General features: G+C 46.9%; 1 protein-coding gene across 1 annotated transcript; it reads left to right on the plus strand.

The window, feature by feature from the left end:
- Positions 1 to 442: 442 nt before the first annotated feature.
- VANGL1 (VANGL planar cell polarity protein 1) lies at positions 443 to 46,223 on the plus strand. Its single transcript, XM_053969672.1, has 8 exons — positions 443 to 521; positions 8,317 to 8,608; positions 10,344 to 10,470; positions 13,663 to 14,270; positions 33,589 to 33,722; positions 36,941 to 37,073; positions 39,025 to 39,259; positions 40,491 to 46,223. Exons 2-8 carry the CDS (start codon positions 8,526 to 8,528, stop codon positions 40,749 to 40,751), a joined length of 1,581 nt encoding a protein of 526 aa, XP_053825647.1. The 5' UTR covers positions 443 to 521; positions 8,317 to 8,525; the 3' UTR covers positions 40,752 to 46,223.
- Positions 46,224 to 50,729: the final 4,506 nt, after the last annotated feature.

The raw sequence follows: 50,729 nt of genomic DNA on the forward strand, positions 1-50,729 counted from the left end.
GAAGGTGACGGCAGAGGACAGGCGAGGAGCATGGCTGGGTGAAGGAGAGCTGCAGAGCCTTGGAAGAGCTGCGGGGCTCAAGGGCTGGGCACCGGGAGCAAGGAGGGCAGCGATGGAGAAAGCGGCAGGAGATATGAAGGAGCGTGTGTACGCCCGAGGTGCAGAGGAGGCTGAACTACGGGGAGAGGTTCAAGAGTCAAATCAGACCTCGGGGGCTGAGTAGCGGGTCCCGCCGCAAGGCCCCACAAGGTGCGGCTGCAACAGGGCCCTGCTCTGGGGGCATTTAGGCGCTGGAGTCTCAGCGACCGTGAGGGCGGTGGCTTCCTGGGCAGGCGAGCCTCGCCCGGGGGCGGTGGCTCCGGCGGGGGAGGGACGGACGGGGTGCGGGGCGGTGCCGGGCACAGGAAGCGGAAAGCGGCAGCAGCGACGGCGGCCGCCGCCGGGGAAGGTGGCGGGGAGCGGCGCGGCGGCGGAAGGTCGGGTTGGTGCCGGCAGCAGCATGGGACGGCCGCGGGAGGGAGGTGGGTCTGTCCATCTGTCCGTCTGTCTGTGCGAGGCCGGCCGCGGTGCTGGGGGGCGATGCCGCTGCCCCCACCACGCCCTCCCGCCGCCGGGACCCCGGTGCTGTGGCGGCGGAGTGGCAGCCTCCGGCTCCCGCGCCTGGCCGCAGGGTCCGTGCCCGGCCGGGCGGTGCGGCTGAGAGCCCCGGCGGTGCCCGCTGCGGGGTCAGCCCGCCGCGTCCCGCTGCCCTGCCCGGCGCTTTCCGGGCTGCGCGCTGGTTCCCGTGCCTGGGCGGGGGCCTCCCTCCTGCCGGCCGGGGCTCAGCCTGCCCGCCGTGAGGCTGCTGGGGCTGCGGGTCCGCGATCTCGGCATCCCGGGAGAAGCCATTCGGTGCCGGCGAGGGCCGTGGGCGCAGCCCCACACGGCGAGCAGCGCTCTGCTGCCGAACCTCGCCTTGCAAGGAGCCCGTGCGCTGTTCGTGCAAGAGGCTCCGCGCTGGTGTGAATGCTCTGCTGATGGTGCCTTGCCTGCCCACGCCATGTAAAACAAACTGCTCTGTGTTTGGGCTCATCCCGCTGGGCAGCACGGGAGGGGGAGCAGAACTGACGAGAGGGAGAGCTGCTGCGACATAACGCAGGGGGTTTGGTTTTTTATTCAGAAGGTTGTCAAGGTGGTGAACTAACTCCCTTATGCCAAGGGTTGAACTCTTTGAGTTGCAGAGTCGGTGAAAGCATAAGTGACTTGATGGTAGCGTTTTCGATCCTAGGAGGCAGGTGGGCGATTTTGTGGCTGTTTGGAGCAGTGGGATTTTTTTGACCCTGGGTTTGTCAGTAATGAATTGCCTACAAGATCTGTGCAGCTATAAAGAGTTAAGAAATGGAGTTACGCTGGCTGGAAGTGCAAATTAGGATGTTATGAAGTATGTTCTGTGATATCATTGCCTGTGAGCTCAGCCTGACTTCAAGGAGGAGAGTTGTGGAGAAGGACGCTTCAGCAGTGCTTTGCTACCTTTGAAAAGCTTCGTTTTGACCATGCTTGGCTCTTTTCCCCCACTGGGGTTTGGCTATTTAGCTGGCCACAGCTATGAGGCTAATGTTGGCTCTGTGATCACAACACAGAGTTGTTAATTTTGAAAAATAACTATGAATGGTGTCTTGTAGAAAGCCTCCTTTAAAAATGTTCCCTGTAGCTCAAATTCTGGAATAATCCCAGGCTATACTGGAACCAGCCAGGCGAATATCTAACTGCTCCCAGCCATTCACCAGCAGCTCCCAGTGGTTGCTTCTGGCCTTTTGGTTTTGGTTAGTGGCAGTTGTTCCTGGTGGCTGTTGGCTTATGGATATGTGCACCTGGAGAGGGCTTCCTGTCATTGTGAGACTGGGATACAGTACTAGGACAACACTACCAAATGCCTGCAGTTGTACTAGCAGAACTTCATGTTGTGTTGTTGTAGCCTGCCTTCCTTACCGCCCCCCCACCCCCGCCACCTCTTGCAGCCAAAGCAAAGGATAGTATCAGAAGCGTGACTTTGCTGCTGCAGGGCTTGTGCTGCTTGTGTGGGGGACTTGAGAGGCAGACCTGAGTGGAGAGCTGTGATGTCCAGGTCTGCTGGTGGGAAACAGTAAGCTCATGTTTCTCCATGTCTGGTACCATCACTTTGAAGAAGAAAATGAACCCATGTAAAAACTATCTTAGTACTTCTTTTAATTTCTCATTAGCCTGTATGTCAGAATTTTCTGACGTGGGTCAAATTAAAAATCAATGGTTATTTCCTCAGGGGTCAACACCTTTGCCCTCTCTCCTTGCAAGGATAGAATGACATTGAGCTTGTACTGATTTGAGTGTGAGGGAGATATAGAGAGACTCCATTCTGTGAAGTCCCACTGTGCTGTGTCCTGGGGATTTTCTCAGGGTCTGTAGACTTCTTTTTTGTTCTAAATTTAAATAGAAAATGCTGGCGGATATGAAATGTCTTAAAGACAGGGGTACTCTTTCAGTAGAGAAACCTTTTGCAGTCCATACCTTTTAATGCCAACTCAGTATCTAAGTGCTATGGCTGAAAGCAAATATTAAAAATGAGGTACAGGTGCTGCCTGCTGGGATAGGCAGTCGGCAGTGTCTTGTGAGACTCTTTTCCCCATTTGCTTTGTTTTAAATGTCATTATGGAAAACTGTATTCCTATGTACAGTCCCAGTGCCTCTGGTGTCCTGAGGTTGAGGGCACAATACTTTGTGCCACGTTGCATGGCTCTGGGGTTAAGAGGAGCGTTGGAAGGTCTTACAGCACAGAACAGACCCATGAGTGAGGAAGGACAAGCTTTCACTGGTCTGACAGGATGGCACTGAGGTGTAGTTTGCATGATAGTCTCAAATGCTCACTGTGCTTCAGAAACTTGGACAGCACAGGTGTGGCTCTTGGAGTGGGCAAAGGAAGCACTCCAGGAAGTGCTTCACAGAGAGAGCTTCCAGCTGTGTAACAGGGGAACAAGAGGCTGTGGGTTACTGCTTGGAAACTCCAATCACCTGAGCGATGGTTTTGCCTGTGTATTTCTCTTGTCAGTTGCTGTGTTTTCAGACCTGTGTTGTTGCATGTTCTGATTAAACAGTGGATTGTGTCAATAAACCAAGTGGCTTTTCTTTCTGAAATATCCATGTCATGGACTAATGGTTTTCAGCTTTTGGGCTGGAAATTCCAGGGGATCTGTGAAATCTTTCTGAGGACCCTCTGAGAAGCCAAAGGAAAAGAGAACCTGTTGCTAGAGGGCTTGAATTTGCTGACTATTAAATGGGTTTTTTTAGAATGAGGGGCTTGCAAATCAAGAACCTCCACCATAGAGTTAAAGCCCTGGTTTAGTTATATATATCTGAAGGCCAAAATTGACCTCATTTAGTGACATGAAAAAACAAACAAACAAACAAATATTTTAGAAAAACCTTGTTTCCCAAAGCTTATTGCCTGTTAAAACTGGAAGTCTTGGCTCAGTGAGTAGATGGCATGGATGAACTTAGGCGCTTACAGATCAAGTTGCTGGATTGGGGCCTGCTCAGGAAATTCAAAAGCAAGAGGTTCCTGTGGTATTGCTCATAGGTCTTACTATGTCTGCAGTTGAAGTTACGCAATTTCTCCTTTTTCCTGAAGTGAATAATGGGAATGTGCTGCAGCAGTACTGTGCAGCCAAGCCAATGCCAGAGTTGGAAAAGCTTCCTCACTGCTTAGCTGTCTTAATTGTTTTTGCTTTTGAACCCTCAGTGCTTGAGGTTCAGTGTGTTTGATTTGCAAAGCTCTTCGTTTCACTAAATGAAGGAAAAAAAAAGATTTCTCAGTGCAATAGCTCACGGACATCCATTACCCCATGGACAGCTGGTGCTGTTTAACAAGTGAGGCTGACGGCGTTTGCAGCTGAATTGTGTGCACATCCTCATGGACACTTGTGGCTGCTTGCTCTCCAGATGGCACTTCCAAATACATACAACTTCATGAACTGACTGGTAAACCAACTCTAATTGATTGCAAGTTTTAAACAGAACAAGATTGAAACTGTGCAAAGATTTCAAAGAGGAGCTGCTCTGGAGTTATTTGCCTCAACTTCACAGGGGAAAATCCATTGGGAAAGCATGGGGTGTAAAAGGGAGCTGTTGTTTGTGTTTGCTCTCTTTGATTTAAAGATGTAACTTGCTCGTTTAAATTTCTCTTGGGCTGGGAGCCAAACTGCTCTCCCTTGAAGACGATCACAAAGCAAACTTCATTGGAAATAGGATTGGGCTTCCAGTGTGGAAAATAGCAATTCAAAAGAACTCTTTCTGAGATTTATGAGCATATGAAAAGAGGGAGTTACAATGAGTTGTGTAGCTGCGTAGAAACTGTACTTACAGTGATCTCTGTGGTATTCAGGGGTAACTACATTTCTTCACTGTCATGCAGGGTGCAGCAGTCCTCCTTGCCAGCACACGGTCTCAAAATTTACTTTGGGGTGCCCTTACATTGTTTTCCATCTAGTATTTGGCTTCTTTCTGTCATCGGTGAGTAAAGGAAAGGCAAAGTGAGAGTGCTGGCCCTACCTGGGAGCAAAGTTCTGGTTGTACAGTTTATACAACTGTCGTGGTAGAGCAGAGGAGGCATTCCCATCTCCCCTCTAGTTGTTCGCTTGTGCTGCTATTCACCCTGATATTGGTTTTGATGTTTTGAGCTGTGCTGTGAACTAGGTCACGGAAAGGATCCAAGACAAAAGCATGGCAGGGGGGCGAAAAGGGATTTTTTGTTTTGTTTTCCAGCAGTGCTGTTTGCTTGCTGAGAATTGTGTTGACACAACCAAGAGTGGTGAACCGTGGTGCGGAGGTGGAAGCTACTTACACCAGCTTTCTTGTCAACGCTGAAATACAGTGCAACTGTACCCTCAGGCCAGCAGAGCTTTGTTTTATGCAGGGCCAGAAGCTCTGCAAACAGACCATGCCTTCAGCAGAGTCCTGCAAGATGTAATGATCTTTTGTGAAGCCATTTCGATTGGCTACATTGGACTCTGAATTCACGCTCTTTTGTGAAGGGATGAGGCCCCAAATGATGGGGCTGCTGCTTTAAGCAGAACAGTTGTTCTTGCCCAGAGGGGTAGGGTAGGAATCATCATTAACAGTGATTTAGTGGTGCAGGTGTGTAAAGACTGTGCTTAGTTTGGATATGACTGTGTTATAAAGGACATACGTACAGCTTGTCTTCTCTAGGTCTCCACAGGCTCTAGTAGTGGGCACTCTTGGGGTGGTGGCTAATCCAGGGTTGACTTATGTCAATGCCATTGGAAGAGTTCCAACCCAGAGATGTAGTTTAGCTTGTTAATTGTTTTTTGGTCCCTTCCTTACCTCTTCCACAGCAATTTCAGAAGCTTTTGTGGTGTAAGGCTGCCCTGCCTTCCTGCTATGAAATAGAGCAGGAGGTGGGTAACTGGCTTGGCATGGCTATAAGGAGTGTGTGTTTGACTGTGCTCCTTGGACTGTTTGGACTGCTCCCTCCTTGGCTGGGAGTGGTGTCTATTTAGCAATTCAGGCTACCCTCTGTTGGACAAATCTGGGAAGCCTTCTTGACAATCAATCTCAGTTGGATACCAAGCAAAGCAGCTTTGCAGCTGAGATTGGGCAGATGTGTTTTGTTCCTGATCGGCCTGTGAGTGCCTCGACAGGAAGATCTATTTAGACACTGGTGTATCCTGCAGCTGGGGCAAGGAGGTGCAGAGTCCCTGAGTTCATAGTAGAATAATTTAGGTTGGAAAATACCTCTAAGATTACTGCTTTTGATGGTGATCCAGGAGACTTGATGGTTTTTGGGGGCCGCCTTGTTGACTTTTCACAAAGCTGTGTCAAAACCGTTGCTCTTGCTTACACAGAAAAGGAAAGTTGGCATGATCCAGCCTGCCCTGATGTTCTTGTGTTGGTCTTTTCTGCCTGATGCCCAAGCATTGCCTTACTTCACTCACCATCAAATGGGCACTGCTTGTTCATGGTACCTGCCCAGGCAGCCTGTGCATTTCCACAGCAGCCTCTACCTGCAGAAATGTTCCCAGAGGCCTCCAGAGAAGTATGATCCTGTGCTGATGGGATGAGAGGTGTCAAAAGAGGAGCTCTATTCCTGGTGCCTACCTCAGCTCTGTTTTACCTGGGATTTGAGGGAAAATTCTTTTATGTGGTTAGAGGAAAAGGGTGAGAGTTTATACTTTCCTAGAGGGCTAGGAAAAATATGTAACCCTTACTGATGTATGCCAGCAGCTCTCCTTGCTTCTCCTATTCCTGTAATGCAGTGATATGTATCTGTGAAGGTAATGGTTGTTCTCAAAGGGACTCCAGTAACATCACAAACAGTGGTTTAAAACTACAATAACTTGTCACCTTTTCTTCAGCTGAGGGTGTTTCTGGTCTGTGGTGCCTAATGACTGTAAAGTCCTGTGTAGCCATCTCCTCATAGTGCTTTTTGAATGTAGGGGGATCGTGGCCTCACTCCCATTTATCAGACTAAGACAAACACAGAGAAAGGATTTTTCTGTGGTTGCCTAGCAGGACAGTAGAGGTAAAAATCAGCTTTAATGAGTCACAGCCTATTGCTGGAGCAGTAAGATAGAGGCTGTGTGCAAATCTTGGGAGTTAACGAGTGTTAACATCACATCCTAGGCTGGGGGATTTTTCTTCTTGTTACAGTAATGATGCCATTTTCCAAACTGTGCTGTGCCTTGGCTTTGTTTTACTGTATTTAAATCCATCCTTGTTCCTTTCGTCCTGAAACCGGGCCTTATGGTCCCATCCTTATTCGTCCTTTCCGTATGCTCTGAGGCACAATATGCCCTTAGAGCTTGGGAATCCTGCACACAAAAGGTCCCCATGCCTTTCTGCTTTCCAAGAGCCCTGGAAAGCCCAAGTGTTGTGCAAATACCTGCAGCTCTGGATGCAGTGGGGGTGCTGCTTTACTTTGTTGCAGATTGCACCGCCAGCCAAGGAACCCTGTGGGGAAGAGGCTTCCTTCTTTGGCACTGCTTGCATGTGGTAGAGCACTCTGCTGTGAGCTTCTATGGAGGTGTTAGTGGAGGAATCTTATGGCTGGCAAGAATAGTTGGCCAAAACAGGATTTCTGTTGTTGTCCCTCTGTCTTTGGGGGAGGAGAGGGATGAAAGCAGTGGTTGCCTGTTTTGTTGCTAACAGCTTCAAAAACTGCGGTGAGCAGAAAATTACGGAGGGATCTAATTTAATTTTAAAGTGCTCTTTTGCCCACTCTGAAAGCATGGGATGGCTTTAGTCCTGTGTTGGCTGGAGGCAGAAGTTGCATAGGCAGAAGGCATGTGAGAGTGCTCCTGTATGCCAGAGGAGTGTTGGGCTGTGCCAAGGTACCTCTATCCATAGCTGCCACCCTTCCCTCTTCCCTATTTGCATGTGTTTCCCCAAACTGGTGATTAACTCCCCTCCTTTCCATTCTCTTCTCACCTAGGGATGATGTCTACCCTTCCTTCCCACAGGGCTCAGGGGTTTTGACATGTTACTGTTGGGAATAGTTCTAATGTTGCCCTGATCCTGCTCTGAAAAGCATGGCCCTCTTCTGCCCTTTACAGATGGGACTTCTGCTACTGTTCCAAAAGGAAGTACATTGTAAGAAGCGTTGGCCCATATAAGCTAGATGTGATCTCTAATCGACTCTCCCCAGTGTTATTAGTATGTGTATATATAGAGATGATTTTTAATAAAATTGAGTTCTTCGAGGCCCGAATTTGCTTCTGGAGACAAAAGTTACAAAGGAGAGGGAGGTGTTCACAGTGCCATTGATTGTATAGTAACTAATGCCTATATAATGGGCACACCTTGCAGTTACGAAAACAAAGCAGGTTCAGACATGATGGGTTGATTCTCTCCAGCATTTCTCCTAGGGAAGTTGCACTCACCCCCACCCCTTGTAAATAGACTATAATGCTGCTGTTCTGAATCGGGGGTTATTTGGGCTGTGTGTCACACAGGAGAAAAGATGTGGTGTCGAAGCCAAGCCTGGTCATTTTTCTCTGGGTGAATTTTAGTATGTAAGGCTGCTGTCCCTTCTCCAAGTCATTGTCCCTACCAGGTGACCTAGACAGTCTCTTCCAGATTTTTGGATGAATGGACTAAACTCTGCAAAACAGATGCACTGAATTCATTTAAAGCTCTTCAAATGCGTATATATCACTAGATCAGAAGGAGAGGCTGACCAGGACAGGCTTGATGAGTGTGATATGCGGCTAGAGTGAGGGAATTCTTGCAGCAGGGATGATGTCTTGCTTTCCTTAGAGTGCACTTCCATGCCTGTTTCTTGTTTCTTAGGTCAATCGTGAGAAGCCAAGCACCCTCCCTCCCCTCCCCTCTGATCAGATTCCTTTTAAGTGAAGCTCACTCAATCTCTGAGGACCAGATCTCACCGATGACTGGGAAGCAAAGAGTACCCGGGAAAGCACTTTTTCCACGGACTCCACCTCAGGAGCACCAGGAACTCATCTTCTAAATAAAATCTGTGCCCCTTCTGTGCAGACCCGATGTCTGCTGCAATGGATACAGAATCAACATATTCGGGATACTCCCACTACTCAGGTCACTCCAAAAAAGCTCACAGACAAGGGTAAGGAAATGTTTGTTTTTAATTACTTACTGCTCTAAGTTAGGGTATGTCCTATGGCAAAAAAACTGGAAGCCAGGATAAAATCAGTGGATCCTCGTCTCTGGATGTGGAAAGTCCGCATGCGGAACACAGTGAGGAGACTTGAAGCTGCTAATTCAGTGATATTCAACCTGTTGGATGCATGCTGGGATTATGTATGGCCAAAAAGATAGGGATAGTGCCAGCAGAAAGAAAAGATCACCTAACTCCCCTCTTAAAGGGGAGGGGTGAGTACAGTATCTGGGGAGAAGACATGTTAAACTTTCTAAACTGATAATTGCTAGTTGTCTACTGATGCCATTTCTTTATTTTGTGATATTAAGGTTTCCTGCCTCTCCCCACCCTCCTCCAGCCTATTCTGTTAATGGTGCGTTGAGGTTTTTTAAATAGAATTTGAGTGGTACTTGAGTCGGCAACAAGTCCTTTATCAGCGTTGATTGGATTAGAAGTCAAGCTTTTCTGAACTTGAATAGCAAGTCCTCTCTGTTGTGGTAGTTCAACAGCCTGAAAACCCATCTGCTCTGAAACTTCTGATTATTTGGAAACGTTTCCTTTTCTTTTTTTTTTCCTACATTATACTTAGTTTTACATGTAAAATATGTGCCACTTACTGTTTGCAACTTATGACTGGGCTGGTCCAAAATAATTTTGCAATTCGGAAGCAATTACCCTGTGTGGTTGGAAAAAGAAATCTTCCATGAAGTCTCTTTGCTCACAGTCCAGTTACCGAGTAAAACATGTCTTGTTTGCCTTTTTCCCTTCTTTAGCATCCAACCCACAATAGAAACTGTCCTTTTAAACTTAGAATGCTGTGTGGAAAGATGCCTTCAGAGTTCCAAAAACAACATAAAAATCCTAGAGCCCTTCAACTGGAAAAAGTGTCATCCCATGAAACCTTTGGGCTTTGGTAATTCCAAGAGAGAGGCAGAGCTGGGATACTCATGAGGGTTAAGCCAGTCCCTGAGCACCGTGAGGGTTTGCAGTGCAAAGGCTGCTTTCCTGTCCATGTGGGAACGGGGAGGAAAGCATTTGTGAGCAGATTGGTAGGGCTTAATTCATCTTGAGACTTTCTCAGATGAGAAGCTGTGAGGTCTGCAAGGGTGCTCTGGAAATAAAGACTGGCCTTGTACGCTTGATGTTCTTGCTTTCTTTGTGAGAGGTTAACTTGAGGTTATTAACCAGTGGAAATAAACTTCACCAATTGTCCTACAGTGTTAAGGTCAGAGATGACAAGGCTCTGCTTTGCAGGAACTAAAGCTCTATTGATTAATTCCTCGTGTTAACTGGGCATGTCCCTGGAAGACACTTTCCTGTGAGAACTGTGTAGACCAGTAAATTCCAAATGGCATTGCCAGTTGTTTGGAGCATGCAGGCTTTCATTTTAAGCACAGCACTGATGGAAGGTGTTTTAAGAGAATGTGAGGTGATGGGCATGGATCCCTGTCCTCCCCTCTGCTATCACTGAGGGGGTGGTCTGTCCCAGCCTCCAGGCTGTCAGCTTGTCTGGGCAAAGTCCCTTTCTACCTCCTCCAGAGCTTGTTTTATTGCAGCCTGAGTCTATGTTAATCAAGAGAAGGACAAACTTGGCTGATCTAATACTTGGGGCACCTGTTGCAGGTAGAGGTGCAGCACATTTCAGGCCATGCTCCATAGAGTAACTGGTGATATTGTTCTCCTCCTCCTCTGTTTGAAAAAGGAGCCGGGACAGACACAAATCTCCCCGAAGCAAAGATGGCAGTCGGTCTGAGAAGTCCGTCACTATCCAGACACCTCCTGCGGAGCCGCTGCTCGGGAATGACTCCTCTCGGGCAGAGGAGGGCCAGGTAAGGAGGGTGTGAAAACAAACGTGGAGTGTGTGCTGTGAGACAGAGCATGTGGCTTGCTGGTTCATGAGTAGGAAAAAAAATTGCTTGCATGCTGTTTAGTAAAAAATCATGGCTTACAGGTGCCCTTCGCTCGTGCATACAGCCAAGGTCTCAGTCACTTCTGTCTTGCTCTGAGGGTGTTATTTCTGACAACTCCTTGGGCACTACTTTGACTCTCTCCAGAGTGTCATCTGCCAAGCTCTATATAAACATCTGTTTCCATCATCTCACTGTGCATTATTCAGGTCAACCCTTTCAGCTATATGCGTATTTCAGTTTTTAACCAGGATTTGCTCTAGGTAATCTTGTAAAGTGCATTAGAACCAGGGTTCCAATAGGGAAGGGAATCAAGAACTGTGAAACTAGTGTGAAATAGCTGTGAAGGAGGGTGGATTCAGAGAAAGGTAGTGCATTAACAATGGGTTCTGTAAAAACTAGAATAATGCTGCATTTGGATTGTACCTAGGATGGATCCAGTGCTCTCCTCTAGCAGGTGATGTAAAGGTGCATATTCATTTTCAAAGAATGGTTTGTGCTGCAAGACCTAGAATGTAGGATGCTTCAGTACCTCCTGGGCTGGATTTGGGGTTTGTTAATCCTTAGCTGTGGGGCTCCACTTCTGCCTTTACAAAAAACCCAAGAAAATCAGTGTGCAGTTTCCAGCCAAACTGTGTGTGGTGGTATTTGTAATAGTATTCATAGTGTACCTAGGGGTGTGCTCATTTCATGTCCTGTAATTTGGTATTTTGTAATCAGTTTCTTGTTTTCATGAGTCCCAGCTGTTATTTCAAGTAGTTCTAAAGGTGCTGGTGAATTTGTAAGTCCTTGTTTTCATGCAGACCTCCTCAATTAAAGCCAAAGCTAAATAAGTTGATGTCTGAGCCAGATTTTTCTCCTAGGGAGCAGAGTGTCCTCAGGTCCAACAACCATGTACCACTAGAGATTTAGCCTCATATTTCCTCTCCTGTGAGGAAAGGCTGAGACAGGTGGAGTTGTTCAGCCTAGAGAAGAGAAGGCTCTGAAGTGACCTTGTTTTGTGGCCTTTCAGTATCTGAAAGGAGCCTACAAGAGAGCCAGAGAGGGACTTTTTACAAGGGCATGCAGTGATAGGACAAGGGGGAATGGCTTTAAACTGAAAGGGGGTAGGTATAGATTGGATATTAGGAAGAATTTATTTGCTGTGAGGGTGGTGAAGCACTGGAGAGGCACAGAGAGGTTGTGGATGCCCCATCCCTCGAAATGTTCCAAGGCTGGGATACTTGGGGCTTTGAGCAACCGGGTCTAGTGGAAGATGACCCTGCCCGTGGCAGGAGGGTTGGAACTGGATGATCTTTAAAGTCCCTTTCAACCCAAAGCATTCTCTGAGTCTGTGGTTCCATATAAATGCACATTTTTTTGCATTAGGCTGTAATCCACTTTTTCAAGTGGCAAGAGTTGCAAGGGCTAAACTGTGACTAGGGTTGCCTGTTGTCTTCTGGGGCATAGCCTTAAACTGCCCTGGTGTTCCCGTCCCTTCTCTTTTCTGCACAATTTTGCAGCTCATCAAATGGAGGAAACTATGCAGAACTACTTAATGCATAAACATAAAATAGTTGAAATGCTTGAATTGCGGAGGTGCTGTTAAAGAGTACAATGCGGCAGGAATATGCTGCTTGCTTTTCAGGACATACTACAATGCAGATCTCTTCCGGGGCCTCTGCTTTGGTGAGAAGTGACTCAAAAAAACCCCTCCATATTAATTCAAGATGCTGGCTATTTGTGGTTGGTCTGTCTCAAAACCCTACTGCTCTAGGCATGGGAGGTATTCATGTCTTGGAGTGCATTAGAAGTTAAATCCATGGAGTTGGGAGTTGTTCCAAGTAGTTGTGCTGCTTCAGTCTAGTCCTTTCCCAAAGACTCTTTCCTCTAGCTCTTAAAAAGAAGTGAATAAAGGTTTAAAATTATGCCTGTCTCTTTCAAATAAGTTGTTTTGGTCAGCATGTGCATTTGGAGAAGTCTGAGGGAAGTTGTAAATCCTATTAATGACACAGACTGCAGGAAGATATTCTTAGGAAGAAAAGCAAAAATGTGCTTCTGAATGAGCATTGTGGCTACAAAGGTGCCAGGTGCCAATCAGCAGAGCCACATGCGTTGCCACTCTTTGGCATGCATTTGTGGGAAGCATCAGGAGCCTCCATGTGCATGAGTCACTCCAGCAGCAGCTGTGAGTCAAATCCGTACATGTCAGTGTAGCTCTTTGGCTGTGCCAGCACCTGGAAGGAGCAATTGGAGGCATTGTAGCATGGGAGAACCAATGCAGACATTGCCTGATGTTGGCTAGGGAAGAAATGAGACTTTCAGAACATGTAATGTAATCTGAAACTTGCCAGCATGGTGACTGTATTTCAGGTAAGCCTCTTTGTGGGTAAGTGGCTTCTGACAATGGCCTGGATTGTAATACCAGAGCTACTTGGCAGTCAAGGGTTCTCTAAATTTAAAAGCCCCATACCTGGAGATATCCTCTGTGATCACCTGTAATGTGTTGGTTTAACTAAACTTTATTAGATTGTCAGCTACTGAGGGCCGTGCTACTGTAGAGGAAAATAAAAGACAATGAAGTGGAGGAACTTGCTGGAGGTGTGGTTGCTTCTATTACGGATGGAAAAATAATGTGTGAACATGCTTTTGATTGTGTAACAACAACAACTGGCTTGAAACACTGAAATGAAAATTTCCCTTCCAGGTGCTTTTGTGGTACAGATGCACTGCAGAATTTGTGGGCTGGAAGAATACTAGTCCTTGCCTTGGACATGGGAACTGGTGATTACTACAGTTTCCAAGACTTATGTCATGTAACTCGTTAAATGTGCTGGAAGAAGAACCTCTGGGGGTACAGTGAGTGGCACAGCAAGCTGAGCTACCTGCTCTGCAGTTAGGGCTTTTAGCAGCTAATGTTTACAGTCACTGGTTTGGACAAGTTGCTGTTGTTTCCAAACCTTTACTAATTGTCAGGGTTGATTATTCACTATGTTTAAGGTATTGCTTTTGCTGTATATTTTTTCTGGAACTTAAGGCTGTCATAGCAATCTTTCCAGGCAAGAAAAATAGAACATCTGGAAGGAATAACCTGCTTGTTTCAATGTTATTTCTATGTATCTCTTCTTCCTTCAGGATGACAACTGGGGTGAGACCACGACGGCAATCACAGGCACCTCTGAGCACAGTATTTCCCAGGAGGACATTGCCCGGATCAGTAAGGATCTGGAAGACAGCGTTGGGTTGGACTGCAAACGTTACCTGGGCTTAACAGTGGCAGCTGTTCTCGGACTCCTAGTCTTCCTTACCCCCATTGCCTTCATTCTGTTACCCCAGATCCTGTGGCGAGATGATCTGGAGCCGTGTGGTACTGTGTGTGAGGGACTGTTCATCTCTGTGGCGTTTAAACTCCTCATTCTCCTGATCGGGACCTGGGCTCTTTTCTTCCGCCAACCCAAGGCAGACCTACCAAGGGTGTTTGTGTTTCGGGCCCTTCTGCTGGTCCTCATATTCCTCTTTGTGTTTTCCTACTGGCTCTTTTACGGCGTTCGCATCTTGGACTCGAAGGACACCAACTACCAAGGGATAGTGCAGTACGCAGTGTCTCTGGTGGATGCCCTGCTCTTCATCCACTACCTGGCCATTGTGCTGCTGGAGCTGCGGCAGCTGCAGCCCATGTTCACTGTCAAGGTGGTTCGCTCCACGGACGGAGAGTCGCGATACTACAGCTTGGGACACCTGAGGTAGGTGTGAGGCCTTGGAGTCCACTGGTGTAGATAAGTGTGGCTCTGCTGTGGCGTGAAGCATCAGCTGCATTTGAGTCTTTGTTGTTGCTGGTTCCTGAATCTTCCCCCAGAAGAATTCCAGAGTCCCTCTGGAGTTACCAAACTGAATCTCTCTGCCCTCTCTCTGAGTGTGGGAGAGGCTGTACCTGCCTCAGAGGAGTCCTGTGCATTTCAGTAAATGAAAAAAAGGTGATGTCATAACTTTGGGATGGTCAATAGCCTGATGAGTTCTTTAAAATCCTTGTCTGCACTTCTTTCTCTGTCTCTTTAGGAAAGGAAAGCGGAGAGCTCTCCTTGTGTAGTTGGGGCTTGCTTGTGCATTTTCATTGTAGGGGCCAGGCACTGCTTTGGGAGCAGCCCTTCAGGCTGTGCAGAGCTTAACTGCTCAGAGACTCCTGACAGCAGGCCAGGCCATGTGGCAGGAGCTGAAGGTTTTATGGCATGATGCTCTTTTTGCCATTAGGTATGGATCAATTTGCTGGGTTGGATGTATCTGGGAGTATTTGGGAGCCATAGGTAAGACAAGCATGCTGCTTCCACCCTTCTGCTGGCATTAGTGCTTCCCTCAGCAACGGTACAGAAAAGGACAGGTGTCTGAATTGCCTTAGTTCCTGTGTCCTGCAAAGCTCTCCAGAAATCCCTTAGTTCCTGTGTCCTGTGAAGCTAGCAGCTGAGCTCTGGAGATGATTCCCCAGGCTGAATGTGCACTTAAACATCTGTTCAGCTTATCCTGTCCAGACCCCAATGGCATGTGTATCTGTGGCAGATGAAGAGATTAGCATCTGCTGGTTTAAGTGGATGTAGGAGCAGTCTCCTGCAGCCTTTAGCTTAGCAGTGGAATTGCTTTGAAGCAGATTTAGTGGCTGAAGCTGAAGTCCGGGAGTTTTCTCCTGGGTAAAGAACTCGAGGCCTATTGGGTGAAGTAGGTCTGGACTCTGCTTTGTTTTCCTTGTCTGTAATATGTGAAGGGGAGAACCCTTGGAAATGCACCGATTGACTTAATTAAATGTCTCTTTCAGAATTTCAAAAATCTGTTGGTTTTCTTGTGAAATCAAATTTTTTGAGTTTAACTGCTCTGTGGTCAGTGATCCAGCATAACCTATATGATGAGAGAGATGGAAAGATGACTGCCAGAGTTTCCCTGTGCTACAGTATTGTGCCTTGAGGTGTGATGAGGTAGTTCAATCGTAAGTGAATTCTGCAGAGAAACTTTGGTATGTGTCTGTATTTACCCATATACACACACACAGCAGTTTTGGTTTGAGAGTGTTTGCTTGGTGGTAGATTGTGAGTTTGTGTTTAGAGGAATTGAGATCCTACACCTGCCAGAGTCTGCATGTCTAACTTGCCATTAGAGGCAAAGAATTTACTTAAGAATCAAGGCCTGAATATTTAATAGTGCATGTGTTAGAAGCAGTGTTTTCTCCAACTCTTTCTTTGCAGCAGGGTTTTGAAATGTCTTGGGTGATGCTAAGGCAGCAAAGAGTTGTAAAACTTAGGATAAAATCTGAGATGTAGGAAAACTTGTAACTTCTCGTTTGTTGGCAAGCTGATTTCAGATTTGTTTGGTACTTTGAATGTAAGCCATGTAGCACATGGATGCTCCAGTGTCTTTTGTTACAGAAGAGACTCATCAAACGTGTCTGATAATGCTAAACTGGTGTTGCTTTTTCCTTTGTTTGGCAGAGGAGCATAATGTGTATTGGCATGTGTTTTGAAACCTGTGTGTCTTTCCGTATTTACTGCTACAAAGGTAAAGCTGTAGGTTTGATCAGGGGCTGGGTGTCTCACAGCTAAGGAAGTTTGTCCTCTCTGTGTGTTACTTATGTGTAAGAGCTCTTGATCTTGATAAAGATTGTGGCTCCAATGTAACAAACTGCATAAAAAGTGAATGCAATTAATATCTCCTTCAGCTTCTAAGGGTTTAGGATTGTGACATGTTTGTGAAAAAAAAAAAAAAACAACCCATGATTATATTCACAGCATAATTTTGCAGAGTTCTCATTAAGGTCTTGTCATGCTTGTTGATGGAATGTAGGTCGGGGTCATAAGGTGCTGCCTTCTGCCCCTGATTCTCTGGCTGAGGCATGAGGCTGGAGTGGGAGGTCTGTTGATGGGAGAATGTGAAGACATGTAAGGACAGTCTGGATTTCAGGAAGGCTGGAGAAGCAGCCTTGTGGGTGTGCTGGAGAGGTAGTTCTAATTATGATGGAGTAGCCATGTACCAATTGCCACCATGCATGCTTGCCTCATCCTAACACTTTTAAAGGGGTCTTGGGGAGGTTTTGAGCTGCCACCTGGAAGAAAGCAGCTTGCTTTTACAGGTATATCAATCTGGCTGTCTCCTGAAATCAAGACCTTTTGTCTCTTTATGCTCTCAAATATCTTAAAAGTTTTGATGACAAACAATCCATGGAGTCTGTCTTCCTCATCAGTCTAGTGTGCTCTGGAGAAACTGGTGGCGAGAAGGGACTTGAGACATCTTATGTTATTCAGTGTTGCTTCTTGGAGTAGTTCTGAGTTTTTTTCTTCTCAGCAAAATTGTTGAATATCACCCTTTTTAATCCAAGATGGAAGCTTTTCAATTCTAGGTCTTTTCTGGTGAGGCAGAGGGAGCTGCTCTGTAAATATGAGAACAACTTGTTTTCTGGGGGAGAAGGGAAGAAAACAATAGCTCAGCCGCCCTTCTGGCAAACCGTGTTTTTGCAAGGCAGGGTACAGACAGGATTTTCCACCCTCCTTGGCTCCAGATGCAGTAAAGAAGTTGAAAGTGCTGAGTTAGGTATTCCACTCCACCCCTGAGAGCCCTAGGTCCAGGAGGGTAAGCATATTTGGGACTAGTTCCCCAAATTCATATTATAATCTGCCTATTAATAGGCTGTCTTGGTCCCACCCCCAGCACTTTGGCTATAACTTTTCTTCTGGGAGACTTGACTGCCAAAACGAACGTTCCCTTTGGCATCAATTCAGGAGCTTGGAGGGGGGAGGTAAAAATTAAATAGGAGTCTCGATGAGTGTGGTGCCAAGTCTCAGCTCACTGACTGCTCTGCTGCTCCTGGTAGGAAGGGTTGCCACACAGGGCAAATGCTTTCTGGTGGTATGTGTGGGTAAAGAACAGGGAGCAGCAGAGATGCAGGCAAGGCCAAGCCTGGGAAAATGCAGGAGCTTGGGTGGGAATGGTGATGAGACTTTGAAAGCAACAAGAAAGGGAACCCAAGGTGGGGGAGCACAACAGTAGGTAACTTTTCAGTTGAAAGGCTGATACTTTTGCGAGTGGAGGCTTGGATTTGCAGCTTCCCTTGCTTCCCTTGCAGTTTTTCCCTATAAACAGGGATGTTGATGACATTTATCATCCAGAGTTTGGTATTGTCTTTATGGCTCAGAAACTGTGTAGGAAGGATCTTGCTGGAGAAATCCCTCCTTTCCTGTAGTTAAAGTGCTAACCATACTGCCTTCCTATCCAGTAAATACTCTTTCCCACCCTAGAGCTTTACTAGTCTAGACAGCTCAAGAAAATTAATGTCTTGTAATACTGTAGTAATTACTGATCTTTCACATAGACTGAAAGTTGGGCTGCAGTGTAGTTAGTCTTGGTTTCTTAGAAATGTTTGAGAGTGGGTCCTTCTCCTCCCTTCTGCTCATCCTTGCAGCAGGTATATGAGGAGCAGAGCTGTGATAGTTTATCTTGTGTCGGGCTGTTTAAAGGAGTTGGAGTTTCAGTCTTCTTTTCTGTCTGTCATGGTTTACCCCAGCTGGCAGGTGAGTACCACGCAACCCCTCACTCACACCTCACTCTGTAGGATGGGGATGAGAATCAGAAAAAAGGTAAAATCTGTGGGTTAAGATGAGAACAGTTTAATATTTTAATTAATGTAAAATATAATACTAATTATTATAACATTGATAATATTAATTGTAATGAAGAGGGGAGAGAGAGGGAATAAAACCCAAGGAAGGCAAGTGATGCTCAGTGCAGTTGCGCTTCACCCACTGACTGATGCCCAGCCCATTCCCAGGCAGTGATTGGTGGCTCCTGGCCAGCTGTCCTCAGTTGATACACTGAGCATGATGTTCTGTGGTGTGGAATATCCCATTGGCCAGTTTGGGTCAGCTGTCCTGGCTGTGCTCCCTCCCAGCTTCTTGTGCAATTCATCACTGAATGGCAGAGCATGGGAAAATGAAAAGTCCTTGACTTAGAGTAAGCAGTGCTTAGCAACAACCCAAACATCAGTTTACTAGGAAGAAAATTAACGCAATCCTGGAGAAAACCAGGACATTGTCCTTTCTGGTGTGGGCTTGCCTTTATGAAGGTGGCTAGAAAGCTGGTAGGGAAGCCTGTGACACCTTTGGAATCAGGATGCAAGTTTTGCAGATGGCTGTGAGCTGGTCAGTGTTCTCTTGTCAATCTAATTAAGAGAAGCTTGGTACTCAGAAATAGCAGTTCTGTATGGTAAAAGTGTACTTGAACATTCCCTGTATCCCTGTTATCCATCTCCATTTGCATGGGTGTTTGCTGAACTGTGGTTTAAAAATGAAATTAAACTATGGTTTAAAAATAAGTGGAACAGCTGCTTACTCAAAACAAGTACCTGTCTCTGAAAACCCAGTACCTTCCCTGCAGAAATTATCAGTACCTTACTGAGGGACCTGGTGGCTTGCACACACTCACAAAAGAAAGGAGATGCAGACATATTCTGTGGAAGGGGATTACATTTAGTCTGTCTCCCAGCTGCTTTGGGTGTTTGTTGGACCTTTTGCTTATAAAGCTGATCTCTAGGTTGTCAGTATTTACTGATTAATCTGATGAGTGCTCTCTTGTCAGGCATTCCTTGGTGCCACTGGTTCTTTGTTCACAACTGAGGGAGTGTGTGGAGGGCTAAGGAGTGGGAATAGGCTTCTCCATATTCCAGCCTGCATTTGTAAGCCTTGACATCTGATCTTGTTGCTCAAGTACATCTCCCCATATCAAGGGTGCTAATGAAGAGCACGAGGTCAGCTATTGAACTAGAGTCTTGTCTTGAGTCTTGTCAACTTGTCTGGAGTTATGTCAGTACTTATGCTGTTTTAAAATCTTCTTACTCCTCAAAAGGAAAGCTTCCATGGAATATAGACACCTTGGTTTCTAGCATGGTTGTAACCATGGGCTTAGGAAGTTGATCTCTTCCCTGAGCAAGAGCTGCTGAAATCTTGCTGGTTTCTGTTGAAGGACTGAGCCCACACATACACGTCTGGGATATTTCTGTTTCCAGTAGGGCAGTCAGAAGGGACTGCAGGACAAGCATTGGTGCACCATAGTGCAGTACTCTACCTGCCGAGCTAAATCCTGCTGGAGACACGCCAGTCTTTTCCTTCTCCCCTGTGTGCAGTTTGTTTACTCTTTGTTCCCAGGGACCTGAGGAATTACACTGACCCTCCTTTCTCCTTGGGGTTTCTTCAACCTCACCATCTTCTGTAATGATGCATGCTGATGAAACAGATTGAGCTGATGAGTTTTTACCTTGTTCTTTAGCAAAACATATTAACTGTCCTGCTGCTTTGATTGCAGGAACTTGCTAGAACAGCACATTACACAGACTTTGCAGACCAGCTCTGTTGCTGGAGCCTCTGGCCTGTGTGAAATTAGCCTTTGTTCTTGAATATATTTTCCCTGTCCTGAAATCTGTACAGGTGTCCTGGTGCCCATTTGTGTGATTTTCTCCTACCTATCACCAAACGGGATGAACACAAGCATTGATCAGTCTCCCCTCCCAAGAAGTTCTGGGATAGGCAGCTAAATGGGTGCTAATTGCATCTGCAAGTGTGAAGCTCCTGGGGAAACTGAGGGGTCTCCTCCAGAGCAGCTTCTTTGGCACTGAGAGGTGTCAGACTTGTGACCCCCCCCCCCCCCCCTACACCCAGTGTCTCTCCAGCAGCACTTCACAAAACTGCGTTTACAACCACCTCTTTGCAACTCATCATCTCTGCAACTTCTTTCAGCTCATCTGGGCTGCTTTTCCATGCTCCCAGTCCTGAAGGTGCTGAACTTCGTTCATAGTGGGCAGTTGAGCACCTTTCAAACACCCCATGCCAAGAAGTAGTCATGGAATAGGGAAGAAAGCTCTGACTTGTGGATGAACTGATAATGACCTATATAGGAAGAGCTTTTCAGCCACAATCTTAACCATTTTTAGTCACAGGCCATGCTTTCCCCCTCTGTGTCTGCTGCCTCACCTCTGGAGGATGGTGCTGCAGAGACATGATTGCTCTGGCCAGGAGGGTACCCTTGGAATTGCAGAAGGAAATTTTCCAGTAGCCTCTGGGGAAAAAAAAAAAGAAAAAAAGCGCTGTTCCCTGCTGAGTAGGGAGCAGTCTCCTTTGATGTTCCAGATGAGTTATGGGAATGGTACCTTGTTCTGTTTTACAAGGGTCTGTTTGGTGGTGCAAGGGGCGCATTGCCAGCAAAGTTCAGCTAGGACTTATGACATGGGTCAGAGCAACACCTCATTTAGAGGCTGCTTGTTGGTGACAAAAGTGAACAGCAAGCTCCAGGAATGCCAGGTACTCCTCATTAGAGGTGAGGGGAAGTCTAGGATGGACTGGAAGTATTGACAACATGCACAACTTTTCTGGGAGTTTCTGATGTGGTAAAATCTGTCTCTGAAGCCGTGGAGGGTGTGCTTTTCTGAAAGGAGCATGTTTTCCTCAGTATCCATATTTTACGTATGGGTTTCATATGGAACTGCTCCTCCTTTTTGATAAAGGGGAGAAAGCTGGGGGAGCTGAAGTGCCCACATCTTTCTACCCTTCTCTCCTCCCTTCCTTGATCTTGATCCCTGATCACCCCCAGCACACTCTGTGCACACACCATCTCTCCTCTCCTCCTCACCCGGAGGAGTGTGAGCTGAGTGCACCAGACACCAGGCCAGGTACCAGTCCTATTTGTGCTCCTGCAGATACACCAGGCAGCAAGGGCAAGTGGTGCAGGCTGACTGTTATACCCTGGAGCAGTCTTGCATTTTTGGAATACTTAATACTTTAAAAGTTTACAAGCCTACTTGCAGGTGAAGTGCCCGCTGTCAATTATTAGCCCACATGGCCAGTACAGTGTTACTTGCTCCCTGGTGAGGAGCTGCTCGTCTTTCTGAAAGAGATGGTGTGGAGGAAATGCCATTGGGTTCATCTGCAGAGATTTCCTTTCTTGTTGGTTTATCTTTCAAAATCAACACTGCCCAGAAGTCCAAGAACGGTATGCGCTCCAGCCTACCCTGTTCTTAGGGGGTTTTTCGTGGAATTTCTGTTCCACTGCTGTCCGTGCCCTCTGTAGTGCCTGTGTACCACCCACAGAGACAGATGGCCACCCTAAGCTGCCGAACAAATTTTGTAGCCATGAAGGTACTTTTATCTTCGAATGCTGCAGAAAAAAATTCCACCCACTCAACCTTTGACGGTCTGTTTCTTGTGGTAAATGATGAAATACAAATATTCTGCAAAGAAGTGAGCTGTGTGCCCTTTGGAGGAAAAGAGGAGGCTCACGTTTTGCTAAGAGGACAAGGAACTGCGAATTTACTGTTCTCATATAGCACAAGTAAAGTCCAATAAATATGGAAAGTAATTCCTGACTCTACTCTGAAGAAGTAAGGAAAAGTTAATAGGGAGCTATGTGGTAGTAATAGAATTTTTTTTTAAAATTATATATTAATGGCTATAAAATGGAGGGCAATATTTTCACTTAAAACTTGATTGCCCCTCCAGTACATGCTTAAATGAACTTCAGTGCTTACATTTCTTTTTGTTCAGTGTAGGTCAAGTGGGGATATCAGCTGACAATGTGGGGAAAGCTATTCCCTGGCTGACAGGAAAACAGATTTCTGGCACAAAAGTAAGGACCTTGGCTGTGGTTTGGAGCTTCAGGCTGCTGACTCTGGATTGCATTCCTCTAGTCCTGGTAGAGGGTTATCTGCATCCTTGCTGGGGCTGGATTTTTTCTCTGAGCTTGGAGGTGCAGGTCATGTCCGTGTGGCCCCAGTGTTGTTCATAGGGTTGCTGAGTGCTGGTTATAATAAAATCAGGTGGCTCTTGCTTGTGCAAAGCTTGCTGGGGTGGAACTTTGTGAGGGATGCTGTGTGGTGGAGGGATGCTGTGCAAGGAAGACTGGGCTGTAGTTTGAGAGCTGATACCTCTCTCTGTGCAAAGGTCTGCTAGTGGCTAACATGGATGCTGCCTCTTCAGGCCTGTCTGTGTCGGCATGCAGAACAACATTCCAGGTGTTTTTAGAGGAACCCTAGAACAAGTTAAAGCTGCCCTATTGACTCAAAAGACAGCCTCATTCAAAGTCCTGCCACATTAATCCCATCCCCACCTGGGAATAAAAAAAGATGGTCCTGTTTCCTGTGAGAGCATCCAACCAGGCAGCTGTAAGATCAAGAGCTGAATGCTGATGTTTCATGGCTGCAGCATCTAAATGTAAAGTCCTATTACAGCACTGGAGTTTCACTGCCAGTAGAAGCTTTGAACCCTTTGTTATTTCCTTGGAATTAAAGCAGTACTTGTTAGCTTTGACTTAAAAGAAACACCCTAAATCAGCAGCTAACCCCTTCTCCCACCCTCAAAAAAACTACTAACAAAAAGCCCCACCCTTAGTCATCACTATTCATGTAGCTTGAAGAATTCCTTAGCTAAAGACTGGCCTTATTTGAAGCATTAACAGTGGCTTTAAATTATCTCGTCTTACAATCTTCTTGCTGTACCTGCCAGTTCCTGCATATACTTTTTTTTCATTTGAGGCTCAGACTAATCAGAGGCATAGCATGTGTGTATGCTGGGAAGAGGAAATGCATCACTGTCGTGGATTACGCTGCTCCCAGGAACTGGAAATGGTAATCCAGGTCCCATATGTTCCCAACTTCTGCAGGATTCCTGGGTGCTTGAGCAGGACACAGGCTTGAGCTGGAAGCTGAAGGGTGCCCTGTAACTCAGGGCTTGGGGGTGTCTGGTATTTCATCCCTTGTGTCTGCACTGAGTGCCTGTCTCAACTCACCCTTGCATGCAGGGTAAGCTTGTTAACTTGCTCCGAACTCCTGTGTTCAGAAGGTAAAGCACACTGTGGTATTGTTCTGTCCCCCTGAATTGTTTGAAAGTCTCTAAATCCTAAATACAACCTGAAGTGTGTAGAAGCTTTTGAAAGAGGTTACACCTCCCTCAGAAATATTCGGTACACCCTCAATTGCATAAATGTTTGATCATAGTTCCGCATCGCTTCTTAAGCTAATGGTGCTGCAGAAAAAAATCCTGTCAGCAGCCTGATCCTTCCTCACCCCTCCCAAAGAAATATTGTCTAGTTGCACAGCAATGCAGTGGTGGAATTGGGGAACTGGTAATTTATATCTCTTTTATCTATCCTTGTAGCTGTGTAGTTTGTGTGTGTATTTTTCTACTGGGATTATTTTGCTCAGCTTAATTTCTGCAGTCTCCTTAACTACGCTTGTGGTGTTTAATGTTTCCAAAGGCTTGTGGTGGCAGAGGAAAGGTTTGGTGGAGCTGAGGGAAAGATGCTGGATAGAATTTTCTCATGGCCGCAGAGTGACATTCAGCTTGTCATTGACCAGGACCACCAGGTCTCTTTCTGTGGCACTGCTGTCCAGCATCTCATTTCCCAGTCTGTCTGTACATCCAGAATTGCCCCATCCCACGTGCAGAATCTGTCCCTTTCCCTTGTTGAACTTAACATGGTTGGTAATTGCCCAGTCCTGTAATTTGTCCAGGTCTCTCTGCAGGGCCTCCCTGCCTTCAAGGGCATCAGCTGTTCCTCCCAGCTTTTTATCATCTACAGGATTGCTTAGTATCCCTTCTAGTCCTGTGTCCAAGGCATTTATGAAGATGTTGAAGAGCACAAGGCTGAGGATGGAGCCCTGTAGAACCCCATTAATGACAGGTCTCCAGTCTGATGTCACACCATTGACTGTAACCCTTTGTGCCTGACCCAGCTGCTCACCCATCACATGATGTGTTTATCCAGCTGAATGCTAGACATCTTGTCCAGTAGGATCCTATGAGAGACAGTATCAAAAGCTTTACTGAAATCCAAAAAGGTTACACCAGCTGGCTTCCCTTGATCAAGTAGCTGGGTTACCTTGTCATGGAAAGAAATGGGGTTTGATAAGAAGGACTTTCCTCTCAGGAAGCTGTGCTGGCTGTGAGTGATGACTGTGTTGTCATCAGACATTCAGGTGTTTTTCAATATCTCCCAGAATAATGTTCATCACTTTACTGAGCACTAAAGTGACACTGACAGGTCTGTAGTATCTGGGATCCTCCTTCTTGCCTTTCTTGAAAATCAGGACAATGACTGCTCAAAAATTCTTGAGAGGCTTTGTGATTACATCAGCCAGGTCTTTGAGGAGTATTGCATGAATCCCATCAAGCCCCATAGATTCCTGCAGTCTGCAGGAGCCCTCCTTGGTGGGGCACAACGTCTCTGCACGTTTGCTCCTCTGCTGAGCATTGGGGAAAGGAGAGCCCCCAAGACCTTATTTCTCCTCCCTGATCCATCTGACCTACAGGGGACCAGCCTTGGCCCAAGCATGAAGGATTGGTCTGGAGCACCTCAGGTCATGTCCTTGAAGATTCAGAGCTGGACATGGTGCACAAATGGATGGCAGCTTACTTCAGTGGATTTGGTTTATAGTCATATCTCCAGCTGTGAGACTGGACGTTGTAAATTATTATCTTGAGTCATGCAGGTCTCCTTCCACAGGGCTCATTGGCCTCAACAATCTGCTCAGCTGTGCAAATTCGGACTGTAAGATTGATTTTAGCAGTGTCCCTGACTCTCTCAAATTGGTCATGGGTCTGTGTCAAATTGGGTGTGGACAAGTGGATCCCTTTGGACTCCTGGCAGCTGGATGCAACACCCACAGTGCCTGGGGAAGCCAACTTGTCCCTTCTTTGTCAACACCCATGTATTTCTGGGGTGCCTATGTCTACTGCGCTGTCCAGGTTTGTGCGGAAGGCTTAGCAGCAGCTTCTTGCCATCACCTTTTCACTTAAGTTGTCCCCTTTGTGTTCTTCTCTCACTGCTTTCCTTCCCAAACTGCCCACTTGCTCAATAGATGAAGAAAGCCTTTCACAGTTTTGGCTTTACTTTAGTGTGAGCAGACAATAGCTGGTGGTTTGCTTGTGTTTTTTTTTTTTTCCTCATGAATAAGCAAGATAGTATTCTCATTAGCTCCCTGGATGATACCCCTACCACCTGACAAAACCATATCATGGAGACAAATGTTTGGTGTGCTAGCAGTGCCCTTGGGAAGACCCCTTTCTGAGCTCTAGCTCCTGGATCCAGTAGCTGCTGCTCTCCAGGTCCAGTTAAACTACTGGTGGCTCCTGAGGGTGCTGGGTGGGGCTTGAGGTGTAGGTGTCTGGCCAGGTGTTGTTTTGGTTCACTGCAGGTGTCTGGGACATGGCAGATACATGGCAGGGCACAGGCAGCTCCTTTGCCTCTCATGTTTCTTGTCTGTGTTGCAGCAGACCCTGGAGCAAGTGTTCTCTTTCTGTTTGATGAGAAGGTAGTGCCTTTGCCTGTTTGAATGTGTTGTATGGCATCAAAGGGAAGCGGGTGTCTAGTTTGAGAGCTCTTGGGGCATCTGCATGTGGCTATTGGTATCTGAGGAACTGGCTGAAATGCAGCCCAAGCTGTGAGTGCCTGAAAGATGCTGTCCTGCCCTGGCTAATCCATGAGCTATGCCATTTGGATTTAATGGTTCTGCTAGGTAACTGCATGGTAGGTGCTTGACAACAGCTCCCCACACACACTGCTCCCCTTGGAGAGGTGGTCTTGGCTTAAGAGGATGTGGGCAGTTTGCTTTGGAGCCTGCTCTCCTGGCATCTGGGTTCCTCAGTCTTCTGAGGGAGAAGTTTGTTGCACCACATGTACAGGCTTTCAGCTGCTCTTTCAGATGCAGCTCCTGAAGCTGCTCTTGTTGTACACTCACACATCCATCTCCATGGATGAGTTGAGGCAACTGGGGCCATGTTTTTGCTACATGTTAAACTCCCTTTGCTGTTCTGTGAAGGGCTGGAAGGGAACCTTTCCAGTTACCTAGGCTGACCTGTTGCAGTAAAGCTTCCTAGAATTGTATACAGGGAACCTGGCAAGAAACTTAGTCTCAGCAAGGGATTAAATCTTGGTTTTTTTCCAAAGAGAGTCCTGTGCTTTCCATAGGAAGCTCTTCTGGTGCTCCAGAACCTCCATTATTTCTAAAACTCAGGTTAGACTTTTACAGCTTATTTCATTTCCTGTCTGTTGAATATGGTGTTGGATGTAACAAGTGTCATTATGATCTTTGTGTCCCCTGGCACTGCATACTGTGCAACAAGATGTTCACGGTGTTACTGAGGAAGAGAAGTGTGGTGCTGTCACAGCATCTGACCTCAACACAGTGATTGTTCTTTTCTGACAAATCATATTTATTGGACCTTCTGGACCACTCCTTGAGTGAGAGGACTGTGCTCTCCTCCTCTTCCTCCTACTCACTACATATTACCAATAGTGTTCTGGGTTTTTTTCCTAGTCTGTTATGCTAGCTGCCACCTTCAGCTGTTGGAAGTGAAAGGAAGGGCAGTGCAGCTGTTGGGAAAGCATTCGTCTAGTTTTGAGGTTTTACCAATAAAGGTGACTGGGGAAAACATTCAGGCTGTGTGCTGGTACCCTAAAGACCAGTTAACTTCCTGAGGTAAAAGGCTTCTTCTCTTAGGAGAACTGCAGTGGGAGCATGCCTTTGGGTTTACTGGGGTTTTATAGCTGCTGGCTAAAACTTTGTGCTCTGTAGTTCTACAGCAGCATCTTTTTAGTGATGGCCTGGGGATTGCCTTTATAGGATTCCTCAGGAAGGCTTAAGTAGGTAGCTTGTTTGGTTTGTATGAGGTAAAGGAGCTGATTTTCCCCCAGCCCTCAAGTTTGGTCATACCTTCCTGTAAAATCCTAGTTTTTAAAAATACTCACACTTTATCTTCAAAGCAAAAACATTCAAATGTAACAGCAAAGTTAGTAGTAGACTTGCAGTATCTTTTTCTTTTTCACCTGTACTGGTGAAAAAGGCTGCTTTCAAGGTTTGAGGAAAACAAACTGAAAACCCAACCTGAAAATGAATTCTACTCCTCTCTCTCTCATTCAGAAAATTTCTGTGTTGAAATCCTTTCTACATCAGCAGTGAACTATTGTATTGCTCAGCTGTTGTGTTGATTCTGATTTTTTGTCTTGCAAAAGATGAGACTTATAATGTTTGTTGGAGAGTAACGTGTCTTGGACTGCACAGGGCAGAAAAGGGAAGATCTGTGGTTAGAAACTCGACTGGTGCTTTCCTCAAATTTACAGCAATCATGTGTTGTTCAGATGTCCAGTGCTGGATATAGATGGGGACACATTTTAAATTCCTGTCCTTTTCCTTCCACATTGTTAAAAAAGGCTGTAAGGGGAGAGAAAACATAGAGATGGGTCACTGCAAAACTGGGGCAAACCTGGTGTGTGTTTGGGTTTCATATAAATTACACCATTAACGGATGGATGTTCGCTTCCTTGGGGGCAGCAGCTCTGCTGCCATCAGACTGACAACCTGCTACTATGATGAGGTTTTCTTCCCTTCCCTGATAAAGATTTGACCTTGCAAATTCTTTTCCCTACCTCACCAAATGCCAGAAGTTTGGTATGTAGATCAAATCTGCTTTGTCCTGGTTGCCTAGTGTCTGTTCCAGGGAGGGCGAGGATTGTGCTTGCCTGCCTTAGCCAAGTGGAGATCTCAGTTGTGGTTGTCTGACAAGAAAATGTGGTTTTCCTTTTCCTAGGAGCTGCAGTCCTGTTCTCTTGACTGTACCGAACTGAAATGCTCTTGTAAGTTACAATGATCAAAAGGCATTTTTCTGCTCTGCTTGTTTGGCCACAGCTGCTGGAGAAGTTCCTTGTCTTGGCATTGTTGTATGGCATCTCTGCTGAGATCTGACTCAGGCTCCGTTTACTGGAGAGGACAAAACTGTAGCCGAAGCATTTGTGCTTCTGCCAGCACTACAAAGTGCTTCTGCGTGACCTTAGTCTTCTTGGGAGCCTTGCTCCAAGGTGTTGCTCGGGAAGGGCAGAGAGTACCAAATCCCTTGCATCTTGCCAGCTCATGGCTCTTGGTGTGGCAGCACTGCCCAGGGTCACCTATCTGGGCAGCCTGTGCTGGCCTCACCTGTAGCTATGACAGGCAGAGCAGGGAGGCAAGTCTGCATAGAGGATGGTGGCAATCCCTTCTGTAATCGTCTTCAGCAGGGATACTGGTGTGGGAAGCATTTTGATTTAAATTGTCTGTTTCCAGTTTTATTTTTCATTTTTTTGACTTTGCTCTGGGTAAACAGTCCAACACGGTGAAGGATCAGGAACTTGAGCCCTAGCTCTGTGCTCTGGCAAAAGTGTATGAGAAAGGAAAAAAAAGGAGTTTTCTGGGAGGGAGATGTGATTGTACAGCAAGAGAAGGCAGAGCAGTCCTCTGAGCCTGTTGGGTGTGAGCTGACAGCACTGCTAGAGACTACAAAGTGTTGTGGATGGGCAGCTCAGTGCCCCAGGAGACCTCAGTATCTCTTGCAGTAGGCAAGCTGGGTGCAATTGTAGGCTGGAGACATCTGGTAGGCAAAGCTGGCTCTCCTTGAAAGGCTGTGTTGTGGAATCTTTTCTTAGCTTTTCTTTGAGGTGCCAGACTTCCCAACTGGCTGTGCCAAGTGTTTAATGGGCCCAGAGACCTTGGATTGTTTTGATACTGTGCCTGTTTTGAGGAATGTTAAAATGTTGTTTAGAGGAGAGGAGTCAGTGCTGGGAACCATTTGATTAAATAACCCCAGGCTTCCTCAGTGCTCAATTAGCACAGCAGTCATCAAACCTCTGACTATCCCTGTGTATTTTAGGTGTGTGTGGCTCACTCTAAATCCTGATGCTGCAAGATCTGCATCCATAGCAAGAATACTGTGGTAGAACAGCTCAGCTCTTTCTGGATGTGTACATAGATCTGTTGCAAAAGTGTGGGGCACTCCTCTGCCTTCGATGATTCTCAGTGTCTGCTGATGTTTGGTGTAGTACCATGACAGGCTACATTTCTAGGTTAGCAGGAAAGCACAAAACTGCTAAAACCATGTGAGTGACAGGTGCATAGAGGTGTGGCTTCAATTTTTAATCTTTTTTTTCTCTCCTTATTTTTTATTTTCCCCAGCTCTTTCCACCATTTCATAAAACTCAAACCCCTTTTCCTAGAAACCACCAGTGTCCAAAGCCAGTATTTTGATGATATAAACAGGCTTCTTTCCTTGTGCTTTGTTTCAGTATAGTACTGGCCTGTTTTCCTAGAAATACACTAAGAAAAGCCAATTTCAGTGTTGGTGTAGTTGTGTCACAGAAGGCAAATACTGAGTGGCCTCTGAGGTGCAGAGTATGGCAAGACTGCAAATATTCTAATCTTTTGTAGCAGCAAGTACTCAGGCAAAACTGGTCCTGACTTACCCTTTTGAGAGAAAAAAATAGTTGCTACCTTTGTGTCACATAGTCCCGTCCTCCACTTCCTTGGATGCCCTGTAAAAGTTAATTCGTTACTGTTAGTAAAGGACCCTGCATTTCTCTGCTGCCAAATGCCACTGGGGTACTGTGTGCTTCTGCTGGGTCTGCTTGTTTGCTTTCCCTCTTGGCAGCATGCTGTGACATGGCCTTCTCCAGGGGAGTGAAACTAATCGTCAGAAACAAGCAACCCTCCAACTGCACAAAATGCAGAGCAACAAAGCCTAGAGCCTCACTGGCACTGCCTGCGAGGAAAACTGTGTTTCCAGCAGGCTGCTGGGTTGTGCAAGACGTTTTCCTCTTGTGCCATAAGTTTTGAATCTGAACTGTTCCATGGGAATACTTTTTGTGTCCTGATTTTTGTACTCTGCCCATGGCGGGGGTGGAGATAGAATTAGATGATCTTTAAGGTCCCTTCCAACCCAAGCCTTTCTATGATAATTTCTGTGTTTCTGTGATAAGCTTTTTCTGCGTTCTGGTAGTTTGCTACAATGCCTGAAATATGCTGGACTGACAGACCCTCTCAGTGGGACGTGAGAACAATCCTCACTCTGACCTCTTTCATACGGACGATTAAATATCGAAACTTTCTGTTCGTTCTCTTCCTGCCCCTCCCCATTCTTTCAAAGCGCTGAACAAAAGGCAAGCCTCGGCCCAGCTCGCTGAAACGCGGGGTGAATGAATGCAGTGACCGACATGGTGCTGAACTCTTCCCGAGACAGCGCTGCAAGGAAGCCGCCTCTCCAGACGTGGCCTCCAGGAAGGCCGACAGTTTCCATTCCTGCTGGAGCTGCCGAGTGGCTGGAGAGGCGGCTTCCTGCAGCCACTTCACCTTGCTCGCAGGGCAGCAGAGCGTCTGCCCTTCATGGAAAGCCCAAAGCTCCTCTGGGTGCTGCCATGCCTGCGGTTGGTTGCCCTCCTGCTGGTGTGTGGTGTTGCAGGAGAGCCTTGGGTGCCCTCCTGCCATGCCCGGGGTGCTGTGCCGGGTCGGGGCACAGGTTCTTGTTGCTCTGCAGCAGCCGTGTGGGGCAGGCAGGGCTGGCTGTCCTGCGCCAGGCAGGGTGAGGCTTCCCCTTGATGTGGGTGAAGAGGTTGAGCAACACAGCCCAGGAGGCTCTGATTCAGCCTTTTCCTTGCTTTTGCAAATCATTGTGACCCTTTTAATTTACTTGTTGCAGCTTCTAATTCTACTTTTTTTTCCCCTGTAACAGAGAATTTGAAGAGTTGTAATTGAAGCTGTCTTCCTAACCTGCCGCACTTAGGATGGACTACATGGGAGACAGAAATGGGCTGGTAGAAATTCAGGAAACTGATATTTATTACATTTCTCTTCCAGAGAGCAGACTCCTCTGTGTGACTGGGGTATCTCATGTGTGGGATTGAGCCTGTACTGGATTTGCATCAGCAACAAATACCTGGGCTTTAATTTTCAGGGCAGTAATCGTTGCTTGCTGCAATGTAAAAGCTTTGTTGTGTTTGGATTTTGAGTGCCCGTGCCAATGAATTGCTGGGGAGGGTTATTTAGTGAGGGGATGGAAGGGATGTTAGGTGGGGAAAGCTGGCGTCCTGATGATAATGCTGTCGGTGGGGAAAATGTGTATGTATGAAAATAAATTATTCTCTTCTGTGATGCATTGTGTTTTGTCCTAATAGAGCAATTGGGTCAGTGGAGCTCTCAAACATTTCCCACTGCTGGGATGGAAGTTCCAGTGTCGTTTGAAATGAGTACAGTGTATTAACAGAGAATAACTCTGCTGATTTTTATCTTCCTGTTGTGAGTTGGCCCTAGTTTTCCAGACATTGTGTTTTGTGATGAAACTATGGAATTTTATCTTCCTGGGAAGCAGAGATGGAAAAACTGGATCATGTTTGAATGCAGTCAGAAGGGGGAATATGTGCTGCTGCCACATGATTACTTTTATGAAATTTTATTTATAGACTGCAGCAAATTCACAGTAGAAACCAGAAGCATCGCAGGGAGAAATAAAGCGGCTTCACCTGTTCTGTGTCAGCATCTACATATGTCTGTCAGTGGGTCAGTCTGTACTACTTTATAAAAGGAAAATTGTTTCCTTAGTTAACTGGTGGCTCTCACAAATCAGTAGCTGAGTGCATGAGTGGAGTTGCTTTTACCAAATCTAAGGTGAAGAAATACAAAGGAGTGGCACCTGAAAAATAAAGCTTCTTTAAGATGCTCTAGCTGGATCCCTCCACACAATTATAAGGATGGAATTTGCTTCAAAAGCTAAATTCATCATCTCAAAGGTACACGGCAAATGAATGGTGATGTGCCGTAATACTGACTGATGAAGCTACTCAGTGAACAAGTCTGGGTTTATTCTTCTTTCTCAGAATCTCTTGAATGGGCTGGCATCTTTGCTTAATTCATTGATCAGTGGGAGTGTGGCAGCTGTAGGGTGAGGATGGTGGGGCGTGTGTGTGTGTTTAAATTACTTAGGTGTGATGCAGAAGCTTAATATTAGCACAAAGCACAGGAAAATTTAAATTGCTCCTCCGGGAACACACGCGGAATCTGTGGCAGTGCCGAGCACTGAATTTAGAGCTTAATTTGTTAATGTCTTATTTTCCCACGTTACTCTCCTTGTAATGTTTTCTTCCTGTGTTATAACATGTGTGAGAATACTTTTTTGCTTTCCTTTGGAGAGGCCTTGTTGGTAAGCGTGACTTTTCCAATTAACTGGCAACAAATGTGTTGGCAGTTACACTTCAATTTTGAACGCAGAAAAATTATTTTTAGTGTGGGTCCTTAGCAAACTCCCATTGGCTGAATGGGTGATCTCAGTGATTTGTGCTGAGAGTGCCAGTGCCACGCTGAGGCACAGAGCCAGAGCAGCATGGAGAGAGCTGTGTCCTATTCCCGCATTTTTAAACACCAGAGCTCAGGCTTGTTTTGAAGTGCCGCCCTGTTTGTTGGTAACAGTGCCTACAGACATCTCCGTTGTCAAAATGATCGCAAAGGAAGATACCTCTGGGTTGAGCCTTTCCTGCTGCTGGCGCGTGTGTTTGTTTTGCTCCCATGTGTCATCATTTTATGTAGAGGCATCCCTTCAAAGGGATGGAGGGAGTGTCACTGCTCCTCATTCTGTCCCTAGCCAGGGATTTAACAAGCAATACTGAGGTAATCCCGTCTCTGGCAGCCGTACTCCTCAGGCAGCGATCTTATCTTGCTGTGAAAGCTCAAGAGATCACACTCTTGTCGGTGCTGGGATGGAGGAGGTCTGGGGAGGTGTGGCTGGCAGTGACTCGGAGGGAAAAGCATCCATCCTGAGCTAGTGCCTCCATCCAGGCTGGCCAACTGCAGCAAAACCCGTGTGGTGTTCTGGTCTTCAGCATGAGCAAGGTCTCTGCAGCACAGGGAGTGTACTGCCGAGGTGCGCTGAGCTCTGGTTCTGTAATTTCCCGTGCTGCAGGCAGCCTAGTGCTTCACTTTATGTGAAAGCACTTGTTTAGGGATTTCCTGACATCCTCCTATTGAGCTGAGAGCAGAGGTACTTATCTTGAATCTCAAATGAAATTTCAGGTACTAGAGAGAGTAATTAATGTTCTGTGTATTGCACGGTCCTGTAGGTGTGACAGCTCTGTTCCGAGTAATATCACTATTCTTCCTTTTTTTTTTTTTTTTTTTTTATTTTATATTTTTATGGAAACAAGAGAGCTTATTTCAGTCTGAGGGGATTTGTCTTATTTTGTTTTTTCTTCTTTACCCAGCATCCAACGAGCTGCATTGGTGGTTCTGGAAAATTACTACCGAGATTTCACAGTCTACAACCCAGCCTTGTTAACAGCCTCCAAATCCCGAGCAGCCAAGCATATGGCTGGCCTAAAAGTCTACAATGTTGATGGTAGGTGAGGTAAAATGTGGTCTCTGAGACTGGGTGGGATGGGGAAGGGCTGTATTTGCTTTATGCTTTGTTATGCACGCATTCTTACCTTTTTGCTTTGCCAAGTCCTTGTCTCCTGCTGGAAATCTTCCTAGCAGTGCTGAGTTTGCCAGTTCTAGATGACTTTACAGATGTGTTTAGCCCACAATAAGGCTTTTGTCTTTGCCAGGTGAAATGGCCACATTTTGGGTCGGGCTTAATTGTCATGTGGCTTGACACTTCAGCACCGCTGCTTGTTTAAAGCAGCCTCTGCTTTTTGTCACCCTTGGGTCGTCTCCTTAGTTGTGATAGTACAATAAACACAACTTTTAATTTAAATGAGTTCCCCGGTCGTTTATTGTGCTGCTTTCACATGCAGCCTTCAGGAAAGTGGAGCCACGGTATAAGCAGCAGTGGCTGATGAAAGTGATGCTCATCAGCCTTCAGCCTCAGCACTAAATGAGCCTGGCTCACCCGTGGCCATGGAAATTTAAACACAGATAACGATTCCCATTGAGCTTTGCCTTCTACAAACTGTTTTCAAGCTTTGGGGCTTTAGAAAAGCTGATGGATGAGTGGATATATGGATGCTCAAAGCAGTGAAAACTGGACTTAATAATTTGATACTCTTAAACCCTATGGTGAAAGCCATGCTTGTTAAGTGAGGTGTGCCCAGCAGCCTTCATAGAAGTGCACATTCCTTTGGAAGAGTCAAAGTTGAGTAGCAAAGCTTGTATGGTGAAGGATGGCTGAAGTTCTGTGACAGAATGTGGTAAAGGCATGTCCTGCCCATGAATTTGTTAGTATTGAAAGGCTTTGAGAGCTGGGAAGAGGAGACTGAAGGGACTTAGCTGGGCAAGGTGGCTCTGTGTGCATGGTGTGGAGACTGAAATATGAAGAATATCTGTCATATTGAAAAACATGAGATGTGATTATTTTGCTTCCAACAAAGTTTCAGTGCCTTATGGGTGTGGAATATTTTGTTTTCATTTTCCTTTTTGGTTTGTTTGGTTTTTTTTCATTTTTGGTGAGTTTTAAAAACTAAAGGCTTCTCCAACCTCATGCAGCACTCCTGAGTCCATAACATTAATTGGAGGTTTAGATCCTTACAGTGAGATATTCCCATCCTGACAGAGGAAGGGAGAAGTGAGGGAAGGGGAAGGACAGGTTGCCCATCATGTGTCCTTTGCTGATGGAGTGCTGCTCTTGGTTGCATTGTGTGTAGAGGGGAAGCAATCAGACATGCAAACAGAAATGCTCTGTGTTTTTCTAGAGGGGAAATCATTCATTCCAGCTGCTTGCTCTCAATGAGGCCTGGTGTAGGGAAGGTGAGGGCCTCCTGATGCCACAGGTGTCTGCATGCTATTCAGACCCCAGGGTGTGCCATTCTGATTGCTGGCTGGTCTTCCCCTGCACTGCAGCATCTCTTCAGGAGTTGGCATGCTCTCTTTTCCTGCAGCACCTGCTGGGACAGTGCGACTCCCAAGTTCAGAGAAAAGACTGTCAGTCTGGTAGTGTGAATGGCTCAGAAGCTGCTAGCTCATTAGGCTTCCTTAGAAGAGAAGGAACCAGAAGCAAGCTGCAGATGTGGCTGGCAGCCTTTCCAAGTGTCAAGCTTGTGACCCTGCCAGGGCCTGGAAACTCCTGCCTCCCCTTCTGGGGCAGTACCAGTTGCCTGGGCTGTTCTGTGTGCAATGCTGCTGCCTTTGTGGACATGGGAATCTCAGGCATAGAAGCATGTCCTTAAGAAGATTCCATCCATCTTACAAAGCAGAGTGTAGTTCTGGCTGCAGCTTACCCTGGCAGCCTGACAATCTCTTATACCCTTCTTGTAAAGAGACAATAATGCTATTAAGGCAGCCTAATTTGTTGATAGCTTTTGTATTTGATACTGCAGCAGCTAGGAAGGAAAACATATTGCTGTAATCTCTCTTATGCAGAGTGGGGAGGTTCACCTTCAAAACCAGGATTTTCATTGCCAGGTGTAGTCAATGAGGCAAATTACAGATGCAACCCAAATTTGGGAGCTAGTGTCTCCCTTGAGTCATATCCTCCATTTCAGGGCTGTCAGACAAAGTCTGAAATGTTTAGACTCCTAAGGAGCTATTTGTGTGAGTGTTTATTCTTCCCACAGCTGAGTTTCAGGCTTCTGTCTTGGAATCTGGTTTGGGCTTTTTAGGAAAAAAAAATTTAAAAGAGTTGCCCTTGCTTGAGCAGAATAATTTTGAGCGTGTCTGTGCAATTGATTTGCCTTAACCACTGCCAGCTGAGGGTGTGGGCCAGAGCAGTTTGGCACAAATCAGCCTTTGGTGGCTTGGAGTTAGTCCTAGACTACCACTTAGCTCTGGGTAGACCCACCTCTGCCCTCTATCTGGATAATAGAGTTTGTAAACTCTTCTGGGGCAACCTTTTTCCTCTCCCTACCTGAAAAGCCAGAGCTGAGGGCTTCATGGGAGAGTTGAAGAACCTAGAACTAGTTAAGGTCTTGTAGTAGACAGCTCTGTGGACTGACTGGGTGTTCCAGCGCAGATTGCAACTTCCCTGTTAAGGATCTGTTAAGAGCAGCAGAAGTTCTAATGGCAGATGCTGCTCAGAGTGCCATGAGAAGCTACCCCACCTTACCCTATTGTGGGACTGCTGCTCTGACAGCATCTGCCCTTCTGGGAAACCCTGTGCTTTGTCTAAAGGACCCTGCTGTCCCCTGCATCTTGTTTCCCCTTCCTGTGAGTAACTGTCTGGAGTTTGGCTTTCATTTATTCATCTCCATGTCTCATTATGTTCTTGTGTTTGTCTCTCTCCTCTTTCCAACTTCTCACTTTTTGTGCTCTCATACTGTCTTGATCCTGAAATGTGATATGCTCCAGCTGCCCTTGCCTTCAAACTGAAAGCATATATAATGGGGGGTAAGTTGCATCCTTGGCATGTTCACCTCACTCTGCCTTTGTGTATATTGTGTGAGACCCTCCATCCCAACTAACTTCCCTTGTCCACTTGCCAGAACGCCCTCTCTAAGCCTGTGCTGCCTTACAGGGTTTCTACTGGAGCTCCTGAAGACCAGGGAGGGGTTTATAGCGTTGGCTGGGAAGGCTGGAGCCCCAGAGCACAGTGACAGCTGCCGTGGGGTGCTGATCTGTCCCAGCCCCAGCCCTGTGCCACTGACACCGCCTTTGTCTCCTCTGTGCCCGTCCTTGCCCCTGCAGGCCCAGGTAACAACGCGTCGGGGCAGTCCCGGGCCATGATTGCGGCCGCCGCCCGGCGCAGGGACTCCAGTCACAACGAGCTCTACTACGAGGAGGCCGACCATGAGCGCCGCGTGAAGAAACGCCGGGCCAGGTAAAGCCACCCTGTCCTGGGTGCTGGGGTGAGGCTTGGCCACGTGGGGCTTGCTGAGCCTGGAGGGTGCCCCCAACCCACCATGGAGGGCTGGCTGTAAATCTGTCACAGGGAGGGAGCTTTTGAAACACAGATGCGTAAGGGACGGTGGCGCCTTGCAGCTGGAATTATCGGCAGAACATGCATGCAGCTGAGCTCGTGTATATGAGGCAGATAAGCTAATGCAGTGTCACGGATTAGGGGACAGTCCAGTGCTTGACAAATCTGTAGTTACTTGCTGTAGGAAATCCCATTATTCTCTTCATGCCCAGGTTTGTCAGCTGAAGTAATCCAGGGACAGGATCAGTGGAGTGCTTGGTGTAGCCTATTCATAGGTGAGGAGAATATTTGTGTTTGCAGGCTAGTCAGAGGGACAGTTTGACTGGCTTTCAATGAATTGAGGAGGAAAGACTTGACCACAAGCAGTTACATTTTATTTTGAAACATAGATATGTCTTCTGTCAGTCATGCTTAGGCTGCAGAGGTGATGCTTTGTTGAGATGACCTGAGACAGTGCCTCTGTTTGCTCAGAAGCCTAATTGCAGTCTGTAGTTAGCATACCTAACAGTTTGAGGCAGGCTCCCCTGAACTGAGGTTTGTTTGGAAGGAATGTGTCATAACTGGAAGGAGCTGACTTGTTTTGAGTTTTCTTTTGGCAGTTTGTTTCACTGGGAAAGTGCTGGCACTATGTCCCCTCCTTGCCTGCTTCAGTCTGACCTGTGCTCTGTAGCCTCTGTCTTTTAGGCCCTCTTCTAGACTCAGAGCAATAGGAACTTAAACTTGCCCTTCTGTGAAGTGTAGCATCCTAACTTGGGCACATCTCCTGTGCTTGCTGAGTTTGGTTAGAACAACTGCTTAGTCAGAGGGAAACCATCAGTCACTAAATAAGGCCAGATGTTTCAGGCCAGGAGTTTAAAACTGATTTTCACTCCCACCTCCCCCATGTCATATTAAACAAAATGGGCAAATGTCAGGATTTCTAGTGCTGTTCCTCTTGTGCAATCTGAATGCAATATGCTGTACCTCTGCTTGTGATGAGGCAGCTGCGCCAGCTTTAAGATACATTGGATATTGAGATCATTGTGGACAGTCATTGGTGACTTGAGAGGAAATTAAGTATAAAACAAGTCCTGTCTGAAGGGGCCAAAGAGTTCTGTTGGGTGGCTTTTCCATGATTGTTTTTTCCTCACTAGCTGCAGTGTAGCCCCTCACTTGCAAGTTAGCCCAGTACGAAGTAATGAGTGTCATAAGACACCTGTTCCCCTTTTATGGTGTGGGCTTCATATTTGCTCACCTGTGCCAACACAGGAGTGGTTTGCAGAGGATGCTTTTACCCTCAGTGTTAGGAATGAAGATGGAGGAGTGTTTTCACCCTTGCTGTTCAGTGGAGGGGTGCAGGGCAGGCATTGGGCAGCACGAGTTCTGCACCCAGCTGGTGCAGCTTGTGAGCACAGAGCGTCTCAGAGCAGATTGTGTCCTGGGTGACACTGGGGTGTGGTCAGCCTCCCCCCAAGTGCTTGCCTGTCCTGTGCTTCGTGCTGCAGCCCTGTGTGCTGCTGAGACCGCTGTACTCAGACGCACATTAAACGTAAGGGCAGCTGTGTCTTGTTTGAGTCACGTAGCTGATGTTTGTGCTGTGCTGGCAGAACCAAATGCAGTGCTCAGGGCTTTACAGTCTTAATCCTGGTTTATGGCCCTCAGTTGCTGGACAGTTTGGGCAAGGAAGGAAAAGCTGCTGTCTACCCCTCAGACTGTCAGTAGAGAAGATTTTGTGTAAATTGGTAGCAGGCAGCGACTTGATGGCAGGTGGGAATAGGAGGCTTGTAAATCCTGACTCCCAGGCTCTGCCTTAACCACAGACCCATCCTACTTCTTGTTATGACTCTTGCTGTCCTGATTTTTTTTGCTGCAGGCTCGTGGTTGCAGTAGAAGAGGCTTTCACTCACATCAAACGCCTCCAGACAGAGGAACAGCAGAAAGCTCCAGGAGAGATGATGGACCCCCGAGAAGCAGCCCAGGCCATCTTCCCCTCCATGGCAAGAGCTTTGCAGAAGTACCTTCGCACCACCCGCCAGCAGCAGTACCACAGCATGGAGAGCATCTTGCAACATTTGTCCTTCTGCATCACCAACAACATGACACCAAAGGTAATGAATGCATTCTCTAATGCTCCTGCAGGAGGGAGGGAGAAGGGAATGGCACATCTGTGTGTGCAAGCAGAACACAAAGTTGTCCAGGGAGGTGACTGAAGGCTTTCATAATTGCTCCCTGTGAACTGAGCAATGTGGTGTAGGTTGCATCAGGTCTTGAAGGGAAGTAATATTTCCTCTGCAGCATCTTCTGTCTCTTTTTTTTTTTCTGAAAGTGCCTATGAGGTATTTGTTCTTGAATCCAGTTCAGCAAAGGGAATGCTTAGTAAATGTTTGAAAGGGGGGCTTTGAGTCACAGGAGTTTTCCCAGCTGGCTTGTGGTAGCAGGACGAAGCAAGTGGCAACCTGCAAAGGATCTTTTTTGGTTTTCTGCCCCCTCTGCCTTGCTGCATTTTGGACTGCTAATGATTGCCTAAATCTCTGTCTCTCTGACAGTATTTCTAATTTGTGAGCTGCTTGATCAAACACAGTTTGCTGCTTCATGCCCAGGCTGTGACTTTTGACTTGCAGACACAGGGAAGGACTGAATGATAAGGGAAACAGGTTACACAATTTCCCTCCCACTCTCTACCTTCCTTTCTAAGAACACCCCACAGTCCTAGGGAAGGGTTATTCTTGGACATTCACCCAGGAATTACTGCAGTAAGAGCAGAAATGCTGTCAAGAGATGGGGCTTAGCACCCTCTCACTGTGAGCCACCTGGGATCTTGCCTGGGTATGCAAGGGGGTTTCCGCTGCCATTAAGATTGCAGAGGGACTTTAAAATACAAGCAAGGTCAAATGGCATTTTGCATTCTGTTTTCAGTTTTGCACCCTCAGGCTGAAAACTTGGAGACATCTGTTTACCACCTTAGCTTGGCCTGAAGGATAGACCCACTATCCTGTCTTACTGTCTGGGACTGTAGTTTTGGGATCCGTTATGGGGCTAGTACAGGAGAAATTACCTCTGCTCTTCTGAACTGCTGCCAGATGGCTGTGCTGATGGCAGAAGTCAGGGCTATAACTTTGCAAACTTGCTGGGATAGACTGAAAGAGGGTCTCCTGATGTTTGTGTCTACTCCTGGGTCTGAAAAGCTGAGAGGGACTGGGAAGAAGATGTCTTCTGAAGTGTTAAAGCTGAAACAATTTGCAGCATGGCAAGCCCGTGCTCGCGGAGCTGTATTTGGGAATGGGAAGAGAGCAGGGTGAGTTGTGGGGCTGGTGCTAACGTGTGTCCCGCTCTTGGCAGGCATTCCTGGAGCGTTACCTCAACCCAGGCCCAACCCTCCAGTATGACAGGGATCGCTGGTTCTCCAAGCAGTGGACGCTGGTCAGCGAGGAAGCAGTCACAAGCGGGTTACAAGACGGCATCGTGTTTGTCCTCAAGTGCTTGGACTTCAGCCTTGTTGTTAATGTGAAAAAAATCCCCTTCATCAAACTCTCAGAAGAGTTCATAGACCCTAAATCTCATAAATTTGTCCTCCGCTTACAGTCTGAGACTTCAGTCTAAGGGATTTTGAGGGTGGGTTGTTGGGAGATTTTATTATTTTTTTTTTTCAATATCATGCTTTTGGGTTTAATTTCCCCAATGCTGACTGAAACTGGCAGATGATGGACCAGTAATATTTGACCATCTGCACTTTATTTGGAAAGGGGAGGGGGGAGTTGGGATATCTTATCTAGGAAGAAGTATCTTAAGAGGCAACAGGGCAACTTGGCTCAGTTAGCTTAGCCTTGGAGACAGAACAGATATTTTTCTTTGCCCCTCTTTCCAGGCATCCTGTAAATCTCATACTCTCTTTCTCTGCACAACTGCAGTGTCAGAGTTGTTGTTGGAGCACTGCCTTACACCGAGCACGCCTGCACCCTTGTGTCTCTGCTTTTGCCACCTGTGGCTGCTCCTGAGGGCTCATTGCTCACCTGTCCCTCATAGAAATCTCCTGGCACACGGTGCCACAGTCCCTGCTCACTTAGGGAGGAGGGGATATTGAAGGGTGGGGGTGTGAGGGGACTTTTATGCTTTATTCTTCTTCTCCTTGCCATGTGCCTCTTCTGTCAGTGCCAGACCTGTATGGACATAATGGGATGGTTTCACCCTCTGTGAAATTGCTTGTCTTGAACTGGATCAGCCCATTTGCAGCTCTTCAATACTTTTTTTCCTTAATCAATGCTTGTTAGTGAAGTTGTTCTTCATGTCACAGCTCCCTGTTATCTCTCTCCTGCTTCTCTCTGTCCTGCTTGTCAGCATCTTTCTCAGGCAGGCCCAAGGCTTCCTTTTTCTGTCTCCTCTGTCTGGCTTTCTGAATGTTTCTCCAGGCACTGCTGCTTCCTTTTGCACCTGCAAGGGCTGTGTATTTGCACTGGGACAGGGTCAGTAAGTTGCTGACTCCTCCTTAGATAAATCACAGACCCTCCCTATGTCTGACAGCCTCTTTGAGGGGAGGGGGATGCAGGCAGGAATGTGCCCCTCCCTCTCTAGCCAGCTTCAAGTGTGTCTGGAGAAGAGGGGCAAAACACTTCCCTCCTTCAGGGGAGGAGCCAGTGAAAGGCTGACCTCTGCTCCATTCACTTGCTTTGGAGAACTGTTGTGCTTTGGAACCACTGCAGTGAGTCCTTCCCCACTGTACGCCTTCAGCTGTAGCTAAGAAATACCAAACAAAGCCTGAATGTTGAAAATCTGCCTGCCTTTCTTGGCCTTGCTGTACTGTGGGAGTTTCTGCTCAGCATTGGGATCTGCTTCTGACAGATGCAGTTTTGTTTGTGAGGCTGCCTTTGCCCATCAGTGCAGCTTTCATGCGTGAATTTAGTCACCTGAGTTTAGAAGGTTTGTTTTTAATGGTGAGCCTAAGTCGGTGTCTGAAGTCTGATTGCCAGCACAGAGCATGGAGTGACTGGAGCCAGCTGCAAGGCTGGCAGTTACCTGAAGGTCCCTTGAGATCCATGTGAATGTAAATTATCAATTTATTCTGCTCAGTCTTTTGCCGTGCAAATATTCCTTATCGGGCAGGATCTGGCCTGCCCTCCATATGGATGTCTTAAAGAAGAAGGCCCTAGTTCCAGCAGTGTGTAAGTCAGTGCCTTTCATTGCCAGCCTGCACAGTCTTCTGAGGAGGGCTGTGACAGCCCCTCCTGTCCCTTTTGGTCTTTCCCAGCCCTTCCCACAGCAGGCATGGGCTGGCTGGTGTCCACAGGGAGCAGCCACCTTAAACAGGGATACTGGGAACAGGGCAGGAGGGGCCACCCTCTTCCAGCTTCAGCAGCTGTGGAGATGCATGTCCAACAGCACCTATGGATAGTCCTCTTAGGATCAAGGGAGCATCCTGGTGAGTGAGGGTCCAAAGTGATGATTCCCCATCCAAGTGACACCTGCAGTTTCCTGCACCTTTCTTACAAGCACATGGTAGTCTCCTGGATCCTTTTTAGTCTGTGTAATGTGCCAGATGTGGTAGTGAAGAAACTGGATAGCACAGCATATGATGGGATTATGCCCTTTGCACTTAAAGGTAGTGTTTTCCCCTCTCTAAGCTCAGTGTTTGGGTTCTTTGGCAGATTGGGGTTTCTGGTAGTCTGTATGAGGACTCCTTTATTGACTGTTGCCTTTGCAGTGTTTTACTTTGAAAAAATAGGTTGGTTTATTCCTTTAAAAGAAAAAAAAAAAGGAAGGTGAACATACAGTATCTTACACTTGGCTCTCCTGAAGGTGCCTACACCTGGCTTTTATCATGTGCATAACCAGCAGGGTGGGAGAGACTGGGAGTAGCTTGGGAGACTGTGGAGAGCTTAATACCTGTGTGGAGGCTACTGCCTGTGGCTGAGTTGGCTCATTTCTGTGAAGCCAGAACAAGAACCACCTTGCCAAGGGCTTGGGTGTGCCATGTATGTGAGAGCACCTTGTCACAGGCACATCTGCAAAACTTTTTTACTTTCCCAGGATTTCCTTCCCCTTTCCTTTTCTCTGCTCCATGGGGCGGGGGGGTGTCTGACAATATTTGCTCAGGAAACTCATGTCTTAATTTTGTTAAATCCTTTAACACATGGAGAACCAGACGGAAGCAGCATGTGCTCAGTCTGGGTCTGCTTCTTCAACTTTGTGCTGTGGTTCAACACTGCCTTTTCTGCCTGCTGCCAAAAAAGGACACTGTCAACAGGGGCCACGTCCTACATTAAATGCTCTTCCCTAGATCAGCAGCATGAATGCTTTGCCTGATGAAATCTGAAGGAGAGGACTCTCTCAGATGGTCTCTTTAGAGATGCAGCCTGCTTAGAGGTGAGGACAGACTGAAAGGGGAATCATGATTCCTGGATATTCCCTGTTCTGGTATTTTTAGTGATGTTTTTGGGGGTCTCTCTTGCTTCCCTTCTCCATGCAAAATCAGGGGACCACTGTCATACTACCTCACTGGAGTGTTGTGAGGCTAAACTCAACTTGCTTTCAAGTGCTTTGAGATCCACCGTTGGATCTGTGGCATCTGCAGGAATTCAAACTCTATAAAAAATACTGAGTAGTGAGTGCAGACTGGTTTGTTTAACTCTGTTTATAGCCAGCTAATGAGTAAGAATAGAGTCATAGGGAATGAAGCTCTGATCCAATTCCTGCAGCCCTTACTTCTGCCGCGCTTGCCAAGAGCTGAGCATAAATACAACTTGGAGGGTTTTGCTAGCCAAGTGCAGGCTGTTCCTCTGAATGCCTCTCCTATCCTGCACTGTCTCCTTGCATATATTTTCCTTCCTCTCTCCCAGTCTGTGTGTTTGTACCTGGTTGGAAATTGTGGGGGGGTTTATTAAATTCAAGTGTTTTTTTAAAACAGCCCTGTTGGTGATGGAGTGGTCAGTGTCCCCCTTGGAGATGATCCTTGCACTGGACGTCCCTCACTGGAAGCTGAACCATTTGATAGGGTGCTGTGCTGCCCAGCCAGGAGTGGTGGTGCCCCACTCCTCTCTTCCATGTTGGCACGTTTCCTGCAACTCAAGTATGCTGCTCAGATACTTTAAAGGCTTTGGGTTTTTTGCTCTCAGATTTGTTACAGCCTAAATCCAAAGCCATGCTGAGATCTTGCAAAACCAGATGCAGCTGAGACTTTCAAGTGTTCTAGAACAGATGGAAATGGCTGTGGGTTTCCATGAAGGCTGGCTTTCTCTTTCCTGGCTATAAATTTAAATATTTGAATTTCTTGCAGTTTGCAGGTGTGTAGAGGCATATACGGCTCTTAATACTTTGCCAGTCCTGTAACTGGGCATGGGTAGGTGGTGTTGTCACATCTGTTGGCCTCTCACTGCCATGTGACTTCAGCCATGGGTGCATACTCTGTGAGGCTGCCCTGGGTCTCGGTGTCCTTTCCCTACACCTGGAAGCTGAGCAGGCAGCACTCTTGGAAGTGTAAGCATTGTAGCACTCCCGTCCATAGCATATCTGCAGGGCTGGGAGGTGTTGAGGCTGCACTTGGAAGCTTGGAGGCAGTGCACAGTAAGGCTCAAGTTTGGAGATCTGAACAAATCCCAACCCTTATGAAGCCTCCAAACCCTTTCCTTTGGGATGGGGCTCTCTGTGCAACGCCTTGGGAATCTCCTGTAGCTGAGTTCAGCCAAAAACTGTAGGGAAAGAATATCTGGAGCTGGTCCTGCCCCACATAAGTAACTTTGAAAGGTCTTGTTAGAGATGTGCTTGCTTCCAAGACTTGCTGCTGAAGAAACTGAAAAGATCCATAACTTGCTAAACATGGAAACCTATTCAAGTCAATTTCATCTTGCTCACCAAACCTTTTAATTCTGCCCTTTTCAAAGGGTAAACAAAAGTCTTGCAGTCTTCTGCAACAGTGCTGTATTCTGGTCCCAAGCTGGCTCCTCACTTGGGCTCGGTGCTGCCCAGCCATGTGAGAGCTGCTCACGAGGTGTGCGTGCAGGTGTTTTTTCATTCAGCTTGTGTGTGTGTCTGTGTGCTTTTCCCTCTCTGGTGTGCACATTATATGTGTTTAAAGCCTCAAGCCAGACTTGGTGGCTCAGTGTTTCAGCTGTCCTTAAGAAGGAAGTGCTCTTGGAATTGAGCTGGTTTTAGAAAACAAACAAGAAAAAGAAAAAGGAAACTCCCCAAATTTCTGTTCTGAAAGAGCTGGCTTTGGGCCATGACGTCTCCTACAGGAGTGTGCATCCTCCTGTGTTCAGGCTGCTGCCTCCCATCGACAATGACCAAAAGTTGCTATTTCCAGCCGCTGTGAGTGGTGCGGATCGCTCTGGGCCAGTTCCCAGCGGGGTCCCCGCCACACCAGCGGTACAGCTGGCATTACCTGCCCCTCTGCGTCCCTCCAGCAGACTTCATTGTTGTATCCCTGCTGCACACGGAGCCCTGTGGGCAGCAGGCAGCCAGCCCTGCTCTGGGTGTGCTCTGCCCAGGGAGGGAGGGAGGGGATCCTTCCTTCCCTCTGGCTGCTTCCCCGGCACCTCTCACCAGCACTGACGATGCTTGGGGTATCTCCTGTGTGCACAGGGGGGAGGTGCTGTGGCCACTACCTGAACAGGCACAACTGTGAAGGAATCTTAAACTCTCCTGTGCCTGTTTCTTTGATTCAGCATTATTGTGTCTTGGGGAAGGGGGGGGGGAGCAAAATGCCCTTCCCTCACCCTCCTTTATCACTGTGTAATACTTTTTCTACACACACTGTGTATAGTAAGAAGGGTTTTGCCAAGGTTTTCTAATTAATAGACACTAACCAGCATTTCTTTTTTCTCTTCTTTGCACATGTGACTTTAACTGCAGTGGTACATGGTCTTTCTATTCTTTTCTAATCGTGAACTTAAGTAAGCAAATTCCTGGTGTCTGTGACATTAATGCACTGTGGGTTTAGCCTTGTAAATTGTTCTGTTCCAAGCTGGGTTCTCTTAAGTTATAGCTGGATGGGGTTTTGATGTTTTTTAAACTGAAACATAAAACCGTTTTACACTTTGCATATTTTGTACAGTAAAATTCTGGAAATAAACTGAAACCAGATTTGATTGTCCCACTCCTTTCTCTTACCCTTTCAGACAAAAAAGCTCTTCTGGTCTTCAAGCATTCCTTAGATGTGGGCAGGAGGGGCCCTGCAAACATGTGGTTTAGCTTTTTTGAGGCTGTCTTTTTGTCACCCTCATTTCTAGGCATTTCTGCTCTGTCCTGCCACAGTAAAATGCAAACTCATTTATCACTCCTGAAGGAAGACTGGTAAGTGACTGCTTTGAACACCTGAAATCTCAAATGATGGGGAGCAAATGCAGCTGGGGAAATGGAGGGGGGGCATGACTGGAATGGGAACAGGTTATTCTGCCTCCTGTGTTCTCATAGTTTGCACACAAATTATGAAGTGCAGGATTTATTGCTGAGTTCCTTATTTGGCTCTGGTGGGGAGGAGGAGTGGTGAGAGGCAGAAAAGCCAGTGCTCCTTGTTTGTGTGGTTGCAAGCCTGTGCTCTGCTAAAAAAAGGTGTAGGGAATCTCACCTCAACAGCATCTCTGGGTGTGGCTTTCCCCACCATCAGTTTCCATCTCCAGCACACTAAGAGCTCAGAAAGATTGAGTAGCTGTGCCCAAGGAAATGTGGGAGCAGTTTTTTTGTCTAGATATTCTTTGGTGCCCACTCTTCAGGCCAGCCCAGGAGATCTCCTTGGTGGCTTCAGCTGCTGGAAAAATCCACAGGATGCCGCTCTTCAGTGAAAAAGAGTGCAGCAGTTGTGAAGATAAGCAGCACAGACATAAATGCCCGTGGAGATAAACAACCACATGGGTAAATCTCTGCTTGTATTTGGGCTAGAGAGAGCTGAACTAAGGCCTGGGAGGAAGCAGGAAGGGTGGGATGGGGGTGTGCTCTGTTCTGCCTCCTGCCCTCCCTTGATCTTTGCTTTTGATCTGTCCCTCTCATCCCACTGGTGCTTTGGCAGTGCCCAGCCCTGCACTGTTTGCAGGTCAGCTCCCAGAGATGGCCAGGGAAAGGGAAGAGCACTGTTGCTGCCCTGCAGAGCCTGAAATGGGGCTGCAGCCCTTGCTGGTGCCCTGCTGCCCATCAGAGGAAGACCTGATTTGTTGGACTGGAGCCATGGAGGGAAAGGCTCTGTGGGAGTCGGCCACAGGTGTGTCATGGGAAGGTGTAAGCATCAGGAATTTGGCACAAACAAGATATTGGGCTAGTCAGCCTCCTTCCAGGCTCTTAGCCTTGAGAGCTGTGTCTTTACATGTGAGTTCAGCATGCTCTGTTTCATTTCTGGGATAGTGCTGATACCAAATCAACACTTGACTGCTGCCAGTTGTGGCGCTTTCTGTCCTCCTGTGGGCTGTGGAAGCTGATGGAAGGAACAGGCTTTGCTAGAGGGACTAGTTCCCTTGGCCTTCACCCAGAGTTCACATACCTGAATCATAAAGGACTGTGGTATGTAGCTCAGCAGAAATTAGAGCTGAGGGAGCTGATCTGGTTTTGTCAAGTCTTTTCACTGAAGTTGCACAGACCTTTGAGGTGTGATGGAGCCTCAGGTGCAATGTTGAGTTACATATTTCAGACCCAAATCTCTGACAGAAAGGGGATGGAAAAAACTGGAAAAAACCAACCACTTGGAGGGACCTGGCATCCTGAACCAGAGGTAAGCACCTTTTGCCTGAAGGACATACTGGACTTGAGGAGGAGATGCCTCTCCTGCAGTGCCCTTCTTGACCATATGGGCATAATGCACTGGCTGCCCTGAGACAGCACCAACCAGTGCTGTGGGTATTTGGTGGCTGAGCTGTGGCTTAATTCACATGAAGATTAATTGGCTCTGGTAGGTGATGGGGCCAGGCCTCACAGCTGTGAACACTGAGAAAATATCAGCTGTGGGGAATGAAGTAGGAATCTGTGGGGCAAAGGGGCCACATGCAGTCAGGACATAACAATTGGGGTAAGAAAGAGATTTGTCACCTTCAGCAACTGGCTCCAGAGCCTTGCTTGAAGCATTAGCAGCACCTTACCATGTGGTATTGTTAGCTAAATTAATAGTTCAGTGAGACATCTGGCTGTGGAGGTTGGTGGGGCTTCAAACCCCTAAACACCTCTGGTGCAATGAACTGGCTCTGCTGTCTCAGCCCCAGGTCTCGACTCCTGGGAAGTACAGGAGGGGTTGAACTCAAGAGCTTCCAAGGCATCCTGGAGCTTGGAACAGGTGGGGTAGGTGCAAGGGAAGGGGATCTCTTAGCAGGACATGGTGTCTCACAACAGTGTCCAGGAAGGGAAGGTATACTGGGAGTTGGCTAAGCACAGCGCTTTGATTTGGCTTTCAACAGCACTCCTGAGTTTATGTTGGATTGGGAAGGGGATGGGTTTCGGTTACAGTCCTTTCCGGTACTGACAGATAATCCACTGGGGCAAGGACATCCATTCCCTTTTCACGTGTGTATCCATGGACTGCTGGGTCAGGAGGTGCTGAGAGAAAAGAGAGCACTGAGCACAACGTGTCTGCAGAAGCATGGATGGTGTAGGGGAGTGATGGCATATGCATAAATCATTAGCTGTGAACAAGGTTACCCGAGTTGCTTTGAAAAGCTGTAACAAGTTTTACAGCCTGCTGTGAGCTGGTGTGCTAGTTTGTGCTGACATGGTGCTAGGAAAGGGGGAGTACCTTAAATTGGAAGAAAGCTGTTTCCTGTTTGTCCCCATCTCCCTGTCCCTCTCCATAATGAACTTGTAAAAGGTTGTGGGGTGTTTGGGTTTTCCCCCCCCAACTCCTGCTCACATCTTAGTCTGCATTCAGGCTGGGGCGTGCTGCAAAACTGCCGGCCTACTCCAAAGCCCTGAGCTGATCTTCCCTTCCTCCAGAATTTGGGGACCTGAATGAAAACATCTGTACAGGACTTGGGGCTTGCTCTGGTTCCAGCTCAGTTAATGTGGACAGCCTGGGGCCCCCAGGAGCCCTCCCACAGTGGCACTGGTGCTTGTTGGCCTCCCGAAGCCCAAGGGTGCTGCCTGCAGGAGAAGGAGAACAGGTGTTTGCTGCAGAGACCTCAGCCAGGACAGAGGGAACAATCACTCTTTGGGCTCTCTGTGGGCAGCACTAAATACAGCTTAAAGAGGAAGGAGGAAGAAAACTTTGACCTTGTGGATGTGCATTTGAGGTAGCTCAATGCATCCACCTTGCTTATGTGTCAAAATATGGAACAAGAAGCAAAGCCTCAAGAGAGACAGTAACACAAGGCAATGTGAAGTCAGTGGAAGAGACTTTAGAGATTAAGGTGTGGGTTTTCCCTCCAGCATGCTTAGGAACATGAAGGCACAAAGATTTAAAAATAACCTGAGACACCACAAATTGCTCTAGGCATGAAGCTACTCTGTAAATTGAAACATTTAAAGTCTCTTCCAAAGGCAAGAATCAGGTTTACAACTGCTTAAACATCTAGTCTTGCTTGTCTTTTTTTCTTTTTTTTTCCCCCTTATTATTTAAAAAGGTAGCACAAATGAAAAGTGGATACATGGGGAGAAGGGAAATGTGTTTGACAAAACACATTTGATTCAGCCTCTTTGAAAATTTTAAGAGACATTCAGAATGGTATGGCCCTTTGGACCTCTCTTCAGCACAAGTCAAATGCTGTGGGCATGCTTTGGAAGAGGGAACAAGAAGGAGTTGATTATATCTGGGCCACAGATGTGAAACAGATCTTCAAACCTTTTAGCTTCTATTTTGTAAAAGCTCATTCTTGAGTACTCATAATACCAGATCCTACGGTTGATTATAATTTTGCTTTGTAAGTGGTTGTGAGAAACTGGTTTAGTAATTCAGTAACTGGACTGTGGGAAGCTGTGCAAATTCCTTTAGCAACTTCATCTTGTGGGGACTAAAATGTTCCTCAAACATTTAGCTACTTTTGTTATTCAATAACTTCTCTCTTTGTCACCAGCAGGAGCAGGACTTTGAATGTTGAATTGAATTTTAAAGCAAAAATCAAAATCCAACACCAGGCAAATTTCAGGGCTGCTCTCTGGTCAAACATCACTTTATTTTTCAACTGTGTTACTGAGAGAGGGACCTCTCTTTCTCCAAATCAAAAGCTGGGCTTTCTCCAAATCAAAAGCACATGAGGTTGGCTATTTAGGTGATTTACCACCCACGACCAAGGGAGGGCTCAGTCAGGACAGCCACTGGTAGTCTCTGGCTGCTGTTAAATGTGGGATACCCCCTCCAGCAAACTCAGCCCGTTTAACCCTCAAGGCTTATTTCTTGTATGTGAAGTCATGACGCTTGTCTTCTGCTCAGATGCTGTAGTGATGTGATTGCTGGTGGCACTGGGTGTTACTGGTCTCTTCCCACAGTGACACCAGTCAGGGCTCGGTTGCAGGGTGGTGATTCCTCTTCTAGATTTTGGGACAGAAGGTAAAGAGGTCCAAAAAATTCTGCTACTTCTACCCAAGCTGGTGAAATGGCTTTTCCCTGAGCATGTCTTACCTGTCCTCAGAATAAAAGCCAGTGACAGCCTTGTCCGGACATCTTTCTCCTCAGAAAGGAAA

This window comes from Vidua macroura, chromosome 2 (genome assembly GCF_024509145.1).
Source record: "Vidua macroura isolate BioBank_ID:100142 chromosome 2, ASM2450914v1, whole genome shotgun sequence".
NCBI classification, from domain to species: Eukaryota; Metazoa; Chordata; class Aves; order Passeriformes; family Viduidae; genus Vidua; species Vidua macroura.

Bases quoted from the DNA above. Each gene is read 5' to 3' on its own strand.
- VANGL1 (XM_053969672.1), top strand. From the start codon at position 8,526: ATGTCTGCTGCAATGGATACAGAATCAACATATTCGGGATACTCCCAC. The intron at 8,609-10,343 runs GTAAGGAAATGT...TGTTTGAAAAAG, and splicing joins AAAAAAGCTCACAGACAAGG to GAGCCGGGACAGACACAAAT. The intron at 33,723-36,940 runs GTAGGTGAGGTA...TTGCCCCTGCAG, and splicing joins AAAAGTCTACAATGTTGATG to GCCCAGGTAACAACGCGTCG.